General features: G+C 48.2%; 1 protein-coding gene across 2 annotated transcripts; it reads right to left on the bottom strand.

The window, feature by feature from the left end:
- Positions 1-2,391: 2,391 nt before the first annotated feature.
- On the bottom strand, positions 2,392-51,279 carry SETD7 (SET domain containing 7, histone lysine methyltransferase). Of its 2 annotated transcripts, XM_017347335.3 has the most exons (9): positions 51,261-51,279; positions 50,532-50,663; positions 41,923-42,052; positions 29,589-29,790; positions 24,549-24,738; positions 19,997-20,078; positions 16,490-16,607; positions 12,768-12,925; positions 2,392-8,112 (listed from the first exon to the last, which is right to left on the bottom strand). In XM_017347335.3, exons 2-9 carry the CDS (start codon positions 50,569-50,571, stop codon positions 7,932-7,934), a joined length of 1,101 nt encoding a protein of 366 aa, XP_017202824.2. In that variant the 5' UTR covers positions 50,572-50,663; positions 51,261-51,279; the 3' UTR covers positions 2,392-7,931. The 2 variants fall into 2 exon arrangements, with proteins under 2 accessions (XP_017202824.2, XP_051675432.1); XM_051819472.2 differs by lacking the exons at positions 12,768-12,925; positions 51,261-51,279 and having other exon boundaries at positions 50,532-50,720.
- Between the last annotated feature and the right edge of the window lie 9,669 nt (positions 51,280-60,948).

Here is a 60,948-nt window from a genome sequence, read left to right as displayed (position 1 = left end):
ACTGAACGAGGCAAAGGAAACCTGAGAGAGTAAAGGAGGCCTGAGCTCCATGAAGGGGTGAGGGCACCCGTGAGAATGGCAAGGCGAGCAGCCTGGAGCCCCCTGGGCTGCACACCCTGCCTCTACACTCTCCAGCTCTGTGGCCCTGCTGCTGAATGGCAAGCTACTCTGTAGGTCTGTGCCTCTGTTTTCCTTTCTGTAAAATGGGTGTGAGTTAGTGTGCATTCTGTTGCTATCCAGTACTGGAGACTGGGTCATTTACAAGGAGAGAGGTTTCCTTTGGCTGCCAGCTCTGGAGGCTGGGAAGGCCAGGGCAGCGGCTGGTGCTGACTTCACGCTGCTTCAGCTCAGGGCCTGCAGGTGTGCTGGGAGACAGAGTGTGAGGACAGCCTGGCTTTATAACAACCCACCCGAGGTGTGGGCACTAGGGTACAGCAGGCTCGACAGCTACGTGGGACTCCCACATTCCTTATCGGAATGCTTGGGATCTAGTGCCTCCACTTCTGATCCAGCATCTTGCTAATGTGCCTGGGTGGCAGCAGGTGATGGCTCAAATACCCGGGCCCTGCCACCCTGTGAGAGATGCAGATGGGGTTCTAGGCTCCTGAGTTTGGCCTGGCCCAGCGCTGGCCATTCCAAGCATTTGAGGAGTGGACCAGTAGATGCAAGATCTCCCTCTGTCTCTCCCTCTCTCTCTGTCACTCTGCCTTTCAAATAAATAAAAATGAATAAATAAAATTTAAAAAAGAACTAAACAGGGGCTGATGTGGTAGCACAGTGGGTTCAGCTGCCGCTTGCTTTGCCAACATCTCATACTGGGGCACCAATTCAAGTTCTAGCTTCTCCATTTCCAATCCAGCTCCCTGCTAATGTGCCTGGGATGGCAGCCACAGAAGGCTGGAATACTTGGGCACCCACGTGAGAGACCTGGGTGGAGTTCTAGGCTCCTGGCTTCAGCCTGGCCCAGCCCAGGGCATTGCAGCCATTTAAGGGAGTGAACCAGCAGTCTCTCCTTGCTCTCTGTCGCTCCTACTTTTCAACGAAGTAATTAACAAAATTGTCTCTTTAAAATTAAAGAACCTAAACAATGTGCTCTATTCATAAGGGAGAGGCAGTGCTGGGAGGATCAGTATGGAATTCTGCCAGAAAGGCCGGTGTCCCTCACAACCGAAATCACCTCTTCACCGCCCCTCCCAACAAGAATGCAGTGACAAGCACACGGCCACAGGAGTATGGAGACAAACCAAACTCCCACTGTCGCACGGTGCTAGCAGTGCCCGGACCCTGGAGCGGCTGAGGAGATGACACGGATATTCTAAATCACTTCAAGTTGCCTGGGGAACCCCAGGTAATTGTGTCTTTGAAGAATGCCCTTCACAAATCACTCTGGGAATTTCTGTAAATTGGTTTTTGAATTTTAAAAATCATTAATTTATTTGAAGACACTAAACTTCCTTCTTCTGTGAAGAAAATAAGCAAAACAAAATCCTTGGCCTGGTGCAGCACAGTGCGGCAAGACTCGGCCTGTGGTGCTGGCATCCCCTGAGGGTACCAGCTCGAGCGAGTCCCGGTTGCTCCACTTCTGATCCAGATCCCTGCTAATGTGCCCGGGAAAAGCAGAACAAGATGGCCCAGGTGCTTGGACTCCCGCACCCACGTGGGAGACCCGGATGGAGTTCCAGGCTCTTGGCTTTGGCCTGGTCTAGCCCCTGGCCATTGCAAACAGAAAGAAAAATCTCTTTTTCTCTGTAGACATTTGGGGAGTAAACCAGTGGATGGAAGATATCCTTCTGTCACTTCTTCTCTCTCTGTAATCTGTAACTCAAATAAATAAATCATATTTTGTTTGTTTGTTTTTAAATAAAGGAGTGAACAGCTTGGGGCCTTTAGCAGAAGGTCCCTGTGACAGGGAAGCATTGTTGGCCTCCCTTTGACTTGGGCTTTTATGCCTTGGGAATGTGGCAGAGTGGGCTTTGGGAACACTGACGGTGATTTGGGCAGAAATGGGAGGCTCCTGGCCCCTGAGCCCAGTTTCATCGCAGGGTGCCTCACAAGCTGCCTCTATCTCCTCCAAGCCCAGGGAGTGTCCCTGACCATCCCCTTCACACGCAACACCCTTAACGTGTGTATGAATTCTATCAGACACCTAGGGTGGCCAATCGCTCTGGATAGATGGCTGTATGCGGAGTCACGCCAAATATACAGCAAGCTCCAAACAGTCCTCTCTCCTCCTCACTCTTACTAGACTGCACTGAATGTGGTAGATGGCCAATATTTTTAAATTATTGCAATGTGAAGTTTGCTTAATAATTTAAATGTATGAGGGGACATATGACCAGAAAACTATTACTGCTTTTCTGCCCTAGATGACCAAAGGAAGACAACGACAGATGATTGTATATTTTGTTTAATACTTGCATTGTTTCTATAGCGCAATTATAGCAATCTTTAAATTTACTTTTCATTACAAATATTTGTCAAGTTTTGTTTCAGAAACATTTTTCCTACTCTCTTGCACATGCACCCAGACACACTACAAAAAACTCATTCATAACACAGTAAGGGCAAACAGTATTCATGTAAACATCTTCCATTAATTTCCCATAATTTAAAAAAATCATAAAATTATAGATATTGAATAAGGCTCATAGATTTAGTTCAAATTCCACAAAAGACCAAAAATGCTCCTTAACTGTCGTGGGGTTAACTTTGGGTTGCAATAATGCTGAAAGCATCCCCTGGCTGCCACTCCTTAACCACACCTCACAACCTTGTAAGTGCATTTCCAGATAGAAAGAGAACATAGAAAACCCAGGAGGAGAAACTTCTGAAGTAGGGAGCTCAGAATCACAGACATGACATTCTCCTGTAAGCAGGCATGACGGGGTCCCTGTGGTTTCCCAAAACAGGAATCAAGGTGAAGTACAGTGACCCAAAATGTAACCCAGTCGATATGTTAAGATACACTGGTGTGTGTGTTCATATTGCTAGTATACACAGTGAAAATTTGTCATAATATTTATCATTTCATTATATCTAGGACCAAAGTGGGAAAAAAAAAAAAAAAAAACAACCACGCAAGTTGACATCCTTGAAAGGAGTTTTTTTTTTTTTTTTTTTTTCCCCTGTAACCTAAGAGTTAGGAGAGTCGGGAGGTATGTCCTAGGGATGTGAATGGTTTTGCTCCTGAAACGACTTCTAAGAGCTGTGTGTGAAGTCACAGAGGAAGCGAGGGTGCGCAGGACCAAGGCCGTCTCTCTGTCTGGTTGGAAGTCGGGTGCTCAGGTGCATAGTCTTCCAGAGCCCAGACAGGGAGTGAGTGGGCTGTGCTGAGAAACCGGCCCCCAGCCGGCGCCTGCCGCTGCCTCGCCTCTCGGGCAGGCAGCCAGCGCTGGCAAAGCCGCGAAGTCCCACCCTGGGGTCTGAGCCCCAGCTCCACTGAGGGCAGCCTCCCTGACGTGTGTGGCTAGGCAGTGAGGGTGGCCGCCGGGAACCCCAGCTCCAAGGCTCCCACGGCCGAGTCTGGCTTCTGATTCTGCTGCCCTGAAAAGAAATTGTGCTCCGGGGAACTGCACCAGCGTCTCTAATGCCTCTGACTCACTCTGGGGCCCCTCGGGGGCCCGCAGGGATGTCACTAAAAGGTGAACACACCTCCGTTAGCACCTAACTTACCACCAGGAAGCGGCGGAGGCACTGGGGAAGCCCACGAGCTCGCTCCACACCTCGGGGCAACCGCCTGGGGGCGCTGCCTCGGGTCGGAGTGATTTGTAGGCTTTTGATTTCTAAAAGTCAAAATTGATCTGCATTGTATCTCAATAGACTCCTAGAATTCTCACCAAAATTTGTGTAATCTGTTTAAATAGCACTGGAGTAATTCAGCTTCATTTAAATATAGTCATTCTACCAAGAAAATATTTCATACAAACATCTATTTACATACAAACACATTAAAATTTGCGAAAAGGGCTTCCACCCCTGTGGTCATATGGCTTGAGAGAGTTTCATTGCTTTGAGTATGTATGCACACATTTGGCAAAAGGAAATTATTGAAATTTAGTATTTTTAAAGTAAAAAAGCCTCCAAATTCCTGAAACTTCAAAGAAAAAAACAAACAAACAAAAAACTATCGAGGTACCTCAAGTGGTTGCAATTTTAATAGATTTTGTGAACCTTTGATCTGTGGCAAATAAACATTACAACTATCAGTCTTGCAACGTAGTTTTGCTTGTTTTTCTAAAACAAAAGATGTCACGAGTCTATTAAATCACTACTCTTAAGACAGAAACTCGAGGCAACTGTTTTAAACCCAAAAAATGGAAAACTGTACCTCTACCCTCTTGGAAGATTTTAAATGCATTTCGAGATGAGCGATTGAAATTTCTGTATATTCCATGAAAGTTACTAAAAGCGTCAGTACTGTCTCCCCAAGATAACCCTGTAGCTCGCTGTTCACAATGAAGGAGATTTGGATCGTCACTTTTCCACGCTGTGCATGGCGACGTGTGGTCTTCTTGGTCTTTTTGGGTTGTTGGAGAGAAGGAAATCGATTTTCAAGAATGAAGAACCCCAGGGCCAATAGCTTTAACTACAGTCCCAGGCAGGTTCAGAGAGGTCGTGAAAACAAATTTCCTTCCTGGTCGCTCAGGTTGGGCTGTGGGGGTGAAGCGGATTGAAACAAGAGTAGGTCCTACAAAACCCAAGTCCTCCTCCTCTGTGGCCTTTGCATCTCGTCCTTCCTGTGAGTTGGACATTCAGTCCTCCTGTGGCGTTTGTGAGTCCATTCAATGTCCAGCTGGGACATGCTCCTCCAGGCTACGTCCTAGTCCTAACTCTACCATGAGATAGTAGTTCGTTCTAGAAAAGATGCTACGGGAAGATCTAGTCATGCAGGATTGGACTGAGACAGCTCTGAGTGAATCTCCAGGACAATGCTGTTGTTTAGGAGTGCATAGACTCACGTCTCCACTCCCCGCCACGTGGGCTCCTGCACATCCCTGCGGTGACCCGGATGCAGAGTCAGCTGCTTCCTGACACAGCTCCTGCTACAGTGGGTGAAAAGCACGTCATTCTGAGGCTGTTCCACTCACACTTTGGTTCAAACAAGGACTACACTGGTCTTTCCCCAGCAGTCAACTCCTTCTGAAACCCTGGCCCTCTCCACTTCTTTCCCTACTTGCACAACACAGCGGATCTCAGGGCCCCTCAATTCCCACCTGTGCAAAGCGGAGTGTGTGTGCATGAAGGGAGGTGTGGTGGGGGACAGCAGGTGTGACAGCATCACTCAGGGGTAGAGAGCAACTGGAGGAAGGTTCGCACAGAAGGGTCTGGAAGAGAGAGGAAGAGAGAGAGAGAACGAGCGAGTGCTGGAGACACAGACCACAAGAGAGGAGAGCAACTTGCCTGGAGAGTTGGGAATGGGGGAGTCTGGCTGGGCTGGGGTTCCACCTAGAAACTTAGGCTTCCTTGTGTGGGAGGAGAGAGAAGAAGAAAGAGCCGGGGCTGGGAAAAGGCGAGCAGGAAGTGTGGAGAATCAGGCAGAAAGTCAGAGAGAGGCTCAGCGTGGGTGTCCTCTTGCCTCCAAATTACCTGGAGGTCATAGACACATGGCCTGGTTGTAAGCTGAGTGTTTTCACTCAATATGTAATTGGAAGAATTGATCAGTTTACTTCGGGACTCCTAACCATCTTCAATCCCTTTGATCCAAAAATTTTGTTCTAATTGCATTTCAAGGGGATCACTAGAGTACCCTTCTGGGACAGAAATTATATCCCAGCATGGCCGTGACCATGGGAGACCACAGACAGCTGTGTCACAGGTCTAACCTGCACCCCGCTCTCTCCGACCTCTCTCCCTGGCCTGGCTCTGAGGCCCCCCTGACTGGGCCTACTTCCCTCCTGTCACTCACTTTGGGATACCTTTAAATAAAAACACCTATCAGAATCCAAGTCCAGAGACTCCGTCCGTCTGCCACAGATTACAGAACAATCTCTTTCTACAGAATAGAAGCGATCCTACCCTGCTGCCTTTGAGCTAAAAACCCCATGCAGTTCCTTTTGCAGGAGCCCTTCCTGGAAGCCATGAAGACTCCCTCTTGTACTGTGAACCATCAGCTTAAGCATCCAAACAGGAATCCAGCTGGATCTCCCCGAATCCCCCACCACCTAGCTCCAAAGCACACAGCCGGGCGTCCAGGAAGCCTGGCCTTGAAAAGACCAGATGGACCGCTCGGTCACTGCCTTGAGGGGTGAACCCTGCAGGCCGCAACCCTTTTCCCCACCCCTGGGATACCTGAACTCCAAGTTGCCGGCTGCCCTGGATCACGCTCTTCTATTAAAGGCTTCCTAAGAGCACTGTCTTACCGACAAGAGCTAGCAAACTCTTTTCCCTGTCTCCTGATTCCTCCACTGCTCCCAGCCATATTTCTCCCATCAGCAGGAGCTCACTGTGGGCTACAGCTTGGAAGGCTTCTGCTTTCAAGGCCAAACCGACTGGGGGCGACAGATGGCCACTGCTGACGGCTGCAGGTCAGAGCAAGCCCTTCCTGCGACCTCATCGCAGCATCTAAAGAAGACGCAGTTCCAAATCGGTGGCATGTGGTGCACTGCTTATTGAAAACCAAGTGTTCCGGATTCATTCAGAGCCATCCCAGCTATGTTATCAATCTAATGTGCTAAACTAAAAAACAAGGGTTTTCTCCTTATTTCTGCAGTTGTGATTACACATGGCTTGCAAAGATGGCTGAAAGGCTATTGATACTGCTGCTGTCAACTACACAGGTGCTAACTCTCAGTTTATAATGCTTTGAAGCAAGTCAGTTTTGAAATTACAATGAGCAAGAGTAAGGTTTGATTTGTACCTAGAGATCAGTATGTCTGCCTTAACAGTATTGATTTAAAACTTGTTGTTTGAATTCTGTGTTAGAACTCAAGTTTGCTATTTGACTTTTGAGTTCAATGCACTGTGCCACAAGCCAGACTGCGCTATGTTATGTACATTTAATGTGTCCCCAAGGAGAAAAAAAATGACTAACACTATTGAAGATATTGCAAAATTGCCACAGTTACTGCTTAGAAATACTAATAGTCCTCTCTTCTTTCTTAAAGTATATATTACAACTCTCCCATAACTTAATGCAAACAAAGTAAATTCATTTCTTCCCACATCTTAAAGCAAAGATATCTTTGTTTACATGCGAGAATAATAATTCTATAATAACAACTCCCGGCTCTATGAGCCAGTACTTTATATTAGGGTGTAATAATGAAACAAAGAGCCAGAAAGACCTACGCACTCCCAGTGACACAAAATCTGTTTGGAAGGTTTCTCTCATCATCCATCCGGGAGGATAGCTAAGACAGGGAACAGGACTGAGAATTGAAATGACCCAAAAAGAGGGCTTCTGTGTACTAGGAAAAAAACAAAGCCAGTCTATTGCAAGATACAGATCAAAGGTTAGAAGGCAAATTATACTACATTTAGAGAATACAGATGTAATCATTCTCTATTTCCCACACGGCGCAGATGCAAGTGTGAGAATGCAATCTGCATTGGCCGGAGGGAAAAAAAAAAAAAAAAAACCACTGATGACACATGACCGAAAAGCCCCATCTCCCGTTTTCAGTCTGATCATTTGGCATCTCTGAATTTGGGACAGATTTAGACCCGAACCACCACCGAACGTCACGCCGTCGTAGGTCGAGTGCTCCACGAAACCTCTCAGTAGGATGTTGCTGCAAGGCTAGCTAATTTTAAATCTGGTATGAGTAATGCAGTCAGACCTAGTTAGTGTGCGAGAGCGTCGCTGCTAACGCAGCCCGAGAGGATGTGATGGTGCAGCACGAGCAGTCCCTGGCTGTCCCATTGTCGGAGAATCGTAGTGCATAGATCCAAGTTTCTTGTGCCAGGTCTCTGGACCCCCGGGACCAGGCCTTTCACTTTTGCTGGGTGGCCTGGAAGGCTTTTAGCTCCACCTGGTACCACTCGGGGGCTTCAGGCCCACTCTTGCCAGGGGGACTGTGGTCATAGCCGTAGGCGACCGTGAGCTCCTCGTCAGCCTCCACCGCTCGCAGGGTGCGGATGCATTTGATGGGCCCAAAGCGGGGGTGGACAAACCTGAGCAGGAAGAGGCACATGATCATTCCTGGGGCCAGGCTGGGGCAGAAGGCAATCACCTACGTGCTCCTCCCTGGCCGCCACAGGTGTGGATGCAAAGTGCGGTCCGCAGGGCAGCTAGCTTCCGCTCCCCCGGGACCTGGTGGGACGCAGAGCCCCCCAGCCCTACTCTAGGCCCACGGGGTTGCAGCCTGCATTGTAACCACACTCCCAGGTGATGCACTGGCATGTTCAAGTTTGAAAAGCACTGCTCTATGTTTTTGAGCACACACGGCACTCTGTATTTTGTAAAACCAGCAACCAGGGTCAACCACAAACATCTCTCCTTAATTAGAAAATCAGAGCCAGTGATCCCATCAACATTTCAGCTCTTCTGGCTGGCAGCAGATGCTAACATGGCTGGTAGCATCAGCTTACCTGGCTGTACCTTGGGGTGAAGGCTTTGCTGGTGTCTTAGGACTGAAACAACCCTGCTTCTTCCTAAAATCCCAGCTTTTGGATCTTCAAAACAAAAAATCCCATCTTTCCCCCCATCTACATAGAGGATGCATAAAAGCAGATGATTTCTTTCCAAGAGGCAGGTCTGCACTTCTCTGCCAATCTGCTTTTTTAGCATTTCCCCGGGAAGCACCCTGCAAAGGGAGCAGTGTCTCATCCCTGTAACAAACCCTCTCGCAGAAACAGAAGTGGGGTCAAGGCCATGACCAATGTCAGCTGCTGCCAAAGGCTCCCAGCCAGCCCCAGTCCCCAGCACAGCCCCCCACAGGAGAGGCTGGTAAAAATAGACTGAGCTCACCCGCAGATGCTGAGATGGAAAGGAACCAGCTTGGCTTTGTATGCATCTGGTCAAATACATCTCTTTCATTTCCAATCACCTTTTGAACCAGAAGGTCAGTTCCGGGCCCTGACGTGGAGCGGCAGGGAGTGTGTCTGTGGCTCCCAGACACGTTTTACCATACAGTATGCAAAGGAACAGCCTCTACTCAGTGCCACACGGGGTGCTCTGTCCATCTTACTTTGGTTTCATGTTTCCTGGAAAGTCACTTAACTTGGGGTCAGATGACTGTGGGGTGAGTGCTGGTTCTACACATGAGAACTGTGTGCTCTTGGGCAGCCTGCCTTGTATCTGAATCACACTGTTGTCACCTGCAAGATCCTGGTAATACTTACTGTACAGCATCTCTGGGGTGAAAGATGGGGTCACAAATGGCAAGCACTTCATATGGCGCCCAGTACAAAGTGAGGACTTAGCTAGCGCTCATCACTATGTGTGTGAGCATGTGTATGAGTGTGAGTGTGCATGTGTGTAAGCTTACATGCGTGTGAGCATGCATGTGTCAACATGTTTGCATGAGTATGTGAATATGCACATATGTGAGCATGTCTGTGTGTAGACGTCTGTGAGAGTGTGAGCATGCAAGTGTGTGAACACATACATGTGTCAGAATGTGTGCGTATGCATGAGTGTGTGAACATGCATGTGTGTGAGCACACAAGTGTGTGTGTGAGAGTGTGCAAGTGTACAGAATGACCAGGCTGTGCTCCATTGCAAAGGAGATGCCTGACCCAGGGACTCAGGAATTCCTCATTAAAATTACAACTCTTTGTCTTTAAATTAAAATATCTCATCACAATTTACACCATATTTTTAGTGCAGTATAAAAAATAGCACTCCTGAAACAGAGCTCTGGGTAGCCTTCCAAAACATTGAAAATAGTCCTGTGTTGAATTTCTGGGCCTAAGTCTTCTCTGAGGATTCCCTCATATTTTCATTTTCTTGCTCATTGTCATTATTTTCGGAGGGTAGATAATGGGCAGGCTGAAAAGAGCGAACTCAGTTTCAAGTGCTGGTTCTTGAAGAAGGCACCAAGGCACAGCAATGGCTAAGAGCACTTAGGCAGAGTGCTTAGGAGGCCAGTGTTTTCTCGCCTGGGATCTGGGAAGATGGGGCAGTGGCCTCAGGAGGGGTAGGGAGGAGTGAATGAGGCAACGCAGGACTCACAGTGGGCAGGGCACCTGCTAGCGGTGCTCAGTGAATGCGAGCTGCACGGTCAGCCGCAGAGTCAAACCTCCGTGCCAAGGGGCTTGGCTCCTTGCCAGCCCCTCACCCACACGCACAGCTGGGAAATTAGCTCCCGGATGTCCCATGTGACATTTTGCACAAGACCACAGTTTTGAGGGTATTTCAAAAAGTTCATGGAAAATAGAATTGAAGATATGTTTATTTTGGTGCAAAATATTTTGAAACTCATGAATACGAAGTGGTCTGGAAGAGCGCATAGAAAATGTATATTGGGGGCTGGTGCTGTGGCATAGCAGGTTAAAGCTCCAGCCTGCAGTGCCGGCATCCCATGTGGGTGCCAGTTTGAGTCCCGGCTGCTCCACTCCCAATCTAGCTCCCTGCTAATGTGCCTGGCAAAGCAGTAGAAGATGGCCCAATCTCCCTGGCACCTATGTGGGAGATATGGGGGAAGCTACTGGCTTCAGATGAGCTCAGCTCTGGCTGTTGTGGCCACATGGAGAGTGAACCAGCGGATGGAAGACCTCTCTCTCTCTGTCTCTACCTCTCTCATAACCCTGTCTTTCAAATAAATAAAATAAATCTTTTAAAAAAAATTTAAAAAATGTATATTAGGAAAAAAACTACACATAGATTTCAAAATTGTTTGGACAAAACAAGCTTATCTTTTAATCCTGTGAACATTTTGAAGTAGCCTCATAAAACAGCTTACAGAGTATTGCTTTAGGTTAAAGCACATATAACAATGCCAATGATTTCAGAAGCGAATGTCATGAATTGGTATTTGGCTGTTGTTCATGTAGTCTTTCCATGATCTCAAATGACTAATATTTGGTCACACTGAACTTGCAAACAAAGAAAGCAACAAAATCAAGACCTCCTGAGTACAGGGATGTAATTTTGCATAATGGGACCTTCTCTTGGGTCCCATGGTCTTTTTCTTTTGGTGAGAAAGATCGTGTCCTTGCAATGAAATCACAGAACTGGCTGGAGCAGCGTAAGCAGCAATAATGCTGTTTAGTTACTACTGCTTTAAAAAGGTTGCTGTTAAGCTGAGCACAGCTTGGAATGATGCTCTGGCCTTATCCACATTGGCCATGGGCGCCTTGGGGTTAGTAACCGTGTCAGTTTCACTCCACATGACACATGTCCTTTGCCCTTTAAACAGAAGATGCAGCTCCAGTGCTCGTTACTGGCTGCCAAGCAGAGCAAGGCGCTGCCAGATGATTTTTTCAGCCATCTCAGAGACGCGAGAAGCAACATTCTTGAGGAACCTCCAAATCCTGGCAATTTTCCTCCAGATGAGGTGCACACGATCTGCTCTTGCCTATGCTAACAAGTGGGATGACTGAGGGCCGCAAGCTATAGCTGCACAGAGAGGGTTGCGCACAGCTCATCAGCTCCCAGGCATTATTGGCATCCTCCGGCCAAGCTAAGGAGAAAGATGGCGATGGTACAAAGTCCCAGCTGTATGCTTTCGAGAACAGCCAGAGATGCTTGGCTTTGGAATGAGAACATCCAGGGAGCACATGAAAACTACTCAACTACTTGGAGGGCTACCTTGTAGAAGACAGGTTGACACAGGGGACAGGAGAGAAAGGGACACAATCAGTGTTGAGAGCTGGATGTCATTTGGGCTTACTATAAAGAACTTGCTAGTCCTCTGAGCCAACGCTAATTTCATATCTGTTTCATTTGCTGGGACAGCTGCCTCTGCAGATAATAACAATCCCCCCTAACCTGTGGAGGTTTCCAAGCAGAGATTCAATGAGCAGATGGAAGAGAAGGCTCAAACTCCAACAGAGGGTAGGAGTCAGATTATTAATATTTTTAACGACCACCTTAAGACATAAGTCACACATCATACATTCACCTTTGTGAAATGGACAAGAGTATGGTGCTTAAATATTCAACAGTTGTGCCACCATCCCCATGATCTAATCTTACAACAGTCTAATCCCCCCAAAGTGAAACCCTCTACCCATCAACAGACACCTCTCATCGCCCCCCTTCCAGTGCTAGGAAAGCACGAATCTACACTCTCTTTAGATGTCCTATGTGGACATTTCCTGTAAACGGAGTCACACAACAAGTCCCCTCTGCAGCTGGATCCTTTTGCCATGTGTAATGTTTTCAGGTCTCATCTATACTGCGGCATGTGCCATTCTGTTTGGTTACCAACTATAGGGACTCGGATTTGACCAGTCTCTTCCAACACTGAGACCTCATGCCCTGGGCTTAGGTTTGATTTTCCTCCCTGCTTTCACATCATGAAAGAGTTCTGTAATTGTCTCCAGGAGCAGAATAACTTTGAGCTTTACCATTATTCCCAATAACACTATGCTTAATTTTCCAGAATGAGAAAGTTGATGGACAAAGAAGGCAGCCAAAAAGACAGCAGCCACTCAGTATGGAATTTCCATAGCATTTCTCCCCTTTGAAGCCCTTTGCATTTCTTAGCTTGCCAAGGCTGCGAAATGGGGCTGTTTGGGTTCTGAGCTTCGAGTCAGCACCCTGTGGCATGAGGCGGAGGACGCTCAGTGGTTCTGATGGGGCAGGAGACATCTTTTCCACACCCCCCACCCCTCAGGGCCCTGTGGCCCCAGAGCTACCCTAGCACTGGTGTCATACTTACATATCATAGACGCAGTTTGGAGTGAAGGAGTGATTCGCCTTGTGTCCCAAGGAGGCACAGTACTTGGATACGTGGTTATAGGGCTCAGGCACATCAATGACCGTTTCTTCATCGAGGGAGAGGGTGTTCCCATTAAGGGCCCAGTCCCTGCTGTCAACCTGCAGAGAAGAAGACAGCAAGTGTCCGAGAGGTCCCTCCTCCCAGGGGCTCAAAAACATTGGAGACACTAACTCGTATGTCCTTCAACTTCATAATCTTAGTGTCAAAGACATGGAAAACTTAATATGGGCTGGCATTGTGGAGCAGCAGGTAAAGCCTCCGCCTGTGGTGCCCGCATCCCACATGGGCTCCGGTTCAAATCCTAGCTGCTCCACTTCTGATCCAGCTCCCTGCTACTGCACATGGGAAAGCAGTGGAAGATGGCCTAACTGCTTGAGCTCATGCCACCTACACGGGAGACCTGGACAGAGTTTGGCTCCCGGCTTCCGTTTGGCCCAGCCTGGACAATTGCATCCATTTGGGGAATGAGCCAGTGGATGGAAGATCCCTCTTTTTCTGTCTCTCCCTCTCTTTTTCTAACTCTGCCTTTCAAATAAATAAATAAAATAAATTTAAAAAAATTAATGTGGTTCTCCACATACTGATGGTGCAAATGACATATATGGGCAGTTCAGTTTACTATTGATTGACGTTTTATGTCCCTTATAAAGACAGACAAAAGTATTACCAGATAAGCTGACTTAAAAGTAGACAAGGGACCGACCAGTGCTATGGCATAACGGGTAAAGCCACCACCTGCAGTGCCAGCATCCCCATATGAGTGCCAGTTTGAGTCCCAGCTGTTCCACTTTTGATCCAGCTCTCTGCTATGGCCTGGAAAAGCAGTAAAAGATGGTTCAAGTCCTTGGGTGGGCCTCTGCACCCATGTGGGAGACCGCAAAGAAGCTCCTGGCTCCTGGCTTCAGATCTGCACAGCTCCAGTCGTTGCAGCCAATGGGGAGTGAACCAATGGATGGAAGACCCCCCTCCCCCCACCTCTCTGTAACTCTGCCTTTCAAATAAATAAATAAATAAATAAAATCTTAAAAAGCAGACAAAGGCCACTTGTTCTTTTCCTGAATGCCTGGCCGAGGAGCCATTGTGGTGATGTCCCTCACCAGCAGGGACCTTGCTACAACTCTGCCCCCCTCCAGCCCTGACACTGAATTTGCCTTCGTGATCAACCAGGCTGCATCCTGCAGCTCTCCAGGGCCCCTCTGGCGTGCTGGGAGCATCTATGCTGTGCCCAGCCATGCCCAGGAATGCCCCAGGCCCCAGGTTGGAGTGGCTGAAGAAGCTATGAGCAACTCCATGGATATAGAGGAGGCCCCTCCCTGCGGGGGGGGGGGGAGGCAGCAAAAATGTGCAAACAAAAAAGCGGGAAAAGAAAATGAGGCAAAAGAAGAGGCAAAGAGCGAGCATCCGGTGGAACCAGGAACAAAGGGGCTGCAAGACGTCCTGCATCTGTGCCCCAGGTGGGCCATCAGCATGACTATCAGACAGTCCCCGATGAGGACCAGTGTACTCTCCTACCTACAACAGGATTCGCCACCCGCAGGGCAACCATGAGGCTTTCTCTCTCCAAAGTACTCCCAGCCAGCACCCCCAGGACCTGGGCATGCCGGCCCAACAGCCTCCTGGTGCCAACAGGACTGCATGTTCGTACAGAACTGCTCACTCTTGGAGGTGGACCATCCCTCCTGCCTCTCCATCACAACCATGCCTTTATCTGTATGTGACAGTTACTCAGTGGGCACTCACTGAGTGATGATCACGTGTCAGATGTTGTTCTAGGTACCAGGGTCCAACCCAGCAGTTGTCAAGAGTGAACAGAATCCTCACGGATCTTACGATTCCAGCCCGGCCACGTCATGTCAGGATGGGACCCTTGGTCTCATGCACCTTACACTGTTAATGGCTGTTGCTTTGGTCTGGATGTGTTGGTTCCCCGGAGGGTTCAGGGTGGCGGTGCTGAGGTGTTGGGAACTTTAAGAGGTAAGGCCTAAACGGGCCCTGCGGTGGTTTGCTCTTGGAGGACACGCAGGCCCAGGCTAGTTCTGGAGAGAACGGTTGTTAAAGGGAGACTCCTTTTGTATGTGGCTGGTTCTCTTTCCATTTCTCTGTCATGAGTGGTGCAGCCCACAGTCTATCACCAGGATGTAGGTACCACGTTGTTCAGCCCCCTATAGCCACCAGAGTCATAAGCCTCTTTGCTTTGTAAATTACTGAGCCTCAGTGGTTTTTTATTTGTTGTTGTTGTTGCTAGCAATGCAAAATGGCTCAAGACAGTTAATGAATTTTTCCTATCTCCTCAATAGAATCTAAATTTCATGAGGGCCAGGAGGGAGTTTCATTCATCTTTATAATACCACACAGGGAGCGCCTGCACTGTTTGTTACTGGATTTGTGACCTTGGCCAAGTTGCTTAACCTCTTTAAGCTTCTGTTTCCTTTCTGTAAAATATTTAAATAAATAAACTCAGGCTAAGCATCCCTAACCTGAAATCTGAAATGCTCCCAAATGCTAAACTGTTTAGTGCTAACACAATGCCACAAATGGAAAATTCCACACCTCACCGCATGTGACAGGTTGCAGAGTGGGTGCACTGAAGATGTTCTATAAAACACCTTCAGGCAAGTGTGTAAGGTGTATATGAAGCATACATGAATTTGCTGTTTGGACCTGGGCCCTACCCCAAGACACCTCATATGTATATGGGAATATTCTGAAACCCAGAACACTTCTGGTCCCAGGCATTTCAGGTAAGGGACACTAATCCTGTAACATAGCATTATCTCAGAGTTACTCACTTTGTTTTTTGTTTTCCCAGCCAAAAGCAAATTTATTCAAAGGGAATAAGTGTGCAGAGGTGGCTGATTGCCAGCATGCACACAGAACTCCCAGAACTACTTTCAAAGGTTGAACTTCCGGGACTTTCTGGACTGTTCTATAGGGACCCCAGCTACCTGGCCACAGCCCAGTTTGAGCAAAGCACCATCTTTTGCTGTGCAATTGCTCTGAATGTAGAATAATGTGACTATCTCAGGGCATTTCCCCTGCTGGTGCAAAAGCGGGGGCATCAATGTGGGTGCCAGACACAAGCTTAAGTCCCAAACTCCTCCAAGTGAGATAAGGGTGAGGCTCCCCAGCTGAACTTTGCCTTTAAGCAGACTCTTAGGAGGCGAAGAAACAAAACCAAAACACATATATGTTGGACATAGTATCAAGGCTTGTGTCACTTTAATTTTCTGATTTTAGTCTTTTTTTTTTTTTTTTTTTTTGCACTAGAACCCCTTACTCCTGACAAGATGTAGGCTAGTGGATGGACTCACACAATCAGAAGCAGGGGCTTCCCCTACACAGCACCCTGCCCGAGCTCATAGATTAATTATCACACAGTCTGACTGGAGCTTGATTCTTTTCGGACACTGGGTATGGTCCAGCACAAAGCAATTATTGCCTGATTTATGGCATCATCACACTTTCTATAAAACAGCAATGGAACTTGTAAAAAAATATTAAGCCTCAAAAAGAAAAAAATAAAAGAGGAAACTATCCAATCAATTTTATAGAAATGCCAACCCATTTGTTCCTTAATATTTCTGGTGAATATGAAAGTAAAGGGTGCTATCTGGCACAAAGCCCTCAGCCAATCTCGTCAGCTTCCTCTCCCACCCTCTCACCTCTTGGTGTGTAATTCGGACTCCATTATAAAAAGACATGGCGGTATTGGGGCCCACTGCCACTTTCGAAAACAGTCCTTCTCCGGCGCTGGAAATGAGAGATTCTGCAACATAAACCCTACAGAGAAAAAGAGGGTTGAATAATGACTTTCTTGTCTGATAAGTCACTTTTTACATCAACCAACAAAGGGCGTTGTGGCTACCAAAGCCAAAATCTCAGCTTATAATAATCCAACAAAGAAGGAAGGAAAGTAAAATTATAAAGTTTTAGCACTGGGAATGGAAGAAGTGGCAGTTATGTCTCTTTTAAGAGTGGTGTTCAACATTTGCCAATAAGATTATTGCATATTCATAAAGCTGCCTGGCGCTTGACACGAGGGGGTCTCTTTTTTCTTGGTTGAATTTTATCTTTTTAGTTACTGACAATTTTCATGGTCTTACTGGACAAGTAAAAGAACGTTCCAATATTCATTAAAACTATATTCAAGTTTGTCAGTGCCAGCTAGCAGGGAAAGATTGTTCTAATTAAACCTCAAGATGAATCTTTGACATGAAAGAATGACAGTTATTAAGATAAATGAAAATTTGCATCGAATTGAGAAGTTTCTGTACTGCAAAAGACACAGGAAAGTAAAGAGGCAACTGACAGAATGGGAAAAAATATTTGCAAACTTTGCAACAGATAAAGGTTAATAACAAGAATCTACAAAGAGATCAAGAAACTCCACAACATCAAAACAAACAACCCACTTAAGAGATGGGCCAAGGACTCAATAGACATTTTTCAAGAGGAAATCCAAATGGCCAACAGACACATGAAAAAATGTTCAAGATCACTAGCAATCAGGGAAATGCAAATCAAAACCACAATGAGGTTTCACCTCACCCCAGTTAGAATGGCTCACATTCAGAAATCTACCAACAACAGATGCTGGTGAGGATGTGGGGAAAAAGGGACCAAAAAAAAAAAAAAAAAGATAAATGAAACGAATACTTCCCAATAAAAGGCTATATAATGGGCCTCAGCTATTTATAACCCGAGGTCAAATGCAGCTGTTGCTTCTTTTTGTAAATAAAGTTTTATTAGAACACAGCCACACCATTTTGTTTAGCATTGTATACGACTACTTTAGCGCTACAAAGGCAGAGTGGAGTAATTACAACAGAAATCAGATGGCCTAAAACACCCAAAATATTTAGTGTGTGGCCTTGTCCAGGAAAACCACTGATTTCTAACAGAAAACAGCATTCATGATTATGGAACTGAATTTATTAAGACAGTAGATGTCCCGGCACCTGGCAGGAACTGGACATATAATTTTTGTTACATGGACCTTAGGCTTATTTTGTGAAATGAAAGACTGAATTATTGCTTCCAGCGCTCTACTTTCCCTGTGACAGAAGTACAGGAAGGAACTTCAAAACATTAGTGGAAAAATAGCATTAAAAGATAAGTTTATTTTGGTGGAAAACATTTTTGAGCCCCATGCATAGCTTTTTCACAATACGAATTCTTCATGAACTTTTGGGAGATCCTAGGACATCCTGCCCCTGCACCATGCAATCTTGGTGGTGGTGGTGGGGCGGGGGTTGCATCCCTGCCCTTCTGACTTCCTGCCTGCTCCCCAGTGGAGCCCAGCGGAAGTCACTGCATGCTGTGTGTCTGGTGTTGAGAGGCGAGGCAGGTCTCTGCCAGCCCCACTACGCCCACCCCCAGAGTTCCCACTGTTTCCAGGAGGAGAACATGCCCAAGGGGACAGCGGCTCCTGTAGCCGGAATCTTGGAATGAAGACATGTGAAACAGACCTGAACCCGACTTGAAGCCTGGAGTCCAGCCCAATCCAGCTGAGCCTAGTTGGTCCCAGTCAAAAGAGGCTGAACTCCAGCCAACCCATAGGACCAGGAGCATAAAAGAAAATGTTTGCTTTTGTAAAGCAGCAGTGGTTAGCAAGATACCGTTAGGCAGCGTCATCACAACAATGCTAACAGGAAAGACGGACACATGCAACTATGGACTGTGTTGTTTGAGGCTAACAAAGAGACCAGACATCCCTCTGTAACTGGGCCAGAGTCTCATGTCCAGAAAAGAGGCCACTTATTCATTGTGACATTGTAGAGTCAGCCCTGTTAGTCAAACAAGGGAAGAGCCCTATTTCTGAGATGGTAATAGAAATAGAAATGGAATGGGAGGCAATACATGCTTATTACAAAGAGCAAAGTCGACAGAAAACCCACCTTGGAGAGTTCTTTACTATAAACAGACCCAGTGCTACCCAGGCAGGGTAGCAGAAAAAAGCCATGGGGAGCGGGACCTCAGCTGTGCCGTAGGCACGAGAGGAAATGGCACAGGCTGGACACTCTGGGAGTGAGCTTCCAGAATCGGAAACGTGTCCCTTACAAGCTGGAATCTTTATGTGTCTCACACCTCCTTTGTTTCACTCCTGTCCTTTCTTAAGTGGATAAAGAAATTATCTTGGGTTCCAGACCCCTCTGCTGGGCATGGAAGATAAGGAGGGCTCTGGATGTGTAGGGGACAGCTTTAGCGAGTGTGACGTGCTCCCCAGGGGACAGAGGGACTGCTGCATAAACTGCAGCCCTGGAGCCCTAAGAAGGGTGACGCAGGGTAGGCAGGAAGTTCATTTAGGTCTGCTGAGCTGGAAGTCACAAGCCCCCATTTGTAATACTATCCTCCAACTTGTGAAACAAAATGCCCCCTTTCCAGGGTTGCATCTGCTTCATCCGGGCCCTAAAGGGAGGATACCATAAAAATATGGACATCAAGCTCCCAGGTGGAACTTGGGGAGGAGGTGCCATATAATTCCTAAGTGGCTTCATGCCTGTAGAGGCACCATCCCCTCCCTCTTAAAAGAGGCCGTCAACTGACAGGGTCTGTCTCTGTCTCTGTCTCTGTCTCTGTCTCTCTCTCTCTTTCCACAGACCAGGGCTGGAGGTGCTGCCAGATGTCCTCTGTCTCCCCTCCCTCCACCCTACCTCCCTTCTGGCAATCCTCTGGCCCAGCACCCAGTCACGATGGGTCTATCTCTATGGGCGGTAACCCACGCTTACATGTGTGTTCACTTTCTCACCTTTGGAATACATTTTGCTCCTATTTTTTGTATCTTATACGTGTCTGTACTTGCAATGCTTGTCTCTGGGAAGCAAGGACCTGGAGGGAAAAATTAAAGCACCCTAACCCACATCAAAGGCGCACGTGGACAGGGCGTGGCAGGCCCATGTTTCTTCCCAGCCAGACTTCCATCCCGGGACTGCCACTGGGCTGGGCTGTGCTGGACAGGTGGAGAAATCCTGCTACAGGGACAGATTCTGCATGGAAGCAAAACGGCTCTGCTCAGACTATGTGCGTATTTACTTGGAGGACTTGCAGAGGAAAAAGGCACATTTGCAAGGAGCTTGGTCTGGGCAGGAGAGCCCCAGAGGTAGGCTAGTTCCCCCGACTGGGGCGGTTTCGCCTCACACAAATGGTGAAAACCACAAGGAGGAAAGTACCTCTCTGATTCATAAGGGTCTGGAAGCAGAGCGTTGCTGGAGATGCAGGAAGAAGTCGACTTGTCGAAGTGGTACACGGAGCCTGAAAACAAACAACAATGTCAGTCCAAGTGCACGGGGCAGTGAAAGCGTTTTCTCTATCCCTGAGAGAAAAAAGAGCTAAGTAGCGAAAAATGCCATTCAAGTTACACCAAGCAGAATGAAATTCTTCAACTTAAGCGACTAGCTTTCAGAGTCACTCTTGGGTTTTATTTTTAGGTCTTAACCAATAGCCATCAGCCATATCTCTTAAAATCTCCATTTGCTTTTGGGTTTTCTTGAGTCAACTGATTTGAAAGATGCTTGGGTACTTAACATTTTTAATCAAGAAAAGGCTTTATCATGAAATTTTGAGATCTCTTTGGTCAGATCAAATTGGGTAATGCATTTAATTTTTTTTTTTTTTATGGTCTGCAGAATTCAACAACTGAGCCCAGGCAGGAGTCCCTAGCGCTCAGAACAGATGTTCAGCCTTGCTAGAACTAAGGGCAGCACTGCCTTTGCTAACGCATTAACGAAGTCGTCACACTCCTCTGAAAGTAGTGCCGGAGCCAGTGAGTAATTTATTCCCGAAACTGAGGTACACAACTGTCTTAGAATAACCATTGGCTCTCCTCAAAGAATCAGCCCTAGAGAATCCTCACCGAGCACCACCAAGACATCCAGTGCTCTGAAGGCTAACAAAGAGGGAGCTGAGATCGGCAATTAGAGGGCTCGCTCCTGCAAAGTCAAGCATTGGGAGCGCTAAGGCATCACTGATAACTCTACTAATCAATCCCTCAGGGGTCTCCAGTTCCTGTTTCTGGGTTTTTTGTTTGTTTGTTTGTTTGTTTTTTTACAACCCAAACCCAAATTAATGCTTCAAATTGAAAGTTAGAAAACAACCCTAGGGTCTAACTAGGTAACAGTCCATGCATTTCAAAAGACAGGATTTGATGGGGTTGTACAGGGAATGGAAGAACCGAGGAGTTGGACGGAAACAGGCAGGAACTCAAAGGTGCCACCTAAGCCAAAGACCAAAGGAGGAAGCATGTGCCCACGCCTCCAGAGCTGGCGCGGTTGGAGCTACGGTGCACCTTCCTGGTGGGAGATGGAACCAGGAGGCGACAAGGCTACTGTGGAAGGCACTACCTGACACAATGAGGGCTTCACGCTGCTCCCTTCCCTCTCTTTGTGCGAGACCACAGGACTCTTTGTGGTCCAATCCAGACAGAAGCCTGCAGGGGGCAGACACCGCTGCACTAAAGGCAGGGCAGAGACTAGAGGAGGCACAATTCTAAGAGCAAATTGGTGACAGACATGCACACAGTCCAGGTATGGAATTTCGTGTGAATGTGTGTGCTTTAAGATTTACTTATTTATTATTTGAAAGGCAGAGTTACAGAGAGGTAGAGAGGTAGAGAGGTAGAGAGGTAGAGAGAGAGAGAGAGAGAGAGAGAAAGAGAAAGGTCTTCCATCCACTGATTCACTACCCAAATGGCCACAATGGCCAAAGCTGGGCTGATTGGAAGCCAGGAACCAGGAGCTCCCTCCGGGTTTCCCATGTGGGTGCAGGGGTTCAAGGACTTGGGCCATCTTCTACTGCTTTCCCAGACCATAGCAGAGAGCTGGATTGGAAGAGGAGCAGCCGGGACTCAAACCAGTGCCCATATGGGATGCTGGCTCCACAGGCCATGGCTTTAACCTGCTATGCCACAGTGCCAGTCCTGTGAATTTGTTTCTAAAAACCTTTTTAACAACTCAACTGTTGTGTGGACTCTCTGTTCCACCATGTGGAAACTCTCCTAGGAACCCCATGTACTTCCTGAGATGAACACTCTCATCAGAGCCGGGCTGCGTGCCCCAGGGCTGTCAGGGACCAAGCAAGGACGCACAGGAGCCGTGGATGGGTACCCTCTTTCCAGTGTGTGCTGACCCCCACTCTACCCCCTGGCACGTGCACAGGGCACATCCTTTGCTTCTGCTCCTTTCCTGTGTCCAGGACTTTATCCTGGGCTTTTGACTAGATCCATTCCTTCTCTTGGCCAACGCCAAGTCTTGGAGGGGAGCTCAGCCTTCAAGATGGAGCGGGGTGGGCCAGCGAAAGGAGTTCCTGCCTAGGCGAATGAAGAGGTGAGAAGAAATTCCACCCTGAAGCTTAAGTGAGAAAATCTGCTGACGTAAGCAGAGAACTAGATGCAATTTGCCGCTCCACAAGCACCAAGAGAAAGGGCTGGCAGAAGCCGGGGTGGAGGTGGGGCGTGCTTTAGATGAGCTATTTACATAGTCTCTTTCCTCTCCCAGCCATCAGTCCTCATGGCCACATGACTCCTGTGGGACCCTCATTCTTTGGCTGATCAGTGGGAGGAAGGACTGGGACAGAACTAGGCCTACACCATGCTTCTTCAGGGTTACCCAAAACAGCAAGGCTCCTGACCCTTTCAATTCCAAGTTGTGTGAAGTTTCCTTAAAATTACCAAGACCTGCTAGAGTCCTGCCAAGAAATCCTTTTTTTTTTTTTTCTTTTTGGTCTTATATGACAGTGAACAAGGTGTTTTCTATTTGCAACCAGGAGTTAAAGAAAAGTAATTGGAGGGGCCGGTACTGTGGCACAGTGGGTTAACGCCTTGGCCTGAAGCGCCGTCATCCCATATGGGCGCCAGTTCTAGTCCCAGCTGCTCCTCTTCCAATCCAGCTCTCTGCTATGGCTTGGGATAGCAGTAGAAGATGGCACAAGTCCTTGGGCCCCTGCACCTACGTGGGAGACCTGGAGGAAGCCCCTGGCTCCTGGCTCCTGGCTTCAGATTGGCGCAGCTCTGGCCGTTGTGGCCATCTGGGGAATGAACCAGTAGATGGAAGACTTTTCTCTCTGTCTCTGCTTCTCTCTGTAACTGTCTTTCAAATAAATAAAATAAATCTTTTTTAAAAAAAGAATAAATAACTTGCTCAAGACCATAACACAGTAAATGTTAGAGAGCTGGGACTCTGATTAGGCAACTCTTAGGTTCAGGCTCTTGGCACCAAACATGCTGTCACTTTTGAAGTTTTAAAATTGGCATCACCAGCTGGGTTCCTCCCCATCCCAAGTCACCTTGTTTCTAAACACTGTAACGCTGTCTCCTTTCACAGCAGATGTCAAGAGCACAGGCATTAGAATCTGTAGTTCAAAGATTACTGCTTCCTTTTTAAAAATACACTTTTCATCTTGGAATAATTTAAAATATACAGAAAAGTTGCAAGGATAGTACAGAGAGTCCTTGCTGTTTCTCCCAGTGTTAAGTTCGTACATTCCCATGATACATTTGTCAAAATTAAGAAACCAACAGAGACATTACTATGAACCAAACTCCAGACTTTATTCAGATTTCACCACTTTTTCCACTAACGTCCTTTTTCTGTTCCAGGATCCAATCCAGAAACCCACATTGCATTTGGACTGCCTCAATTTCTAACTTGGAAAAAAGAAAAAAACCTGAGACATTTAAAGCAACTGAAATTGGACCTAAATACAATGCTAGCTTTCCCATTTTTGGACACTCTTCCTTTGGAGACTCTCCTTCAGATTCCAAGTTGCTAAATATTCCTTAAGCCTAGAAGATGATAGATTTGTTACCTTTTCCACTTCTTTCTCCTTGTAATCTAATTTGGGTCATAAATGGTTTGCAATGACTCAGACCAAGTCATACAGCTTTCTTATGCTGTGCCACTTGGAATGCAAAATTTTCATTTTTTAAAAAATTTTCCTGATTTTCTACAGTAAGCAATTGTAGACTCAGGAAAATGTTTCACTGTGGCATGTTGTGCCCCTAAGAGGAAACAGGATTTTCCCCCACTATGGATTCAGCTGGGTTCGTGCATGTGTGGAGTATGCGCTCCAAGCAAGACCTGGGCTCCAAGGAGGGCATGGGTATGAGCATGCATTTATTTTTTTCCAGGTAGAGCTCAGGTTGAGTCAACTTTGCAGTTTGTACCAATCTGGCTTGATTCTTTAGTATCATCAAATCATAGTTCAGGTCTTTTAGGGAAATAGCCATTTGCAATTGACTGAATTGTTGTGGTTCTTTCTTTACTCCTTCCCATTGCTAGAATCATGTATCTGTGCCCCTTGTCACGTGACTTTTCAACATCTACTGAAGTGCATGGAGGACTTGCCCTGCCTCACCAGTGTTCGGCTTGGTCGGCCACTGGACTTGCTCAGACCCACGGGAAGGGGTAAAAGTGACATAGTGTCAGTTCCCAGGGGAGGCTTTAAAAGGCATCACAGGCGCCTGCGTTAGCTCCGACACTGCTGTGATCCACCCTGAGAAGCCCTGCCCCAGACTGCCACTGGCCCTTCAGAGCAGACACAAACCTGCCCAGGAGTTCCGAGTTCGGCCAAGGCTGTGTTTGCTGCAGGAAGCCTGTTGAGGAGCCTGCTCTGCAGCCAAAGCTGACTCCCCCCTCCGACAGCGCTAAAGCGAACTATCCCGAGAAGAAACGGAACGTCTGTCAAGTGCTGGCAGCCTGCTTTGGAATCAGAGCCCCGCGGACTTACTTCCAGGCATGAGCTCGAAGTGAGGTCTGCCTTCTTCAGTGGACACAAGCGTGGCCAGTTTTCCTTCTATCATCTCTCCGTCAATGAACTTCCCGTAGAGTGCGGTCCTCTCATCAGGGTACACGTAGGCTATCTTCTCGCCCGTCATTTCCCCATCTTCGTTTACTTCTCCCACAAGGCTGCCTCCATCCTGGTGGGAGAAGCCAAAAACCAGACAATATTACGTATAGTATTCATCTCCAGACACGAGCCCAGGAGCATTCTCTTCTGCACTCCCACTGTTAATGTGACCACTGTTACAGCTGTTGACAACCTTGAGCTTTTCACATGCAAAATCCGAAGTAACTTGGAGAAGTGAGAGCAAATGATGGTGGGTTGAGTCTTGCTACAGATCCAACCACATGAAACATATCTTCTCAACCAACGCCCCCAACCCCGGCCCCAACCTGACACACACTGCTAGAAAGTTCTAGACACAGGGGCATGTGCGCCTGATTTGGAGAATAAGAGACAGGCTGTGCTTTGTGATCCTGGATAAGCTCTCTAGTTGGTTTGTTTGGCAAGAAACAGTAACTGTTATTCTCAGTTCCCGTATTCATTTGCTCCCACTCTGCAACGTTATTTTGGATTTGCAATCTATTAAGGAAATCTTTTAGGTCAATTTGAACTGAAGAGTTTTTTGTGTACATGAGTAAAGATAGCATTGTCTGCATTTTCTAAGAGATGGCCAAAAGGACTTGTGGACACTGCTTCTCTGAATCTTTATAGAGTTCAAAGGAAAGGTAGTTTTGAAAAAAAAAAAAAAAGTGCAACTAAACTGGACTCCCTTCCACATCACTTCTTTCTTCCCACTCTTTACTGCTCCCTTTTGCCCCTTCCAGGAGAGGGGTCAGGTTTGCTTCAGAGTTTAACTCTTTTGTGTGTTTCATTCCCAAGGCTCTGAGTACGGTAGGGCAGAGGCCATCAGTTGCTTCTGCATCCTGGTCAGTGCCAGGGATACATTTGGCACTCCATTCATACTTTTTTTTTTTTTTTTTTGACAGGCAGAGTGGACAGTGAGAGAGAGAGACAGAGAGAAAGGTCTTCCTTTTGCCGTTGGTTCACCCCCCCCCCCCCCAAATGGCTGCTGCAGCTGGTGCACCGCACTGATCCAAAGCCAGGAGCCAGGTACTTATCCTGGTCTCCCATGGGGTGCGGGGCCCAAGGACTTGGGCCATCCTCCACTGCACTCCCGGGCCCCAGCAGAGAGCTGGACTGGAAAAGGAGCAACTGAGACAGAATCCGGTGCCCCGACTGGGACTAGAACCCGGTGTGTGGGCGCCGCAAGGCAGAGGATTAGCCTGTTGAGCCACAGCGCCGGCCCATACTTTTTGAATTGAACTGGGATGCCAAAAAAAGGTATTGAATAATTTAATTTGGGATGCCAGCGATGTTTCCTCCCTCCAGCCCCACCCCTATTCAGAAGGTCCTTACAGCATAGCTTTGAAAATCTAAAACATCGTGGGTTTGGTCTAACAATAGTAATGCCACGATGTCCTCTCAAAAGCTCGATTGATTTCCCAAGCTCAAGGATCTAGGATCAGTTAGCTAGTCAAAGTCCTGTAGGATTACTTTGGAGGGGTCTCAAAGGCAGCTAATTGAGAGAGAGCAGGAATAAGTAACATCAAGTTCATGATTCCTATAGCTTCCCATAGTCTAATTGCTTTTTGAAGGAAAAAGATCATACATGTTGAAAAACGCATCACCACACTTCTATAGAAAGGAAGACGTTTGGAAGAATTTTTCACGGACTGAAAGGGCATCAGGGATATATTTATGGCTTTCTCCTCCCTGAGTTAATTGTGAGCAACCCCGCATAAATGAGGATGATGCTCCCTGCACGATCTGCCTTCAGGTTCTTAGTGTTGTTTATTGAGCTGAAGCGAGCTGGAAGTGTGTGCTTCTTTTACGCTGTAATTAATGTAAGTGAGCCATCAATTCAAACTAGTTACTTCAAGCAGAAGTCTGTCTTCCTAGGGCCTCATACTCTGCTCCTTCACACTTCGGCTTTTGGAGGAAGTGCCTTCTTTGCCCAGAAAAATAAAGCCGAAACCCTTTTTCTTTCCAAAAGGAGTTATGAATTTTTAATTAAAAACTTTATATCATAGCTTCTTTTTGAAAGAAGTAAGCTATCCTTAGAGTGAGCTTATAAATTCTGTAGGGAGAGTCATTTTTTCCCCTTCTTCGTTCCTGCTTTGGCTCCACATCACAAAAACATGCACATTAGGGCTGGTGCCGTGGCTCACTTGGTTAATCCTCCGCCTGCGGCGCTGGCATCCCATATGGGCGCCGTGTTCTAGTCCTGGTTGCTCCTCTTCCAGTCCAGCTCTCTGCTATGGCCCGGGAGTGCAGTGGAGGATGGCCCAAGTGCTTGGGCCTCTGCACCCACATAGGAGACCAGGAGAAGCACCTGGCTCCTGGCTTCGGATCGGCGCAGTGCCCGCCATAGCGGCCATTTGGGGAGTGAACCAATGGAAGGAAAACCTTTCTCTCTGTCTCTCTCTCTCACTGTCTACAACTCTACTGTCAAATAAATAAATAAATAAATAAATCTTTAAAAACAAAAAAATGCACATCTGCAGTGCCCAGTAGCACTGGGGAGGCAGGACAGTCTCTGCTCGTTGGGTTCCTCTGGACCCCTCATCCTGAGAAGGAGGATCTGACACCCATTGCTCTGCCTGCTGCCACGTGTCCATTTCATTTCATGCTCACACTCTCGCAGGTCCTGGGAACCAGCAGTGCCTGCAGGCTATCCTTACAGCCACTCCATTCCTGCCCTCCTGCCTGAGGCAGGTCCCCTGCCCCTGGGGGGAACCCGCAGCTATCTAGGGACTCTGTGTGATGCTGGCTCATCTGGCATGGGTCCACGGGATGGCAGCCCATTCTGGTTTTGGGTCCACGCCATATCTCTCAAGCTAACACTACCACAATAAAACTGGCAACTTGCTCTCTGACACTAGTGTCTAGTGTTTCTCAACCTATTCAGAATCCAGAGTGTAGGGAGTGTGGTCATCTTCCCAAACTGCCAACGGACACCAGCCATGAAGCAGGTGCTATCAACCAAAACAAGCTGGAAAGCTTGCAACCCCCCAGTGCTTCCTTCCGAAAGCAGACTCCTCTCTTGGTAGTTAATAAAAGAAGCATGAAGCCCAACAGGAGTGGACAGTTGGTGCAGCAGTTAAGTGCTGCTTGTGCACCTGGCTCCTCTGTACTTCTTTTTAAAAAATTTTTAAAAAGATTTATTTATTTGAAAGACAGAATTACAGAGAGAGGTACAGCCAGAGAGAGAAAGGTCTTCCATCCACTGGTTCACTCCCCAGTTGGCCGCAATGACCAAAGCTGAGCTGATCTGAATCCAGGAGCCAGGAGCTTCTTTCCAGTCTCCCACATAGGTGCAGGGGCCCAAGGACTTGGGCCATCTTCTACTGCTTTCCTAGGCCACAGCAGAGAGTTAGATTGGAAGTGAAGCAGCCAGGACTCAAACCGGCGCCCATAAGGGATGCTGGCACTGCAGGCCAGGGCTTTAACCTGCTGCGCCACTGTGCTGCCCCTACTCGGTACTTCTGATCTAATTTCCTGCCCATGTGCACCCTGGGAGGCAGCAGGTGATGACTCAAGTACTTGGGTCCCTGCCCCCCACACGGGAGACCCTCACTGAGTTGCCAGCTCCTGGTTTCAGCCTGGCCAAGCCAGTGAACCACAGATGGAAGATCTCTCTCCCTACTCCCCACCCCCAGCCCGCCTTTCAAATAAACTTCAAATAAATAAAGATTTTTTTTTTTTTAAAGAAGGCTAGTGGCTAAAATGGAGCTGCATGTTCAGCGAGGTGAACTTGCTCACCAATCTTATTGTATCTTGGATCTCATCCAAGGACTTCACTGGCCACCTGCAGTTTGCCTCTTTCCCTGCCATATCGGTTGCCCCCAGCACCTGGCAGCAAGGTGTTCACGGTGCAGTCTCGGGCTTCCACGAGAACCTGCAGCTTCCTGACCTCCTGTTTGCTAGTTCCTTCTGGGTAGGAACTCCAACGACTTTTGATCCATCCCAGATCCTACCAAGACCATATGGAAATGCTTCCCCAATTCTTAGAAAAAGTTTTACAGTGTTCTTTTCCTAGAGTATGATTTATTTAAGAAAAATTATGTGTGAGTAAATTTAGCTAGGGCTGCTATTCTTGTAAACCATATTACAAATAATTTGTTTTTTATGAACATTTTAAAATCATGAGCAGATAGGTTTCAGAATAAGCAAAAAAATATATTTTGACTTAACTTCTAGCTGAAATAAAATATTAAATAAAATATTTCCTCAGGTCTATTTTTCTGAAACATTTTCTGGAAATTCACTAGCAACAGATGGGATATTTGAAATGCAAACAAAAATGAGTGCATTAGTTCCCACCCATGAGTTTTACCGTATCTTTTCGCTCTAATAAACTCCATAAATATCATAAAGTGCTATCAAACACTCAGAGGCAAGTTCATTTTAATCACCACAATTTAAGCTCTATAAACCTTAAAATGTACTGAGCGGGATTGTAAAAACCAAGCAACAACACTGTAATGATGCCAAAAAGATTGTAAGTTGCAGGATTCAATTTTACATATAAGAAACAGAATAAAATTCATAGCAACAATGAAATATTCTAGCATCTCTTTCTGCAGGCTAGGGAATTAAAAGCAATGCATTTTTTTTTTTTTTACTTTATTCATGGTATAAAAAAACCAATTTGTCCCAATCATGACTAAATCATTCTAGAAACAATACTGAAAAAGAATCAAGAGTAGACCCAAGGACCAGGGATCCAAGTGGACAGTGGATGCCAGCAGCAGCGCTAGCCTCATCAGTTCCCGGCCTCAGCCCTCAGCTTTGGGGACTCTTAGCTTTCAAGCGTCCCCAGCTCTAACAGGGAGAATGCATCTTACTCTTTACTGTCAGGAATCAATGTATTGTCTCAAAGCGTGCCACTTTGTAGCAAAGCTGAACTGTCCCGAGGCTTACTGGGTAATAGATCCAGCATACTCCATGCCGAATGTTGTCCTTGTATTGCCCCTTGAAGATGAGCCTCCCGTCTGTGTCGTACTCCTGGGCTGGACCGTTCAGCTCTCCATCCACGTAGGTGCCCTGCAGAACGCCTCCGTCCTCGTATGTGTAAACTCCCTGGCCCTGCAGGGCGTCGTCCACGTAATACCCTTCCAGGGTGCTGTGAGAGAAGGGAGAACAAAAAGGCGAGTGGGACCGTGGACTCAACGCGCTGAAAAGGGAGGCTCGCACGCACAGCTGAGTGTCAATCCTGGCGTCTATTCGGCGAAGCCTCTCTGGTTCTCACAGATCGCTAGGAAGATGACTTTAGACATAAGGGTAAGATTAGGAAGAGAGAGGAGAGTTAACCTCTGATTCCTGATTCCTATGAACTCTCTCTCCGCTGGAGGAAACGGAAGCACTGGTGGAAACTGGGAACACACTTTCCCTAACCGTGCCCAAAGCTAGATGACAATCAAGACTGGGGATAGGGGTTGCCGCTGCCTGCAATGCTGGCATCCCATATGAGTGTGGGTTTGAGTCCTGGCAGCTCCACTTCTGATCCAGCTCCCTGCTACTGGCCTGGGAAAAGCAGCCAAAGATGGCTCAAGTGCGTGGGCCCCTGCAGCCATGAGAGACATGGATGAAGTTTCTGGTTCGTGGCTTCAAGCCTGACCCAACCCCGGCTGTTGTGACCATTTGAGGAATGAACCAGTGGATGGGAGCTCTCTCTCTCTGTGTCTCTCCCTCTCTCTCTGTAACTCTTTCAAATAAATAAATCTTAAAAAAAAAAAGAAAATGGATGATAGAAATTCTGGCATTTCCCTTTCTGCATTGGAACCACTCACACTTAATTTTCCTCAGGGTGTTCCCGAATTCACTGGCAGTTCTTAAGGATCTTTGAGATGCTTGCATATAGTGATCTCTAACAATACAAATGTGGTTTCAAAGATGTAAACTTGTTGCAAGTCAATAATGTCTTCTTTATTTCTGATACTTGTATGCAGTCAAAAGAATCTCCTTCCATCTCTTTGAAAGATATTTAGGTTTCAATTTCAGCTTATGTATGTGTGCATGTGTGTGTGTGTGTGTGTGTATACATGTACAGTCATGCATCACTTAATGCTAAGGGATACCTTCTGAGAAAACTGTTGTTAGGTGATTTTGTCATTGCGTGAAAATCATAGTGTGTGTTCCTACACAAACCTACATGGTCTAGCCTCCTGCACAGCAAGGCTGTGTTATATTCCTATGGGACTATGACAGGATATGTGGTCTGTTGTTGATGGGGCCATTAGGTGGCACATGCTTGTACATGCATGTGCCAGTGTGCACACATGCACACACACACACAAATGAGCATGGCCAGTAGGGGCTGGGAAGGGAGACTGCAGGCTCAACCTGCTCATCTCCCTGGCTGCTGGATGCTGTTGAGACCTGTGGTCCCACACTAGGAGGGGGGGCAGCTCACAGCAGGGGCTCATGGTATAATTTTACCAGAACCCTCTCCCCCTTTCCTCAGAAAACACACTTGCCAGTTGAGAAACACATTTTCAGTGTTAGCCTCTTAATGGCTGTTGTGCAAGAAAACTAACTTTAGCAAAAATTCCCTTTTAATACTAAAACTTGGAACAAGGGAGAGAACCAGCTCAAATTATTTTTAAAATTAAGGATGTGAGAAATGTAGAAACAAAGACAGCTTGATTATTTTAACATATGCAGATAGCATTCATTAATTCAACTAGTAAACATTTAGAGGGCGCCTTCTAAATGGTGAGCATTATGTGGTTAACACAACAAACACCACGGAACAGGAGAGACTGGCAGGTGCACACTGTCCACCGCCTGTGCAGGTGGGACAGGCATGCACTGTGTCATGCCACGTACTGGGCAGGTGGGACACAAAGAGGGCATGGGAACTGAGGTGGTTGTCCCTGACTCTGCCTGGTAGAGTCTTGTCTTATTTGAATGAATGGTTGAGAAATGATCTGTAATTATTAGATGAAAAGCACAGCCTCAATAACGATTGCCTCTGATTACATTGTAATTACACTACTTGTAGTCTCCCAAGGAGATAAATAGTTCTCTTTCAGCTTTGTTTTTCTTATCAATGACAAATAGGCTTACTGCATTCATGATGAGAATAAAGTGCACTTTAGCATGGTCCTTGCATAAATAATCAAAATTCTAAATCGGAGAGGCTGGGATTAATGAGATTGAACTGTTATTAGATTCCTACAATTTTTTCTTAAACGACAACCTTGGTGAAGGATAACTAATCAGCTGACATAATGATGCAATATACAGTGTGAAAAATGAAATCATTCGTCTTCATTCTCAGCACTGCCACAGAAAATGCAGGATGCTCAGCTAAGCCTGAATTTCAGACAAACAACAAATAATTTTTAGTAGGGTTTGTCTCAAAGATTCAATGGCACCTAATTATACTAATGTTTTAAAAAGAATTTTTAAAAATTTATTTGGAAGTCAGACTTATGGGGGTGGGGAGAGACAGAGAGATAGACAGAGAGATATCTTCCATCTGTGGGTTCACTCTCCAAGTGGCTGCAAGGGCCAGGGCTGAGCCAGGCCATGGCTGGCAGCCTGGGACGTCATTCGGATCTCCCACATGAGTGGCAGGGGCCCAAAAACTTGGACCATCTTCTGTTGCTTTTCCCAGACCATTAGCAGGAAGCTGGATGGAGCAGCCGGGACATGAACTGGTGCCCATATGGGGTGCCGGTGTCACAAGTGGTGGCTTTACTTGCTACACCACAACGCTGGCCCCTAATTTTTTTGTTGCTGTTATCTGAAATGTCAATTTAATTGAGTGCCCTCGATTTTTATTTGCTAGTTTTGGCAACTTATGGACCTTGGATTCTCAACAGCATTCAAAATGTCCCCGTGTGTGTTAGGGAAGAACTACCCCCTATGGACTAGTCTGCCAGTATTTCTCAGGTTTATGATCCCATCTATAAGGCATAGGTCTTACAAATGAAGTTTAGCAGAATCTCCGGGACTTACACGTATTTCCTCCAGCCATGCTATCCTGGCTTGTCCTACCTTACCAGCGGAACCCACCTGCGTCATGACACTATTTCTTCCTACGTGCAGAAGCTGCTATTTCCCTCCCCTCTACTGACTTAAGGCACAGAAATGCAGATTCCTAGGGCACTTCTCACTGCATTATTCTTTCAGCATCTGCCTGAGGACACTGCTTAGTTTTCTAGGCAACATTTAATGATGACTTGGATGGAATGTGATGGCAAGAGGGGCATGTTATACACTTGAACTAGGTTCTCCAGGGAAATAGCAATGTAAGTCTTTGCAATCCTCCCGTCTCTGAGGCCATAAAACAAAAGCTTCTTCAGAGTGGCATTCAAGATGCTACCTTTATTTTTTATATTTTCTTCCAGAAGAGGCTGGCAAAGCACAGCCTCCTGCCTAGTTTTGTAAATAAAGTTTTATTGGGACATGGCTGTGTGCACTGCTTGCATTCATGCGACTACAGAGAGGTGACTGGTTGCAGCAGATACCATATGTGCCCTGCAAAGCCTAATTTCCACTCTCTGACCCTGGACACAAAGAGTGTGCCGAGTCCTGCTTCGGAATCCTCTGCTCATGTGTGTGTCCTCGGTGACTTCTCTCTACTTGAGCCTCCACACTGTGTTCTTCCTTGCTCACCATCTTAAAACACATTCAAATCCCTGAGGGCACATTCAGGCAAAAAGTGAAGGGTCACGTTCCCTCCCCTGCTTCCCCCTCCCATCTTCCCCTGGCTTCCTCCCTCTCTCTCTCTTCTTTCCAAACAAAAACAACCTTCAGATTTCTGCCATCTTTTATTCCAGAAAACAAGCAACTATGAGCACATGGCACTAGTGACTGGCTGTTAAAATGCCCACATCTGGCCACACTGGGAAAGCAGGTACACAGCAGGTGTTTTCCGATCTGTCTTGTTAAAGGTGGATCCAGGGTTGTGTTTTGGAGCAAGTCTGTTCCTCAGCCTCCTAAGCAGGGGTCTGCTCATCCTTCCAAGGCAGACCTGCTTCCCCACAAAGTCCACCCTGACCCCATCCAGCCCACATCACACACAGGAGCCAGTCATGCTACGACAGAACACGACATGTCTTTATGGACGTGACATTTCTGGGTCTTGTTTCTCTACCAGAGTGCAAGTCCTTCCTAGGAACAAATCAGAAGTAGACATCCACGCATTCCTTCCCCAACATATAAACACAGCAGATATGCAGCTGGTGCTTCTGCTGGGAGCCGAGAACAGTTACTCAAGGGCAGATAGTATTCCTTATATGAATCAGACAGGAACAGTCTGCGAGTTAGGAAAGTATGAAAAGACTTCCTTAGCTGGTTAAGAAACCACAAAACAGTCTTTCACTTGTTGGATTTTTCTGGCACCAGCATCTGAATTAAACAACTAGAAAACAGGGAGGAAATTAAAATATCAATTTTAATTAAATTTCTTCCTCTGCACAAGTACAGATCATTTTTCACCATTTTATCAAAGCTCTTGGCTTAGTGTTAAATTTCCAGTCATAAAAACAAATTAGGAAAGCTAACTCACAAAGAAATGGAGAAGTTTTACAATTGTTTATCTGCACTGGCACATGTGCATTTTATTCAAATAGTACTGTATTTTCATTTAAAAATTCCTTTTAGTATCAGTTCTTAGGGATGGAGCAGTTTTGGCTCTTCCCCATGGTGCTGCCCTTAGGATAAGACAGCAGAGACCCTGCCTTCTGTCTCCCACTCTTCCTCTCCCCCTCTCTCCTCTCTGCATGTGAGCAAGCAAGGAGGAGCTGCCCAGAAACTGCACCTGCTGGTGCCTTGCTCCTGGACTTCCAACCTCCAAACCATTGGTCTGGCCACCCAGACCATGGGGTTTGCTATGGCAGGGTTCACACTGACTAAGACACTCACCTCTCCATTGTTCCCAACAAATAAGCATAGTCGCAATGATAATGGAAACAGACTACCATCATCCTTGCTTCTTCCCCCGGAGCACCTACTAGATGCCCTACAAACAAGAAAACAGAAAAGGGGAGGCCAACTAGCTGGCCTGACCCTGCTGAGCTGCGTGCTAAGGAAAACCTTCCGTCTACAGGTCAAACTCCTGCCAAGTTGCTGAGACCCCTACAAGATACTGAGTTCCACCTAGGGCTCCTTTGAACTTTTCACAGTTACAGCTAAGGAAGGACCTCAGGTAAAGTTAAAGCATGGCCCAGAAGGAAGGCAGCGAGGACCACAGCTCTCCTTGCCTCTGGACAGCAGAGGCAGGAGATGGAGTGAAAAGAGGACTGGAATCGACATCAGGCTGATTCTCGGCTCCACGCCTTACTCTCTAGGTGGCTTTGGGCAAGTTTCTCAGTCACTCTGTGCCTTAGTTTCTTCATAAATAAAACGGGATTATGAAACCTATGAGGGTTCTCAGAAAAGTACACAGAAAATGGAATTAGAAAGGGCTGGCGTTGTGGGATAGCTGGTAAAGAGGCCACCTGTAATGTCGTTATCCCACATGGGTGCCAGTTCGTGTACCAGCTGTTCCACTTCTGATACAGTTTCCTGCTAATGTGCCTGGGAAAGCAGCAGAAGATGGCCCAAGTGCTTGGTCCCTGCTACTCACATGGGAGACCTGGATGAAGCTCCTGGCTCCTGGCTTTGGCCTGGCTCAACCCTGGTTTTTGCGGCCACTTGGGGAGTAAACCAATAGATGGAATCTCTCTCTCTCTCTCTTTGTCCCTCCATCCTCACTGACTTTCAAATAAATAAATTTTTTAAAGGAACTGGGTGGGGGCAATGCTGTGACATAGCAGGTAAAGCCGCCATCTGCAGTGCCGCCATCCTATATGAGTGCTGGTTCGAGTCCTGGCTGTTCCATTTCTGATCCAGTTCTCTGCTAATGTGCCTGGGAAAGCAGCAGAAGATGGGCCAAATGCTTGGGCCCCTGCATCATGTGGGAGACTTGGAAGAAGCTACCAGCTCAGTTTCAGCATGGCTCAGCCCCAGCTATTGTGGCCATTTGGGGACTGAACCATTGGATGGAAGATTCATTCTCCCCCCACCCACCCTATAATTCTGTCAAATAAATAAATAAATCTTTAAAAAAAAGAGTTAGAAGATAAGCTCATTTTGGTGCAAAAGAATGTTGAAATCCATGCATAGCTTGTTCATAGGATACATTTTCTGCAAACTTTTTGAAGACTCTTTGTGTGTATCACTTCAAATTTTTGGTACCAGAATAAATTTATCTTTTAATCCCATTTTCATGGACTTTTTGAAGTACTCTTGTACTTCATAGATTGTTTTGAAGGCAATGTGTCCAGCATTGCACAAATACTAGATATTTAAAGTTTTCCACTACCATTCTTCTTGCATGTCACAGAATCCTTTGCCTCAATTAAGACTGCAAAAAAAAGCTGGATTACTGTCAGGAATATGGAAGGGCCCTTTGCCTTGTGTGGGCGGTTGGAATACATGACGTCACAAGTCCATTCCGATGCTCGTGTCTCCACAACGTGAGCAAGCTCTTTCTAAATCCGGGCACAAGAAGTCTTGTGTGGACTTGTCAACAGCTCAGCCACGGGTGCCCTTGCTTGGGTGACTTGGCCAGTGATGATCCACAGGGAACCCCCCCCCCCCAAAGTGGGCACATCAGTGTGGCAGAGCAACCTCAGAAACAGATTTGGGCACAAGAGAATGAAGTCACATAGCAGAAACTGCCTTGAACCTAATCAGCATGTCAATGAGAGCATCAACAATACACGCAAGTATGATTTTTGAAAGTGACTAAATGAGCTCATTTTGATCTCAGGCTAAGAGCTGCCCGGCTCTCTGATACTCCACAGTCCCCACACTTGAAGAAAGTCAAACTGCACTGGGAAATACCTCTTTCTTGTTACCATTCTAGGATCTTGAGAAGTTCTGCCTTTGGGGTCCATAAATCCTAGTTGAAATGAAAACTAAGGAAACATACATTAAAATTAATATCCTGACGGGGGGTTGCTAGGAAAATTAGAGCTGTGTACACCAAATCATTTGGAATGCTAAATATTTTCATAATACTCCACAGTACCCCAGCCAACTCACTCGTGCCAGACCCACTCAGATCCCACTAACAAAGGATTCCTTTTGCCTTGCTCCAAAAACACCTTTATCTCAGGATCTCAGAGATGCTAAGAAGCCCCAGTTAGTTCATCTTAGGGGAGTTTCCTTTAAAAGGGGGGCGGATGGTGGTGCTGTGGCACGGTGGGTTAAGCCACCATTGCGTGGGGCGTCCCCTGCGTCCCATATCGGAAAGCCTGGGTCTAAGTGCTGCCTCCACTTCACGCTAATGTGCACTCTTGGAGGCAGCAGTACGTGGGTCCCTGCCACCCACCGAGAGACCTGATCCTGGCTCCTGGTTTCAGCCTGACCCAGCCCTAGCTGTTGCAGGTATCTGAGGAGTGAACTCATGGGTGGAAGATATCTGTCTCTTTTTCTCTCTCAAATAAAAATAAACATCAAAAATTTAAATGTTGTTTTAAAAAGTGGAGGAGCGGACAGGCATTTGGTTTGGCAGTTACGATACCCGTTTCCCATCTCAGAGTGCCTGGGTTCCATCCCTGGCTCCGGCTCCTGATGCCAGCTTCCTCCTAAAGCAGCAGTGTTGGCTCAAGTAGCTGGATCTCTGCTAACCACACAGGACACCTGGATTGAGTTCCTGGCTTCCAGCTTCTGCCCCTACTGGTGGGGCCATCTGGGGGGAGTGAACCAGCAAATAGGAGCTCTCTCTGTCTCTCTGCATCTCAAATCAGTCAATAAATTTTCAAAAAAGAGGGGGAGGAAAACAAGATCTACTTGAAAAGCTAATTTTAAAGAACAGGTTAGTTTTCCCATTATTTGTAGGATGAACGGTTTCATGCAGTAAGAGATGAGTGTTCTGACTCAGGCTTCTGCCCTATAAGCCGGTTGTAATCAGTTGCCTGATCTGCTTTCGACTCTGCCATATAATAAAGGAAAGACTAGATCCTGATGACTGTTTCACAACGAGCAATACTCTAAGGCTGAGACAGGTAAGCAGTGCATATTTTGGCTACTGAAGCTGGTTTAGAAATAGATAGCTATTTCAGTTTTTATCTTGAATATATTTAATTGAGATATTCATATTGGCTGCCAACAATGCTGACTTCTGTAGCATAGGGTGCGAGTTGCAAAAAAAATAACTTTCTCTTTTTACATTTTTGTATTTAAAAAAAAAGACTTATTTATTTATTTGAAATGCAGAGTTACAGAGAGGCAGAGGCAGAGAGACAGAGGCAGAGAGAGAGAGAGAGAGGTCTTCCATCCGATGGTTCACTCCCCAGATGGCCGCAATGGCCAGAGCTGTGCCGATCCGAAGCCAGGAGCTGGAGCTTCTTCTGGGTCTCCCATGCAGCTGCAGGGGCCCAAGGACTTGGGCCATCTTCCACTGCTTTCCCAGGCCATACCAGAGAGATGGATTGGAAGTGGAGCAGCCAAGACTCGAACTGGGGCCCATATGGGATGCCGGCACTGCAGATGGTGGCTTTACCCACTATGTCACATTGCCAGCCTCTGTACTTTTTAAAATTTTCTATTCTACCAAGCATTTGCTATATTTGCAATAATATAAAATACTCTGCTTCTATCTAGGAACTTGATTAAAAATTTTAATTTGGCTATTACTCCCAGTAATCTGAATATTTAAAATTCTTATTCAGGTGTATCATAGTTTATGTTAAGGGAAAGACTGACTCTAGAATTTTCTTGACATCAATTTACATTTGTTGGAGCCTTCCTCATAAATCTGCTCTGGTATTAGATTAGAATGTACTGGGCCAAATCTTCTGTTACTACACTTTGTGCTTTTCTTCTCTCTTTCTAAACAGGAGTTCCTACAGCAAAGCCTCTCAGGGGACATACACCAGCACTACAGCTTAAAACAGCTTTTTCTTCACAAAGAAATGTGTTTATTTCCTCACCTTTGTCTTTCAACCTTGATTTCAGCCAAAGGCTTGAAGTAAGGACGTTAGATTTCGCTTAATTTTACCCAACGCATCGGACTCCAGAAATCAGGAGAGCTCACAGAGAGGAAAAACGAATAGACAAATGCAAATGTCCCAAGGACTGGCTCCATTAGGAATATCCACTCCTCCAGTCCCACCCCCAGGAAGACCTGGTAAACCTCACAGCCTTCGTGCTGTCACGGGACCAAATCCCAGATGTCTTCCCTTCACCACATGTAGGAGCAGACGATCAGTCTCAGACTTAAGAGAGATGATGGAGATCTTCTGAGATCCTGTCACCATGGTGCTTCATCGCAGGCAATAAAGGAAGGGCACGGAACTTCTTCCCTCCGTGCCTCTAAAGATGGACCAGGAGAGGCCCCCGAGGTGCTCACTAACGCTATCCTACTTCCGTTCTACTATCTGAGCTACGTCTCTACAAGTGGGTTGAGTAGATTGGTGTCTCAAAAAGAAAAAAGTCAAGGAATCTGTTTCCAGGCCATAGACAGTTATTGAGCGACTGCTTCCACCTGACCCAGTGCCCTTGCACAATACTCTGGAGGAAGTGGAGGAAGCTGCCTGGGGCCAGAAGTGACCCACTTGACAGGAGAAGGGCGGGGCTCAGAATTCCCCAGGCCCCACTTGGCTACCCACTGGGCTGTGCAATCAGCCCCTGGGGGCGAACATGGATCTCATTCCCGGCACCCTGGTTCAGAAACTCAGTCTAGCGTATCATCAGGTCTGTGAGGCAAGCAGGTAGCCACTACCACACAAATCTGCAACAATGTCTCCCCAAGAGCCCCTCCATTATTGGCCATCTTCATCCGACTATCAGATTTAAATCGTGAGTATGTGTGTGTGAGAGGGACAGTGTGTTGGGTAAATTCTTCCCTGTACTGTCCAGCAAAGACTTTTTACTTTAGTGTCAAGTTAAAGGAAAGTGCTCTGAGGCATACACAAGGTCACAGCCACAGATCCTGCCATCAAGAAGGCCTCTCTCCTTGGGTACAGAGGGAACTAAAATATTTGTGTGAGTATATACTATTGAATGAATGAAAGAATCATTGCCAGAAGGGGTAAAAGAAACACAACACTTCCAAGAAAAAGAGCTATAAACAAACTGACATGGAAACGGGGCAGGAAAAAGTTTCCGTCTGAGCAAGCTAAAGGGATCATGGGAGAAGAAAGTGCTGCCATCAGCATCTTGAAAGGAGCCTCTTCGGGTATTCACAGCAGGGCAAAAGAAAGGAAGAAAAATGCTGACAAGCTAAAACCCATAGTTTGTTAACAAAGCTCTGATTAAAAAAGGGAAGGGGCAGGTGTTTGGTGCAGCAGTTAAGATGCTGCTTGGGATGCTCACAGCCCATATCAGAGTGCCTGGGTTCAAGACTCACCTCCGCTTCCAATCCAGCTTCCTGCTAATGTGCACCCCGGGAGGCCGCTCAAGTACTTGGGTCCCTGCCACCCCCATGGGGGACCTGGATGGAGTTCTGGGATCCTGGCTTCTGCCTGGCCAGCCCTGGCTGTTGTGGGCATTTGGGGAGTGAACCAGCAGACTGAAGCAATTTGTTTCTGTCTTTATCTCTCTGCTTTTCAAATAAAAATGAAAAATATTTTTAAAAAGATGAGATGAAAAGTCGGGGGTCAATGGGATAGAGAAGGTTGGAACCAGTCATTAAAATGCAATTTTACAAAGCTTCTATAATGGGCTTTTATTTTTGCCCTTCTTTCTTTATATCAATTGAAAACCTGAGGAACAATACCATTCCTCTTCTTCTAATTTTTTTTTTTTAAGTTTTATTTATTTGAAAGAGTTACAGAGAGAGAGAAGAAGAGGCAGAGAGAGAGAGAGACCTTTCCATCTTTTGGTTCACTCTTCAATTGGCCACAATAGCCTGGGCTGGGCCGGGCTGCAGCCAGGAGCCCAGAACTCCATCCGGATCTCTATGTGGGTGCGGGGGCCCAAGTACTTGGGCTATCTTCCATTGCTTTCCAAGGCACATCAGCAGGAAGGCGAATCAGCAGTGGAGCAGCTGGAACTCGAACCAGCACCCCTATGGGATGCTGGTGTTGCAGGTGGCAGCTTAACCCGCTGCACCAGCTAGCATCTTTAAAAACAGTGCACACGCCAGTGCTAAGGGCAACCTTCAGTGTCAGCGTAGATGTTTCCTTTCCCACAGAAATTCTCAGGTTTGGGAAGCTTTGGCCACTTGTCAATGGTAGGAGTAGTAAGTGGGGCAGTGTCAAACAGGATCCTGTAACCTCTCTGGCTCAGTCTGTTCCTGGATTACCCAACCAACTGGCCTGAGCACAGCGGGCCCTTCCAGGCCTCTGAGCCCCTCCAAAGGCTCGAGGAATTCACATGGACACTCTATGCTTCTGAAGCTCCCAGGCTTTAAAGGTCATTGCCAAACAGCTGGACCAGCGCAAGGCCATCGCCTCCAGTCATTGCCCCCTGCCCCCAACACAAGAGGGCAAAGGGCCTCTGCCACACATGGTGTCCCCATACAGCGGGTGAAGGCACAGTGAAAGCAAATCTGCTGTGACAAAAGATCTGAACAAGAGGTGAGCCACGGGAAACGCCTGTCCCGGCATCAGCTGGGAGTGCCACACACCAAACCCGATTACCCTGTCGACAAACACAAAGGCCTGAGTTTGCTGCTGTGCCCTCCAACGTCTACCTATCTGTGTTCTGCCACTGGGACTGCACTGAGTGGGCTTTGAGGAGCTTGGCTAAGTCTTTTCTTCAGCAATCACCTAAGGAGAGGGAACACGCTGGGGTGTGGGCGGAGACACCTTCCTTCAGGCCGCCAAGAGACTAGATCGTGACCGGGGTGGGGGGTGGGGGTGGGGCGCACGGCCTGGGTGCAGCGCAGTATGCAGTATGCTTGGCATGGGCCCGTCATGGTTAAAACTGTGCCAGCTGCCTGCTGACAAAACGACCCCTGTTGTGTGACTGCATCGAGACACCTCACTTGAATGAGCGGTCAGTCCCTCCAAGTACGGGGCAGCCATGCAATCAGCTGATGTGGGATGGGGGTCCCTGGATCTGGCATGGCAGAAGACCCCTTTGATAAACACACCCCTCCAGACCAGAGAGAAGCCTCAGGCTGCGTCCCCACAGCCGCCACTGCAGCACCGACACGTTGGGGTGACTTTCACCTTTCCTATGCGTCGTGTGAACACTTTTACTTGAATTCTTACATCCGAGCAAGCATCATCCCTAACAGTGAAACAATTTTGGTACCCCTCCCACCCCCAAGCAAGGCAAAGCAATGCAAAACAGAGAGTGCTACCTGCCATCAAAGAAGAAGAACTTCCCTCGGCCGTTCTTTTCTCCGTGGACAAAGTTCCCCTCAAATCTGTCTGTGGAGGAGTAGGTGACGGTGCAGAACCCGTGCGGTAATCCATCATCATCCAGGTGCCCTGGCAGAAAGAGAACCACAAGGCAAACCTTAACATCACCAGCCTCCCCTGCCGGTGGCAGCCCCGCCCCCACAGTCCTAGGCACCCTCGGGTCCCTTCCCTGGTGTGAGGGTGCAGTGCCCACCTAAAGGTTTCTCAGTTCACCTGCGTCTGCAACATGGGCTTGATTGTTTCGGGCACTTTATGAATGGACAGGTCCGCATCAGAGGGACCAACAACTTGAACTTTATTTATTTAATTAATTAATTAATTTTTTGACAGGCAGAGTGGACAGTGAGAGAGAGAGAGAGAGAGAGGTCTTCCTTTTGCCGTTGGTTCACCCTCCAATGGCCGCCGCAGCCGGTGCGCTGAGGCCTGTGCATCGCACTGATCCGAAGGCAGGAGCCAGGTGCTTCTCCTGGTCTCCCATGGGGTGCAGGGCCCTAGCACTTGGGCCATCCTCCACTGCACTCCTGGGCCACAGCAGAGCTGGCCTGGAAGAGGGGCAACCGGGACAGAATCCGGCGCCCCGACCGGGACTAGAACCCGGTGTGCCAGCGCCGCTAGGTGGAGGATTAGCCTATTGGGCTGCGGCGCCGGCCCAACTTGAACTTTAAGTGTGCATTTGACATGGAACTGGGCATTGTGATTGGTAATAACATCCACAGGGCATGTTACAATTTTCCAAGCACTTTCCTATCCAATACTTTGCATATTTGAAATTCACGTTGCCTATCTCTTGTGCTCAACTGAAATGTGGTTGAGATCATGCTGTGATGGTCTACTACCAGATACACTGACTTTGAAATAAATGATCCAATTCTGGAACCCTAGGCAAACTGATTTTATGTATCGTTCTATGGCATGAAGTGGAGAACTGTTCACCAGCCTGGAAATGCTAGGGTGACATGTGACGCTCCACCAATGAGGGCCAGAGCTCAAAAATGGACCTAATATTTATACACCTCCTCTTGCAAGCACATACACTTAAGTTAGGCCTTGAACTTATGGCTTTGCCTTACAAAATTGATCAGCCTTGAATGCCTAGTAACTACACTCTCACCATACACCGCCTCCCACCGAGTAGCAGCAGCCACTACACTGGTCTTTAAACCTCTGGTTCTTTCAGATCATAGGCCACTATTTTCTAATATTCCTAATATAAACAGTCACTGCTTAGATTCTTTATTGCTATCTGCGTATTTCACAAAACCCAGGAGTCACCTCACTGGTGTTGGCCAATTATTCTGGAGAGTTAGTTTTGCAGAGGTGGGTAAAAGGCGGTTGGTTGCTCTACTGACATTTTGCTGAATTAACAACCTGGGTCATGGACGAAAAAGGTATGCAAACATTAAATACTGTGTACAATGCAGGGACATTAAACACTTTAATGTGGCTTCCAGATGGTTCACAGACATAAAAGAAAACAAACCAAATGAATGCAACAGTTTCCTAAAATGATTTTTTTTGTAGTATGATAAAAGAATATTATACCCTGGAAAGATGATAAGTAAACACTCTTATAAAGAATAACACACTGGGGCTGGTGCTGTGGCATAGCGGGTAAAGCTGCAGCCTGCAGTGCCAGCATTTCATATGGGCACGGCTGCTCCAATTCTGACCTAGCTCTCCTATGGCCTGGGAAAGCAGTGGAAGATGACCCAAGTCCTTGGGCCCCTGCACCCGCATGGGAGACCTGGAAGAAGCTCTTGGCTCCTGGCTTTGGATCAGCTCAGCTCTGGTCATTGCTGCCACTGGAAGAGTGAACCAGTGGATGGAAGACGACATTTCTCTCTCTTTCTCTCTGCCTCTGCCTCTCTGTAACTCTGCCTTTCAAGTAAATAAATCAATCTTTTAAAAAAAGAATCAATTTTTTAAAAGTTACTGTTTAATCAACTTTGTGATTCTTTAGATCAAGAGAAATTATTATGATAAACACAAACATGGACATAAATGTACAAGGAAAAGTTCTAAAATTCTAATATACCTTCATTGCCACCTTCTAGCCATGCTGTCCTATTTCTGAATAAAACACTGCAAGCACACTCAAAGCAACGGGACTTAGACACTGGAGAAAACCGACAGTGTCGCCTAATGCACTAAAAGCACTTAGAGGACAGTGCTGATCCCAACCGAGATGACAACAAAAATATCAACTGCACTACAAGAAGGATATTTGTTTCAATAGCTCTGCCAACAGGATAATGAAGGGAACCTTAAGCTCTTGTGGGACAGGGAGAAATGGAGGAGAGGGGGAAGGAGAGAGAGTGGGAGAGGGAGAGGAAGGGAGAGGGATGTGGTCAATCAAAGGAACCAGAAATTAGACTGTGATCACTCAAGACTTCCACCTTGAATACTGACTAGCCCAAAGCAGTTTTCCCAGCTGTAGAACTTTATATTTAAAACAGTGGTCACAAGCCAAACAGTACATACAAAGGGACTAGACAAAACCAAAGAGAGAGGCCAGCGCCGCGGCTCACTAGGCTAATCCTTCGCCTGTGGTGCCGGCACACCAGGTTCTGTCCCAGTTGCTCCTCTTCCAGGCCAGCTCTCTGCTGTGGCCCAGGAGCGCAGTGGAGGATGGCCCAAGTGATTGGGCCCTGCACCCGCATGGGAGACCAGGAGAAGCACCTGGCTCCTGGCTGCGGATCAGCGTGGTGTGCCGGCCGCAGCACATCACTGGAGCGGCCATTGGGGGGGGTGAACCAATGGAAAAGGGAAGCCCTTTCTCTCTGTCTCTCTCTCTTACTGCCCTCTCTGCCTGTCAAAAACAAAAACAAAAACAAAAACAAAAAAACAACAACAAAACAAAAAACAACAACAACAACAACAACAACAAAAACAGAGAGAGAGATACCGGGTTACTGTACCCTCACCTCTCCTTCCAACATCAGTGCTACAAGTGAATCTGATAAAACTCTTTTTCAACTGCCGTAGGGACAATAAGATCATGTAATATTTTGTCACATCAGGAATAGTTGATTTAATTTTTAAAATCATTTACTTATTTATTCATATTTGAGATGGGGCAGAGGGGAAGAGAGATCTTTTCTAATGATTCACTTCCCAAATGCCTACAATACTTGTACATGTTTATGGGATGAAGTGTAACATTTCAAAACATGTACACAGTATGAACTGATCAAATCAGGTACTTAATATTTTTATCTCATTAATTTTTTTTTTATATTTGGAGTTATGAGCTCATCTCTCCTCTGTATAGTCAGTGTCATGGGGAGGAATACTGGGAGACGGAGAAGGAACTCTTGTGCACCTGTCAGGCATTTTGGCAGTGGCTTATATGCTTGCCTGTTCTCAAATTCAGACCTCACAACAGTCTCACAAATTTCCACCTTATAGATGAGGATGCCGAGACTACCTGCCTTGTCCAAGAGACACAGTAACCACTCCTGAGCGTGCTGATGAAAACTGCAAACCCCTCCCCCAAATCCTTCAATTCCCATTCTCTCCAGACAAGGGCAAAGTAGCTGAACACCCTTTTTTCCTTGCTGATGTCCTGATGGAAGAAAGTACCTCTTAAAAAGCTGGGACTCCCCAGGCCTCTGGTAGCAAAGCAGATGGCTTTAGGACTAAGATCATTGTGACAGGACTAGCAGGATTTCCACAGCATATCCTGGTTGCAAATTCCTGTCCCTCCCAAGTGTTCCCTGACTCAAAGACAAACACTGGTCCTCCCAGCGCTGGTTGAGATCAATTCAGAAAATGCGCCAAGTCAGCCAACAGCCTTCCGGGCCAGTTCCTGCTAAACAGAGGGCCAGCACCAGGCCCAAACAACAGGGAAAATTAACTTGAATGACTGCCCTGTGTTTATAATGCTGTCCCAGCTACTGTACAGTGTATCTTAAATGTTTATAGAAGTTAAAGACAGGGAGGAGAAAAGTAACAGTTCCTAACGCTACTTTATTTTTTTTTTTTTTGCTTTGTTCTATAGAACAGATAGAAAGTTAAAATTTTCCCTGTCACTTACTTCTAAGCAAGCATTTTTCCTTCCCCGGACAAAAGCCAGGCCTGTATTCTGTGCAGGGAATGGATTCTCAGTAAAAGAAACTCCCTCCACATCAGACACAGCTGCTGATCGCCTCGGGCTTACGCACAGATCTGAGCATGCACGCCGTGCACACTTCTGCGTGTGTGTGTGTGTGTGTGTGTGTGTGTTCCGCAGAATAGGAGACTGTCTCACACACTGTTGGTTTTGTGGACTAGAACACTGCTTTGAAAAAAAAAAAAGAATCACAAAAGGCAAGCTTATTCTGTAACGCAAAGGACATGCACTTGTGCTCATGCATTTTCAAGGGCTGTTAAAGATATAACTGTACAATGTTAAAAATATAATTCTGTAAGCTTAGGAGAATTCTTTTGAAAATGCTCCACCATTCATGGTGAGGGGCATAGCTTTAACACGTAGTCCACATGGACAAGCTCGGTATACTTGGCATGCATTTTCCACAGGTACAGAGCATGAGCAGGCTTGTTAGAACATGATTTTTGGAGCGCTTGGTAAGAAAATATTCTTAATATTTTGCCGATGCTGGGGCAGTGCAATGCCGAGCTACTTGTTTACACTCCAGCTCCTTGTTCAGCGATTCTGATAGTTCCCTCAGCATCTCTGACAGGTTTCTAGGCCTTTCTGTTTTTCCAGACACTCACAACTGCACACCTAGACTCTTGCAAGAGCCCCCGAGGGGACACCCTCACCTGCTACTTCAGCCTCTCCACCTGCCCTGCTCACCCCTCCTGGCCATCTGCCTGGAGCAGAGAGCTCCAATGCTGTCACTCCCAGCTCTCGAGAGCCCCACCACTTCCGGCAGCTTCTGTGGCTTCCTGCACAGCCCCTGCTCTCAGCCCACCCCCCGGCCTCCTTTCCTTGCCTTACCCTGCACTTTTCTCCTCCCAGTTCCCACTCCACAGCAGAACTGGATGCTTTTGCTTTGGGCATTAGCTACATAACTCCCTGCCTCTGTGTCTTCACTAAGGTTCCCTCTCCACTCAACCCTATGCCTCCTCTCCTGAGAGCCTTCCCTTACCTCCTTCCCTAAGCTGGAAGTCACTATCCCTTCCTCTCTCTCAACCATGTCAATGCATCTATAGAGACATGACACAATTCTTTAAAATGATATTAGGGACGACACTGCATTCCTCTATCTTTCTATGGGGTGACAAAGAAATAAACACAGTGACAAATATTTGTTTCCAAAGGCCCCAAAGAAAACAGTGGAAAACTAAACATCATTCTCTGCGGAGCCAAGGAGCCTCGAAGTGTTTTTTAAGCAGCTGGTCAGGTGGAGTTCTCAGGCTCTTTGGGGCCCAGGGCTTGCTGCCTTCCCAGGGGAGCCAGGGAGCACAGCAGAAGCAGGTACACAGAGTTTTCCCTTGGGACACACCCTCCATCGCCCACCTGCCCCAGGGGAGTCATCCACACCAAGTCTAGAACTTCTCCCTAGCTACAACCTGCCCAGCAGAGAGCCAAAATATATGGGCTATGGAAGACATTTGTTAACACTATTTATTTGAGAGGCAGAGCAACAGAGAAAGAGAGAGACTGAGGAAGAGGGGCGGGGTGGGGAGGGGAGAGGGAGAGCCCCCTCATCCACTGGTTCACTCCCCAAATGCCTGCATTAGCCAGGCTGGGCTTCAGTTGAAGCCAGGAGACAGGCACACAATCCAGGTCTCCCGCATGGGTGGCAGGAGCCCAACTGCTTGAGTCACCACTTCTGTCTCCAGGATCTGCATTAGCAAGGAAACTGGAACCGAGAGCCAAAGCTGAGCCGTGTATCTAGGCACTCACTCCAATGCAGGAAGGCTCAACTCCCGCACTAGGCTGAACACTTGCCTCACAAGACATCGAAATTCAAGTCCTGAAGAGATCAACTTTCTCCTCCCACCTAAGTTTTTCATGAGGAAGAGAAAGTTTTCCTATTGCAAAGACTGTAAGTTCAGTTATCTTTCTCCAAAAATATGCTTCCTGAAAGACACTCAACTGGATCAGAAACAACCCTCCAAAACGTTTAACCAATAAAGAATGGTACCGAGATAATACTTAACTGTTGATTCTAATATGAAGTACCTTTTAGATACTTCACTGACTCATCAAAATTTAAAAAACAGAGGAGTATGGAGACAGCGTGGTATGGCAGAGGCGCACCCTGGGAGTCCACACCTGTGACGCCCCTCACTGAGAGTCCTTGGTTTTGTGCTTCCATGTATCTCAGTTCCCTCCTCTGTAAAACTGGGCTAATATTAGTTCCCATTTCATAAGACTGAATGGATAATGTCTGCAAAACACTTAGCACAGAGCCTGTACTTAATGAGAACTAAACAATTATAGCAATGGTAATAATAGCTGTGACAATGAAACTACTGTTTATGGAGAGAGATGGGTTAGTTGGCACTTCAATACCGAGAAGATGTCCAGGCTGGCTTCTCTTTGGGAAGATGGGAAGTGGTTTATGCCAGTCCCTCAGGCCTGTGTGGGACAGAAGCGAAGACCATCACAAACGGGCCAACCCTGGCTGGAGGAAAGCTGACGGGTGCAGCTCCTGCCATGCCCCAGGCACCGTGCAAGTCTGAGCCTGAGATGTGGTTAACAGCTATTTTTAAAAAAATTCTGTGTCACTCTTCTGACTTGTTGGTACAACTGAGTGACCATGTGTCTGGGATTCCCCAGGACATTCCTTAGGGTTGAGGCCAGTGGTCCTCACATAATTCTTAATGACACCCTGTCTCCTCTCCAAGAGTCTTCTGATTTAGGACAATAACATATATGATCACTCTGCATAACAGAACCTCTCCTGCTTGGATAAAGAAACCTTCCTCTTTCTAACCCAGGGGACAGTCACAAAAATAAGACAAAACAAAAAAATGAAAAACAAAACAAAAAAACATTGACCAGTTTCCAAAGCTCTTGTTCCCACCAGAAAGGAGTCCGAGGACCGTGGCTAACTTTTTGCTTCTCAGTGGCCTTAAAGGGAAAGGTGACTTAACCTGGGCAGTGACCTGGGGTTTGTGTTACGCTTTTACACAGAAAAGTAACCTTGGAGGAGCACTCCTCTTTAGTAATATGGAGGCACAAGAAGTCCACAACTGAAAGTGGGTGACTGTCTCTGGGTCCCAGGCAGCCCAAGGCTGTCTTTCTTCATTAGAGAGGAAAACAGCTCTGGGAGTTTCACAACATTGTGATTTATTTTTTTTTTTTCCTGAAGATAAACAGGCACACCTTTTGTTAAGTTTGAATGTTTACATCCAAATGCATACCTAACTCAGAAATCCCGCTCCACTTAAATCTCATCCTGAAACTTCGGGAGCTCTGCCAGCGCAGTTAATGAAAACATAAAAATTGATTCCTCCCCGAATAGCAATAACTATGTATCCTTATGCATTTGTACAGCATTGCCACTTTATTTTTCGTTATCTTTTGTGAGAACTTTTTAACACTAATTAGAAAATAAAAGTCAACCAGCAGCTAAACATTATTTACTTAGACGCACGGTTTAACATATTCTGGCGCAATACCACACGGCATCCGAACACATCACGACACGCTGTCTGGGGTAGAACCGAATAAAAGAGACAGGAGAGAATTTCCCCCCCGGTATTCCCTGTTACAAAATTATAACCTCTCGCTGCACAAACAGCGAGATTGTATAACGTCCCCTTCATCGTTTTTTGGAACTAGCAAGAAAGAGGAGGGGAAACTCAGCAAACCAGGGGCCAGAGAAGTGCGGGGTGGGGGGGATGGGGGCGAACAGGAGGGGCGCAGGGCGCAACGCCGCGGCGGTGATGTCACCCACGGCCAGCAGCATGGAATTCGCAAAGTTCAGTGTCACCCAGCAATGTGGGTCCGGCTCTCGGCGCGGCGCGGCGGGAGGGGGAGGGGCGGCGGGGCGGCGGCGCGGCGGGCTCCAGCCTCCCGGACGGCGCGCGTTCGAGCCCCGGGTCGGGAGTGTCGTCCCGGGCCCTGCCATGATTTCACCCTCTTGGAGGAGCGGCCCAGGCTGCCACGTGCCTGGCCCGGCCGCGTGCGCCGCGCGGGGACACGGACCCAGCCGCGGGCCGCGGTGGTCTCGGGACGCAGCTAGCGTGCGGAAGGAAAGGGCCGCCTGCCAAGGCGGGGGCTGGAGGATCACTCCGCGGAGCCTGTCCGCCTCAGGGAGCAGCCCTTCTGAGCACCCCCACCCTCCATGCCCGAATCGGGGTGACCAGTGCCGGTCAGGGTTCGCAACTCCGAGGGCGGATGCGGGCTGTGGCTGGACATTCCAGGCGCCCCCGGCCCGGCAGAGCCCCGGATCCCGGCCTGCGCCCCGCCGCGCGGCGCTCGTTCCCGGCGGCGTGGCTGAGGCAGTCGGGCCCCCGCCCGAGCCGGGCAGCCGGCCACTCGCGTAAGGGACAGCGGCGGCCTTGGGGCCCCGGGCGCAGCCCGCCCGCTCCGGCCTCGCTCCCGGGCCCCGGCCGCCGCCTCCCCGGTCCCAGAGAATCACTGTACCTTCTACTGCCTCCTCCACCATCTCGTCGTCGCTGTCCATGGCGGCTGGGGACTCTTCCCAGCCCGGGGCCGCGCGGCAGCCTCCCGTCCCTCCGGGTGCTCCGGCGGCTGAGCGAGCGCTGGGGCTGAGCCCTGCGAGTTTGGAGGAGGAGGAGGAAGAGGAGGAGCAGTCGGGGCTGGCTCGCACTGCCTCCCCCTACAGCCCTTTCATTCCTTGGCCTTCAGCTGCTGCCGCAGCCGCCGTCCCCCTCCCTTCGCCCCCGAGCCTCCGGGGTGCCGCCGCCGCCGTGCAACTTTCTCCTGCGGTTCCCCCTTTGTTGTCGAGCAGCTGATCCGCTGACATCACCCCGCACCGGTGCGCTCCCTCCCTCGCTGATTGACAGCTCCCTGTCCCTTCCCAGAAGTGAGGCTCCGGAAAACCAGAAGCGCTCGCCCTGGGGAGGTCGTCTTCCCTCCGCGCCCCGGGCCAGCTGCCCGGGGTCCGCGCTGGTCCTGGGCTTACGCGCGCCCTGGCACGCTCCGAGCACGCCACGCGGTCCCGGCCGCCTCGGACTGCTGCTGGCGGACGCTCGGGACCACCGGGGTACTCGCCTTCTGGGGGCCTCCTGATCTCCGGCGACGACCGGGACAACTAGGAAGGGCGCCGTGTGATGCCCTCTGGCCCCCCTCGGGACGGCCTCCCAAGCTCAAGGGAAGCCCCGACCGCCTCTCCCCTCGCCCCCGTCTCACCCGGTGCGCCCCCGGAGCTGCACCGGCGCTGCACGCACGCGAGCGCAGGTGTCCCTGCGGCCTCCGTCCCACATACGCGAACTAGGTTCGCAGACTCGGCGGGTACACCAGACCCTCAGGCGGCCTGCGGGAGCCACCCCAGCGCCCCTGTCTCCACCCTCCGTCGGATCGCCAAGTCCTCGAGCGAGCCCGAAATTCATCTCGTCTAAATGGCTGCGGACTCTCCGTTGCGCTCGGCAGGGCGGGTCCCGGAACAGGGACCCTCCGTGCCGCGCGCCTCGCGTCCCGCGCGCGCGTGCTGTGCCCTGTGTGTCCCGGTTTCTCCGAGGGCCATCCGCTCCGCACAGTCAGGCGTCCTCCAGCAGAGGAAACCGCCGGGCACGCGGTTGCGGGCCCAGCCTCTTCTTGCCGTGATGGCGCTGCGGCGCACAGGTGGCGGCGGTGGGGAGCGGGCGAAACGGTCGCAGCTGCACGCGGTCGGCCGCGGGATGGCCGGGGACAGCCCTTCGCGTCTGCACCGGGGAGAGGGGCGCAGTAGGGAGCGAAGAAAGTTGCTCCATTTTATATTTTCGGAACGATGAATGAGACTGGGGGTTTCAAAGTACTCCCAGTACTCCGGGGGGACCACTCTTGGTGTTTTGCAATGTGCTAAAATGCTAGGTGTTTTGTTTTATAGTCGAGTGTTGCCCGCTTGTGGTTTTTAAATTATTATTATTATTATTCAGTTTTCCCTGTGAAAATGAGGACAATGTTACTGGCACTCCACTGCATTCTTTTTGCCTCTTTTGGAAAGGCAGGGCAGGATCCTGGTCCAGGAGCTGGGAGACTTGGGTCCTGGGGCCACACACCTGCTAAGGTGCCTGCGAGGCCACCCTTGACGACCTGAATTCCTCTGCCTGGAGATTAGAGACTTAAGCTACACTGGCATAAGGTCCCTCCGGCTCAGGCTGGGGACGCTCGGAGATTCTCTGGCTCAGATCTGACCTCCTTAAAGCCCTCCAATGGGGATACCTGGGCCCTTAGGCTATAGGGGAGCAGGTGTTACTGCAGTGGAAGATGAAAGAACCATTTCGGATTACATCATCTTCAAACGTGAACCACAGAGACTTTCTGTTTTTTTTTTTTTTTTTTTTTAAATCATTTGCTAAACATGTTACACAGTGATTTTAAATTATTATTTTTTTTCTTATTTTCCTTTTCCACATATTATGACTTCTGTTATGTATTCTAGTGATGCAACAAAACACACCGGATACCCATTTCCCCCTCAGTTTCCAGTTTATTTTCAAGGGCCTAAAAAAAAAAAAAAGACACTGAAAGCTGAAGGAAGCAGCAATAATTTATATTTTTTCCTTTCCTTACAGGAGGTGAGATGGGGCGGGGAGGGTGGTTGGCACAAATCTTTTGTCAAAACACACCGGTTCCTGGTGGGTGAGCAGGTGCGTGGGGTAGGGGGTGGAAAATATGTCACAAGTGTCCTGCCCCTATCTTTAGGCTCAGAGGAGGATGGCCAGCTGTCCCTTGGGTGCTGTGAGGTTTTCTCAGCCACTACTGCACCACCCAATCTGTCAAGTGCTCCCTTCCCACCCACTGCTTCGAGAACACCTGGAACGCTGCACACAGCCCCATTGCTGAAGCCAGCTTCCTGTCGACCTGTTGGGGGCCGGGGCGGGGGCAGCCAGGGTCTTCCTGGCAGAGTCAGCGGTGCTGGGAGCGATAGCTACATGGGGAACCTTCACCAGGTCTGCATGTGAGGCAGGGAGCAGCTGGGACCCCAGCCCATCTCTCCCCCACCATCCATTCCTCCTGGCTCTGAGCCCAAAGTTTAAGCAAGGTGTTTCATGGCTCCCTTAAGCTACACTTGTGTGTTAACAAGCCGTTTTGTGGATCTTCTAAGAGTCCTTCTCTAGACGGACAGATTCTTATTTATTTCCCCAGTACCCAATACAGAGCCTGGTACGGGGGCCGATCTGCAGGTTAGGAGGGCTCTGAAGGAAACTGCCGAGTCTCTCTTACGGACAGCATCGACTTCCCGTGATTTGGCAAAGCACTTTGTTTCTGCCCAAGTCCGAAGAGCGACTTGGAGGTGCTCTGCTTTCCCGCACGGACTGGCCCCCGGTCTGTCGACGCCATCACATTCTTTCCCACGGTTTTCTTCATTGAGAGCTCGTTTCATAAACCCACTTTGCACTTGGCTTCCCACCAGCTCCCCCTGTCGTACTCTGTCTCCACCGATGTGGTCATGGGCTAGAAAATCAATACAGCTCTGAATCACAGCAGCAGTGCGAGCGACGGCCACGTGGCTCCTCAGCTTCTTACACAGCAGATCTGCATGTGCCAGTCAAGGCCTGGCGGGGAGGAGTAGCACCGCACAGGACAGCTATGTCCCGGCCCTGGCACAGGACTTGTTCCCCTGCTCACACTGAGGAGCCACTTTTCTTCTTCATCATCTTCTTTTTCGAAGACTTATTTGTTTATTTGAAAGACAGCGTTGCAGAAAGAGAGGGAGGGAGAGACAGTGAGAGTTCTTCCATCGCTGGTTCGCTCCAGGAGCCTGGAACCCTGGCTGGGTCTCCCACATGGGTGCAGGGGCCCAAATACTTGGACCGTCTTCTGCCTCAGGAAGTGGATAGAGCAGCTGGGACTTGAGCCGGTGCCTATATGGAATGCTGGCATCGCAGGCAGTGGCTTAACCCACTGCTCCACAACGCCAGCCCAGAAGAATGATTTTTCTAAGCACCTCTGGTCCAGCCTCCATTGTATCCAAGGATATATGCTCTGGTTGGGAACCAGGAGTCCCACTTCCACTGCAACAAGTCAGCAAGTCAAAATACTGGGTGAGTTTTGTTCTTTTTGCTGCCCATGTGTTTCTCCAGAGAAAGCTAGTGCTTATTTACAAGATGAATATAATTTCTGCAATAAATATACTTTCCCAAGTTTCTTGTAATTTGTGCACCTTCCTATATTTAAGGGAAACAGTTCTGTCATTCCTCCGCAGTGCATGCTGAATGACTGTGCAAAGCCGAGCGTGTAGAACTTGTGAGAATTCACTCGTGTTGGTTGTTACTCACTGCTAGTTCTGTGCTGCTGTAGGGGCTCTGGACCCGAGCCGTCTTCCCACTTTCCTTGTTCCTGGGAGACAGAAACCTCTAAGACACAGCTTTAGGGAGTCTTATCAGGGAGTCCCCAGGTGCACGGGTGGGTTATGGGTGCTCTTCAGGCTCCACTTGCCTATAGGGTAGGTAAGAAGACTATGATAGGGCGTGGGGGTTTGTCTGAGCAATTTAGACACCCATGTCCCACACTGGAATGCCTGTGTGTGATTCCTGGCCCTGGGTCCCGACCCTAGCTTCCCTTCTCATGGAGTCTGGGGGGGTAGCAGTGATGACTTGAGTAATTGGGTTCCTGCTATCCACCTGGGAGATCTGGATTGAGTTCCACATGGGGGTTCTCTTTTTGTCTCTCTGCTTCTAGAAGGAGAGAGGGGGAGAGAATGAGGGAAGGAACTCTTACATAGCCTTTATGTCTCATTGTGGCACTGCTCATTCCTTTGTAAGACTTTTACCCATCAAATCTGACCGTTTGATTGAATTTTCACTTCATCTGTTTTGGTTCTGCCAAGAGCTAGCCAAGCAAGTGGGCAGTGACGCTCTCTGAGACTTAGTTTTCTCATCTGTGAATGAGGTGATTGGGCTACGCAAATTCTAAGCTCAGGGGCAGGCATTTGGCATGGTGGTTAAATTGCCACTCTAGATACCCACATCCCCTTGCAGAGCACCTGGTTCGAATCCTGGCCACTCCTCTTCTTATTTTTTTTTTTAAAAAAACGTTTATTTACTTATTTGAAAGTCAGAGTTACTCAGAGAGAGGAGAGGCAGAGAGAGAGGTCCTCCATCTGCTGGTTCACTCCCCAACTGGCCACAATGGCCAGAGCTACACCGATCCGAAGCCAGAAGCCAGGAGCCTTTTCCAGGTCTCCCACGTGGATGCAAGGACCCAAGGACCTGGGCCATCTTCTACTGCTTTCCCAGGCTATAGCAGAGAGCTGGATTGGAAGTGGAGCAGCCAGGACTTGAACCAGCACCCACACGGGATGCCAGAACTGCAGCTGGTAGCTCCACCCACTAGGCCATAGCGCTGGCCCCCACCACTCCACTTCTGAGCCGGCTTTCTGTTAGTGGGCATCCTTGGAAGCAGCAAGTGATTGATTGGCTCAAGTAATTGACTTCCTATCACCATGAGGGAGACCTGGCTGGAGTTCCTGCTGGCTGTTCAGGCATTTGGGGAGTGAACCAGCAGATGGAAAAATCTATTTTTGTGTCTGTCCCTATCTCTCTGCCTTTCAAATAATAAAATGAAGATAAATAAACTAAAATCTTTTTCAAATGCCAAGCACAGACCTTCTGTGTCCAGCTTTTCTAGGGAAAATCTTAGTAGAGCGCACAGGACCAAGGGACAGGCAGAGGAAAAGGGGCAGAAGTCAGAGCAATGGCACGTCTATCTTGAGTGGTCAAGTCCGCTCCCCCCGCCCTCCCCCACCCCTGCCTCTTGGCACTGAGATATGGGGGCGGGGTGGTCCTGATCTTGACTCCAGGGAGAGAGGCAGGACTGTTTCAGAATCAAGGTTCTTGGGGCCTGAGTCACTGAGCCACTAATCAAGTGGCTAACTGTGTTAGTGACAACTGCAGAAGCTGAAGGGAGGGGCAGGGAGCAGAGCAGCTAGCAGAAGGGGGTGGGGAGGGATGAAAGGCAAGTCTGTAGCAAGTGGAACACAGAGGTCCAGGAGCCGAGAGAGTGATGGAGAGAATTCGTCCTGCTAGAAATAGACTTGACTGCCCTCAGAGAGAGGACTCACTCGGCAGACTCGGGCCGATCTGGTGTGGTTACGACAACAGGAAGTGCAGCAGAGAGAGAGGGCAGAATAACCTGACCCGAGGAAGTGAATGAAATAACCGAGAAGACACCACAGTTGCCATGGCATTAAAATATCTCATGCCACGTGAAGCTTTTTTCTCCCCCTCTTTTGCTTGATTCTTGCAACATGTTACTGTCATTGCAGTCTATCCAGTAAACTAAATTTAGACCTCCTGGGGCAGGCAGGAAGGGAACAGGCAGCCTGGATCTCCCCGGCTGGGTCGGCTTTAGGCCAGTGTTCCTCCTTCTTCCTCCATGGTGTGCTTGGTTCTTGTGTTCTTTGAAACTTTGTGTTAGGCTGGGGTCTCATGGAGCTGCCACAAGTATCAATTTGGGGGACAAAATTTAGTAAGAGTTTTCAAAGAGGCAACTGCTCTAAAAATGACTTCAGAAAAAATCAAGAGGATGCTTGGAAAACAAATACAATTACTATCAGAACCAAATGTGTTTTCGTAAATAGTATTTTACTTTGTTGTTTTTAAAAATGTGTTTTTCTGGGCCATAATTAAGATGATTGGGTCCTGCAGGGGGACCCTATACAAGGGTAGGTGTTGCAGAAGGTGGGCACCCGTGTACTGCTTCCACATTAACATGAAGATCACAAATGTCACAGTGTCACCCAGGCCTGGATCCTGACCTTCTTCCAGTGGACTCATTAACCAGGCCCTGGAAACCCCATGTTTGCACCTCAAATAAGACCAACAGACAAGAATACTCACGTTACCATGGCAAGAACAGACAAAGGCACTTGGGAAGACACGCTTCCTTCAGAAGTCTGCTTGCTTAGCCTGGAATCAGTTGTGTGATCCACAAGAGTAAAGGGGCTGTCCATCCACCCCACCAGATGCTACTCAGACCACACTTAAGCCGCCTACTTAAGCCATCTCTGAGACTGAGTTGGACTTCTCCCTTTGCCAGCTCTTCAGGAATGGTTTTTCCACACACGTGTCTTCTGCAGGCAACCCATAGATCTGCGCTCACAAGGTGATCATCATGGGCCCGCATTCAGGCACAGCAGGTGAACTTGCTGCCTCTGACACGGGCATCCCATATGAGCGCTGGTTTGTGTCCCCACTGCACCCATCCCATCCAGCTCCCTGCTAATGTGCCTGGGAAAGCAGCACAAGATGGGCCCCTGGCACCCATGTGGGAGACCATGGCTGTTGTGGCCATGTTGGGAGTGAACGAGCTGATGGAAGATCTCTGTTTTTCTCTGTGTGTGTGTGTGTGTGTAACTCTGCCTTTCAAACGAATGCATCTTTATAAGAAAAGTCATAATCACATTCTCTTGCCATACTCCTGATAGTGCAATCAAGTCATTTCAATGGGAATTTGAGGTTTCACCAAATTCATCAGTAATAAGTTCCATCACCATTCTGGTTCACTCCCCGTGAATTCTAGCTAAATCCACTCTGGGTGCAAATTTTGCTAGTTAGCTTTCTGAGGACAACCTGGTTGCCAAGTTCTTGGGGGAAGCATCTCATTTTTGCTTCTTGTGCAACCAAGAGTGGTCTAACCTTCTTCAGGCTACCCTGGAGTTTAGGTAAATAGAACCACCATTAAGACCCATGAAACTGGCCGTGTGTTAGTTATCCAGGTTTTCCTGGGTACTAGTGCAAGGGTATTTGTCCTCTTTGGGTGGGAGTGGGGAGGCTGGCCATCTGCCACCATGCCTTAATGAAGTGTCACCTTGAAGACACTATCACATAGATGGGGGGGTGGGGTGGAAGTGTTCTTTACATTGTCCAGATTAGACTCTGACTCTGAACTCAGTATCCAGACAGGAAAATATGCATGGTCCTGTTAAGGAAGACAGAAACAAACACAGGTTGATGAGCTGCTTGCGGCACTGAATCGGATGCCCTAGACCCCAGGCAGTCCCACAGTCACAGGGTCTTGATGCCAAGCCGTCCTCTCCTGTGGCACACTCTGCTGAAGACCTGCCTTGCAGGCTCTCTGAGCCCAGAGTGTCCTTTCAGGTCACTTAAGGTCCTATTGATCCTCACTGCTGAGACCATAGATCAATTCCCAGGGACGGAGGCTGTGGCCAGTCTTCTGGAATGTAGTGCTCCTGTACTCAGGACGGGAGAACCCAAGGAGAGCAGCCCTGTGCAGGCCTTGCACTGTCTCCTTGGAGCAAAGCACCCGCTGAGCAGCCCTGTGGTGGGCAGGGACCTTCTGCATCTCTTCCCAACCTGGCACCTGGGACAGCCTCAGCCCTGGAGTATACATGAGTTCCCCAGCAAAGCAGGAGCCTGGCCATCCCCGGGCTGTGACCCTGGGCATCTCCTCCACACTGCCTCTGCTCATCCCTGGGAGTGTCCACTCACGCAGGTGCGGCAGAAGATTGAACTCCGAACCAGGCTGGGTTTATTTGCAGGCGTAGATAAGGCGAGACAGAGGGGCAGGTCAGTTACCTGTCCCCTCCTCGTGCTCTTGGAAGAGTTGGGGTATCTGCAACTAGCTTTCCTGAACACTTAAAGTAGTCCCACTAGGAGTGAGCGTTTCCCCTAGTGGTTAAAACACGTGAGCCCTGCGTCGGAGTGCCTGGGTTCGAGTCTTGGCTCCAGCTCCTGATTCCAGTTTCCTACTAATGTTGGTCCTAGGAGGCAACAGTAATGGAAAAAGTAACTGAGTTCCTACCATCCACATGGGAGACCAGGATTAGGTTCCGAGCTCACCTGGGCTTATGTAGGAATTTAGGGAGTGAACCAACAGATAGGAAAGATTCTCTCTCTCTCTCTCTCTCTCTCTCTGCCTCTCAAATAAATATATATTTTGAAAAGCAGTCCCCCTGAAAATCTATGTTGGAAATTTTGAGATTATACAGTGGACTTGTCTTCAGAGGCTCATTTTAATCCAAAGGACCATTCTTAGCCAGCGCCGCAGCTCACTAGGCTAATCCTCTGCCTTGCGGCGCCGGCACACGGGGTTCTAGTCCCAGTCGGGGCACCAGATTCTGTCCTGGTTGCCCCTCTTCCAGGCCAGCTCTCTGCTGTGGCCAGGGAGTGCAGTGGAGGATGGCCCAAGTGCTTGGGCCCTGCACCCCATGGGAGACCAGGAGAAGTACCTGGCTCCTGCCATTGGATCAGCACGGTGCGCCGGTCGCAGCACGCCAGCCGTGGCTGCCATTGGAGGGTGAACCAGCGGCAAAGGAAAACCTTTCTCTCTCTCTCTCTCACTGTCCACTCTGCGTGTCAAAAAATAAAAACAAAACAAAACAAAAAACAAAAACAAAGGACCATTCTTGTTCCACCTTCCTCTTTTCAGGGATAGAAAATAACCAACATCATTGGCTTCACTCCTACTCTCTCAGTCATCGCCAGTCCCAGAGAGGTGCAAGGCCTTGCCCAGGACACCACAGCTGCAGCTTGGCCACATGAGACTGCGGGGCCATGGGTTCTCACACCTCATGCACAGCAGCGACACCCTTCTGAGGGTGGGCCTGGGGCAGGCACTGTGGTGTTGTGGGACACCTGCATCCCCTATCAGAGTGCCTGGCTTGAGTCCTGCCTCTGCTTCTGACCCAGCTGCCTACTAACTTGCACTCTGGGAGGCAGCAGGTGATGGCTCAAGGTCTCTGCCAAGCTCACGGGAGACCAAGATGGAATTCTTGGCTCTTGGCTTTGGCCTGGCCCAGCTCTGTTCTGTTGCAAGCATTTGGGGATGAAAGATCTCTCTCTCTCTCTCTCTCTTTCTACTTTACACATAAATAAAAATAAAAAAAATTTTTTAAAGGAGAGAAAATGAGCACAGGAGAGGAGGTGAGAAAGAAGAGAATGACATTTGGAGACTTTACTGAGTCCCAGGAGCCAGACTCATTTAACACAGAAAACGACTTACCAAGAATTAGCTCCATTTATAGATAAGGAAACCTGAGGCTTCGAGTTTCAATCACTTCTCTGGGGTTATGTAACTACTGAGAATGCGAGTGGAGCCGCAGCTGTGCACGCTATAAGGAGGCACACGGAGAAGAAAGGGGAGCCACAGGACACTTGTAGAAAGATCATTCTAGAAGATGGCTGAGTGAAGGTTATTGGAGAAGCTCTAGCTTAGGTCTCGTTTTCCAGCTCTGGAGGCTGAGTGGAGGGAAGGCATTCTGTCCCCTGGGGACGTATTATGCTTCAGAGTGCCCAGCAAGGTGCTGTACATGTGGGTGCCCAGGAGGTTTGAACAAGCCTATTGCCAGGAGCAACCATTCTGCCACTGTGAGGCCCAGTCCAGATGAGCTCACATGAGCCACTGCTTGGCCATGCTAAGCATGTGTGGAGTGTGGAGTGCAGCAGTCCCTTAGCAGAGCGGCTGGGTTCAAGTCCCAGCTTTGCTCCTTAGTCCAGCTTTCTGCTCATGTGCTCCTGGAAAGGCCCTGGTGTAGTAGGTTAAGCCACAGCCTGCAGCACTGGCATTCCATAGGGGCACCAGTTCAAGTCCTGGCTGCTCCACTTCCAATCCAGCTCCCTGCTAATGCTCCTGGGAAACCAGTAGAAGATGGCTCCTGCACCAATGTGGGAGACCTGGAAAAAGCTCCTGGCTCCTGGCTTCAGTCTGGCCCAGTCCTGGCCATTGTGGCCATTTGGGGAGTGAGCCAACAGAGGGAAGACCTCTCTTTCTCTGTCTCTCCCTCTCTCTTTCTCTCTGTAACTCTGCCTTTCAAATAAATAAAATGAATCTAAAATAATTAATAAGCAAAATGTAAAAGTCTATCACCAAGAAATTATTTCATGCATTAAAGTAAGCAATTTTATGCTTTTGAGAACAGCAGAAACTATGATTT

The sequence above is a fragment of the Oryctolagus cuniculus genome, chromosome 8 (assembly GCF_964237555.1).
Source record: "Oryctolagus cuniculus chromosome 8, mOryCun1.1, whole genome shotgun sequence".
Classification (NCBI taxonomy): domain Eukaryota; kingdom Metazoa; phylum Chordata; class Mammalia; order Lagomorpha; family Leporidae; genus Oryctolagus; species Oryctolagus cuniculus.
Note: the sequence above shows the minus strand (reverse complement) of the source record. Positions and strands in the feature narration are given on the sequence as shown.

What these genes read in the sequence shown, in the direction of transcription:
- SETD7 (XM_017347335.3), bottom strand. Translation starts at nt 50,571, where the DNA reads ATGGACAGCGACGACGAGATGGTGGAGGAGGCAGTAGAAG. An exon ending in TATGCTGGATCTATTACCCA is followed by an intron (nt 24,739 to 29,588) that starts GTAAGCCTCGGG and finishes TTCTCCCACCAG; the next exon opens with GATGGAGGCAGCCTTGTGGG. An exon ending in TCCGAATTACACACCAAGAG is followed by an intron (nt 12,926 to 16,489) that starts GTGAGAGGGTGG and finishes TCTTCTCTGCAG; the next exon opens with GTTGACAGCAGGGACTGGGC.